Below are 72,089 nucleotides of genomic sequence, written 5' to 3'. Positions count from 1 at the left end.
CAAGTATGTAAGAATCAATGCACAGTTCACACAAATGTTTGCTTCTTGAGGTAGAGAGAGATAGGTGAACTGACTCAACAATAAAAGTAAAAGATTGGTCCTTCGAAGAGGAAAGCATCGATTGCTATATTTGTGCTAGAGCTTTTATTTTGAAAACATGAAACAATTTTGTCAACGGTAGTAATAAAGCATATGTATCATGTAAATTATATCTTACAAGTTGCAAGCCTCATGCATAGTATACTAATAGTGCCCGCACCTTGTCCTAATTAGCTTGGACTACCGGATCATCGCAATGCACATGTTTCAACCAAGTGTCACAAAGGGGTACCTCTATGCCGCCTGTACAAAGGTCTAAGGAGAAAGCTCGCATTGGATTTCTCGCTATTGATTATTCTCAACTTAGACATCCATACCGGGACAACATAGACAACAGATAATGGACTCCTCTTTTATGCATAAGCATGTAACAACAATTAATAATTTTCTCGTATGAGATTGAGGATATATGTCCAAAACTGAAACTTCCACCATGGATCATGGCTTTAGTTAGCGGCCCAATGTTCTTCTCTAACAATATGCATGCTTAACCATAAGGTGGTAGATCTCTCTTACTTCAGACAAGACGAACATGCATAGCAACTCACATGAAATTCAACAAAGAGTAGTTGATGGCGTCCCCAGAAACATGGTTATCGCACAACAAGCAACTTAATAAGAGATAAAGTGCATAAGTACATATTCAATACCACAATAGTTTTTAAGCTATTTGTCCCATGAGCTATATATTGCAAAGGTGAATGATGGAATTTTAAAGGTAGCACTCAAGCAATTTACTTTGGAATGGCGGAGAAATACCATGTAGTAGGTAGGTATGGTGGACACAAATGGCATAGTGTTGTTTGGCTCAAGGATTTGGATGCATGAGAAGTATTCCCTCTCGATACAAGGTTTAGGCTAGCAAGGTTGTTTGAAGCAAACACAAGCACGAACTAGTACAGCAAAACTCACATAAAAGATATATTACAAGCATTATAAGACTATACATCGTCTTCCTTGTTGTTCAAACACCTCACTAGAAAATATCTAGACTCTAGAGAAACCACTCATGCAAACCAAATTTTAACAAGCTCTATGTATTTCTTCACCAATAGGTGCAAAGTATATGATGCAAGAGCTTAAACAAGAGCACAACAATTGCCAAATATCAAGTTATTCAAGACATCATACCAATTACTACATGTAGCATTTTCCGTTTCCAACCATATAACAATTAACGAAGCAGTTTCACCCTTCGCCATGAAAATTAAAAGCTAAGAACACATGTGTTCATACGAACCAGTGGAGCGTGTCTCTCTCCCACACAAGCATTTATTCAACAAAAACAAAAACATACTGACGCTCCAAGAAAAGCACATAAGATGTGACCGAATAAAAATATAGTTTCAAGAGAAGGAACCTGATAATTTGTCGATGAAGAAGGGGATGCCTTGGGCATCCCCAAGCTTAGATGCTTGAGTCTTCTTGATATATGCAGGGGTGAACCACCGGGGCATCCCCAAGCTTAGAGCTTTCACTCTTCTTGATCATAGTATATCATCCTCCTCTCTTGACCCTTGAAAACTTCCTTCACACCAAACTTCTCATAAACTTCATTAGAGGGGTTAGTACATAATCAAAAACTCACATGTTCAGAGGTGACACAATCATTCTTAACACTTCTGGACATTGCTCAAAGCTATCGGAAGGTAATGGAACAAAGAAATCCACCCAACACAGCGAAAGAAACAATGCGAAATAAAAGGCAGAATCTGTCAAAACAGAACAGTCCGTAAAGACGAATTTGTAATAAATACTTCCGTTGCTCAGATCAGAAAACTCAAAACTAATGAAAGTTGCGTACATATCTGAGGAACACGCACGTAAATTGGCATATTTTTATGATTTTTCTACAGAGAAAATAGCCCAGATTCGTGACAGATAGAAATCTGTTTCTGCGCAGAAATCCAAATCTAGTATCAACCTTCGATTAGAGGCTTCACTTGGCACAACAAAACACAAAACTAAGATAAGGAGAGGTTGCTACAGTAGTAAACAACTTCCAAGACACAAATATAAAACAAAGTACTGTAGCAAAATAACACATGGGTTATCTCCCAAGAAGTTCTTTCTTTATAGCCATTAAGATGGGCTCAGCAGTTTTAATAATCCATTCGCGGGAAATAGTATTTGAAGCAAAAGAGAGCTTCAAGAGACAAATTCAAAACAAATTTAAGTCTAACATGCTTCCTATGAAGAGGAATCTTGTACACAAATGAATTCATGAAGAACAAAGTGACAAGCATAAGAGGATAAAACACGAGTAACTTCAAGATTCTCAACATAAAGAGGGGAAACTTAATATTATTAGGATGCATACGACCATATTTCCCTCTCTCATAATAACTTTCAGTAGCATCATTGATGAAATCCGCAATATACCCATCACTTAAAACATTCTTATCATGGTTCATATGCATAGAAGTATCATTAAATTTGGCATAAGAAGAGTTATTCTCATTAATAGTAATTGGAGCAAGATTATTATCAAGAATTTGAACATGGTAAACAAGTTGCATATTAAAAGAATTGTTTTTGGTAATCCAATCATGACTATGACAAATTTCATAAGGGTAGTTATAACCTATATCATAGCATTCTTTATAATAATCATCAAAGATCGGAGGCACAGTGTCATCATAAGAAATAGAATAGTTATCTTTCACAGTCGGTTTATCTATGACCATACCATCATTGTTATTAGAAGGAGATGTATCAAGAACATAATGACCAGTAGCAAAAGGATTTTCAAACACCTCTTCCCCAAGCTTAGAGCTTTCTATATCATTTTGGGAGGAAGCATGGATAGCACTGACACTATGGCAATTATTATCATCATCATTTTCAGAATTAGTTTCCCAGAGATTTGCAATATCAAAAGTAGTATGCTCATTCAAATCATGATCACTAATGTATGTAGAGAGCATAGGAAGATCATCGTATTCAGATTCATTATCACAATAATCATTAGGAGCAACATACTTACGGTTACCTAGCGTTATCTCATTCACGCGGGGATACGCTGTTACCTCTTTCTTTTTATTCTCCTTATTCTTCTTCTTCTTCTTCTTCGTTCCCTTCTTCTTCTTCTTCTTCTCTTACTTCTCCTCGTTCCCTTCTTTAGGAGGAAGAGGCTTGAAGGGTAGCTTGTCCGCATAACCTGATTTACTTTCAGAAACAATAGAAGAAACTTGGGAGGATCCCTCCTTTTCATTAATTAGTTGAAAACACATGGCGGTCCTATCATATTTTGGCAAGGTGTCGTCTTCTAAAATATTTTGTATGTAAGTATTTGTATGGCTATTATCAATGCAATAAGAAAAACACCCATGCAGGACATCATCAATATCAAGATCACTCATATGTAACAAAGAGATTTTTCTCGCCAGTTCTTCACACCCCAAAAATAAAGTAAGTTCATCATGCTGATTAGGAGTAATTTCATCATCACAATACAAATTTGCAGCACTCATTGGGTTCAAATTATCATCGGAGGAGCATTGAAAATTAAAATGACCCACTTCATGGCAAACTTCACAAATAAAAGGATAGAGGGCACAAACTTTTTTACCAAGATCATCTAGAGCCCTAAACCACTTTCTAGTTTTTTCATTAATATGATGGATGCAATATTCATCTTTGACTTGATTAATTCCACAAGGTCTATGCATTCCACAAAAATTAACATGCTTATAAGAAATAGCATTCTTAGGAGTTTGAGCATGCTTATTGCAATAATTAACAACAATTTGATTCTTCATGCAAGCCTCTTTAAAAGGTTCATGATACTTATCAAAATTCTTTTTAGGCAATTCAAAATGAGAAGCAAAGGCTTTATAAAGATTTACAGCAACTTGAGAGTCAAGACCATAAGTAGCACTCATATTTTGAAATTTATCGGCATCCATAAAAGCTTCAATGCATTCATAATCATAATTTATACCTGACTCTTTACCTTTGTCGTTCTCCCATCCTTCAGCGTTGTCCTCAATCCGATCAAGAAGATCCCACCTAGCTTCAACCTCCTTGCTTGTGAAAGATCCCTCCGAACACGCGTCCAGATAGTCCTTGTGTTGTCCTGAAAGCCTCGCATAAAAATTATTAACAATAACATTACGGGGGAGCTCATGAATGGGACATTTGAGCATTAGTGATTTCAATCTCCCCCACGCTTGAGAAATACTCTCTCCATCACGAGGATAAAAGTTATAAATATAATTCCTATCAATATGCACTTCATGAGGAGGATAAAATTTAGAATAAAAGAGAGATGCAATTTCCTCCCAACCAAGAGAATGCCTATTCTCCAACAATTTATACCAATGCGCCGCTTTACTGCATAAATAAACGGAGAATAGCTTCTTCTTCACTTCATCCATAGAGATACCCGCACACTTGAATAACCCGCATAATTCGTGCAAAAACAAGAATGATCTCTAGGATGGACAGTTCCATCCCCTTTATAGTGATTGTCCATAACACGTTCAATAATTTTCATAGGTATTTTATACGGAATACTTTCAGCAGGTGGATTCAAAATATCAGAAGCATCATTAGAGTTATCGCATATGGGAGATAAAGCATTATCAGAACAAATTTTCTCCCCTAAAGATGGGAAGCTAAAAAGATCACAAAAACTAGCTTCCCCAAGGTTAGACTTCTCCATAGCATTAGCAGTAATTGCATTCATACTAATAACATCGCTACTAACATGCAAATAAGGTTCCATAGGTTTTTTAATTTTCGCATCAAACAATTCTAAATCAGGAAAAAGATTAAAAAGCTCACCAATTTTGTTGTTGTTTTCCATTATGCCTAACTAGTGTAAACAAGAAACAAAAAGTTGCAATTGCAGGATCTAAAGGAAATAGCTTCGAGTACTTACAACAGCGGAAAATAGCTTGGTAGCCGAGGTCCGGAGTGTGAGTACCTTTTACCTTTCCTCCCCGGCAACGGCGCCAGAAAATAGCTTGATGTCTACTTCCCCCTCCTTTTCCTCAGAGATGTTGTTGGACCTCCAAGAGCAGAGGTTTGTAGAACAGCAGCAAGTTTTCCCTTAAGTGGATCACCCAAGGTTTATCGAACTCAGGGAGGAAGAGGTCAAAGATATCCCTCTCATGCAACCCTGCAACCACAAAGCAAGAAGTCTCTTGTGTCCCCAACACACCTAATAGGTGCACTAGTTCGGCGAAGAGATAGTGAAATACAGGTGGTATGAATATATATGAGCAAGAGCAACGGTGCGTAAAAATAGCTTGCTGGCGTGTAGTTGATGGTGGTAGTATTGCAGCAGTAGTAACGCAGTAAAACAGTAAACAAGAAGCGATAGCAGTATTTAGGAACAAGGCCTAGGGATTACACTTTCACTAGTGGACACTCTCAACATTGATCACATAACAGAATAGATAAATGCATACTCTACACTCTTGTTGGATGATGAACACATTGCGTAGGATTACACGAACCCTCAATGCCGGAGTTAACAAGCTCCACAATTCAATGTTCATATTTAAGTAACCTTAGAGTGTAAGATAGATCAATTCGACTAAACCAAGTACTAACATAGCATGCACACTGTCACCTTCATGCTTATGTAGGAGGAATAATACACATCAATACTATCATAGCAATAGTTAACTTCGCAATCTACAAGAGATCATGATCATAGCATAAACCAAGTACTAACACGGATGCACACACTGTCACCATTACATCGTGCAGGAGGAATAAAACTACTTTAATAACATTGCTAGAGTAGCACATAGATAGTAGTGATACAAAACTCATATGAATCTCAATCATGTAAAGCAGCTCATGAGATTATTGTATTGAGGTACATGGGAGAGAGATGAACCACATAGCTACAGCGGAGCCCTCAGCCTCGGGGGTGGATTACTCCCTCCTCATCATGAAGGCAGCGATGGCGGTGAAGATGGCGGTGAAGACGGCGGTGGAGATGGCTCCGGGGGCAATTCCCCGTCCCGGCAGGGTGCCGGAACAGCGACTTCTGTCCCCCGAATTGGACTTTCGCGATGGCGGCGGCTCTGGATGGTTTTCTCTGTTTCCGTCGAACTTGTCGAGGTTTTTAGGTCAGGGACGATTAAATAGGCGGAGAGGCGGCGCAAGGAGGCGGCTGGGGCCCCCACACCATAGGCTGGCGCGGCCAGGGGGCCACCCACGCCGCCTTATGGTGTGGGCCCCCTGCTGCCCGCCTCCGACTCTCCTTCGGTGTTCCGGAAGCTTCCGGGAATTCTAAGACTTTCGGTGTTGATTTCGTCCAATTCCGAAAATATTTCCTTACTAGGATTTCTGAAACCAAAAACAGCAGAAAACAGCAACTGGCCTTTCGGCATCTCGTCAATAGGTTAGTTCCAGAAAACGCATAAAAATGATATAAAGTGTGAACAAAATATGTTGGTATTGTCATAAAACAAGCATGGAACATCAGAAATTATAGATACGTTGGAGACGTATCAGAACCCCAAAGCTGGTTTCCTTGGATGATCTCAAGTCGTTGGAAACATCCTTGAGGTCCTCCATGGAAGCTCAAATGGAAAGCATGAGAAATATGATTTCCGAGCTTTTGAGGGCTCCCCCCGTCATCCCCATCCTAGAGGTTCGGGACAAGAGTGGGTTAGAAAAGGGAGATGCTTTGGGCTCACCCTCCTCTACCTCACCCTTGGAGTGTGACAACTTAGAATCTAATCAACTCCCCACTACTTCTCCTAGAGCAACAAGTGATGGTGGAGGCTACCATAATGTGCCTCCATCTTTCCTCTCCCCCGATATTCCGGTTCCCCATCCTCATATAAACACTCGGGGTGAACCACCTAAGTTTAATGAGAAAGATCTCGATACATGGCAATTTGAGTTTCGCTCTCACACTACAAGAAAAGTTGCCATGGCCGACGAAGTTGAAGTCGCGCCGTGGTTGCTGGTGTACCATGGCCGACGATTTGGGTCTGTCCGTTGTGCATGTCAAAACGTTTTTTTTCTCGTTTTTGAGGCCACCTAGCCCGACGAAACCAGCCAAAACGTTGCGTATGGTGGCCCGGGACGTGGTGCATCTCGAATTCTCAGGTTCGCCGGCCGAGTCAACGCAAATCCGCACCGCCGAGGGATGTAGGGCCCAGATGGCAGCCTCTCTGGCATTGTTTTTTTTCTCGATCGCGCCATCTCGTTCAACGCTCTCCGATCGAGCCGTTTACGATGCACGATCATGGGTCCCGCATGTCATCCTCTATGAACCAAAATTCTTTTTATTCTTGGATTTTTTTTGACCCCCTGATATCTGGCTACTTCCTTTTTCTTTTGATCCCTTGCCGCCTTGGAAACGTTGACACCGCTGCTGCTAATTGGGACCCGCATGTCATCCTCTATGAGCAATCAACTTTCTTTTCTTGGAGTTTTTTTTGGCACCTCAAATTTGGTCACTTGCCTTTTTCTTTTGATCCCCTGCCGCCTCTCAAACGGTGATACCGCTGCTGCTAAATGGGACCCGCATGTCATCCTCTATGTACTATAAAACTTTCTTTTCTTGGATTTTTTTTGGCACCTCATATTTGGTCACTTACCTTTTTCTTTCGATCCCCTGCCGCCTCTCAAACGGTGAGACCGCTGCTGCTAAATGGGACCCGCATGTCATCCTCTATGTACTATAAAACTTTCTTTTCTAGGATTTTTTTTGGAACCTCATATTTGGTCACTTGCCTTTTTCTTTCGATCCCGTGCAGCCTCTCAAACAGTGATACCGCTGCTGCTAAATGGGACTCGCATGTCATCCTCTATGTACAATCAAGTTTCTTTTCTTGAATTATTTTTGGCTCCTGATATTTGGTCACTTGCATTTTTCTTTCGATCTCATGCCACGTTGAGGACCCTGCTGGAACTTGGGACCAGCATGTCTTCCTCTATGTACAATAAAATTTCTTTTCTTGGATTATTTTAGGCTCCTGATATTTGGTCACTTGCGTTTTTCTTTCGATCCCGTGCAGCCTCTCAAACGGTGATACCGCTGCTGCTAAATGGGACCCGCATGTCATCCTCTATGTACACTCAAGTTTCTTTTCTTGAATTATTTTTGGCTCCTGATATTTGGTCACTTGCCTTTTTCTTTCGATCTCATGCCACGTTTGAAACGTTGAGGAACCTGCTGGCTCATGGGACCCGCATGTCATCCTCTATGTGCTATAAAAGTTTATTTTCTTGGGTTTTTTTCACCCTCTGATTTTTGGCTATTTCCTTTTTCTTTTGATCCCCTGCCGCCTTGGAAACGTTGAGTAAGCTGCTGACTCATGGGACCCGCATGTCATCCTCTATGTACAATCAACTTTCTTTTTCTTTTGATCTCAAGCCGCATTTGAAACGTTGAGACCGCTGCTGCTAATTGGGACCCGCATGTCATCCTCTATGTACAATAAAGTTTTTTTCTTGGATTATCTTTGGCTCCTGATATTTTGTCACTTGCCTTTTTCTTTCGATCTCATGCCGCCTTTGAAACGTTGAGTAAGCTGCTGGCTCATGGGTCCCGCATGTCATCCTCTACGAACAATAAAAGTTTCCTTTCTTGGAGTTATTTTTGACCCCTAATTTCTGGCTATTTGCCTTTTTATTTTGATCTCCTGCCCCCTTTGAAACGATGATGACGCAGCTGGCAGGTCGGTCCCACATGTCATCCTCTGTGAACAATAAAAGTTTCCTTTGATGGATTTATTTTGAACCCCTAATTAATTTCGGGATATTTCCTTTTTCCTTTGATCCCCTGCCGCCTTGGAATCGTTGAGGATGCTGCTGCCTCATGGGTCCCGCATGTCATCCTCTCAGAACGGTAAATGTTTCTTTTCTTGGATTTTGTTGACCAAACGATTTTTGGCTTATTTTTTCTTTCGATCTCCTGTAGCCTTTAAAACGTTCAGGGCGCTGTTGGCTCATGGGTCCCACATGTCAACCTCTATGAACAATAAACGCTGAGGATGCTGCTGCCTCATGGGTCCTGCATGTCATCCTCTCAGAACGAAAATGTTTCTTTTCTTGTATTTTTTACCAACAGATTTTTGGTTTATTTTTTCTTTCCATCCCCTGCCGCCTTTAAAACGTTGACGACGCTGCTGGCTCATGGGTCCCCGATGTCAGCCTCCCCGTACAAGAAACATGTGATATCTTGATTATTTTGCAGACAATAAACATTGTATTTCGCTCTGAGCTATTGCAAACGGATAAATTAAATCTTTATTTTTACATAAACAAACTTATATATTGAATCTCCTTGTTTTGTGTTTTTGCGAAGCATAGGACTTTCCTGTTTTTTTTAGAAAAATCCGAACTTTCCTCTTTTGGAGTGGGCTGAAATTGTACGACTCAAAAGGCCCAACAGGATAGTTCGAAGGCCCAGATGTCCAGATGCAGCCCAATTGAAATCTTTCTTTTCTTGGATTTTTTCACCCCCTGATTTCTGGCTACTTCATTTTTCTTTTGGTCATGTGCCGCCTTGGAAATGTTGAGACCGCTGCTGCAAAATGGGACCCGCATGTCATCCTCTATGTACAATAAAATTTCTTTTCTTGGATTATTTTTGGCTCCTGATATTTGGTCACTTGCCTTTTTCTTTCAATCTCATGCCGACTTTGAAACGTTGAGGAAGCTGTTGGCTCATGGGTCCCGCATGTCATCCTCTATGAACAATAAAAGTTTCCTTTGTTGGATTTATTTTTTACCCCTAATTTCTGGTTATTTGCCTTTTTCTTTTGATCCCCTGCCCCCTTTGAAACCATGACGACGCAGTGGCGTGTCGGTCCCACATGTCATCCTCTATGAACAATAAAGGTTTCCTTTGATAGATTTATTTTTACCCTAATTAATTTCTGGCTATTTCCTATTTTTATTTTGATCCCCTGCCGCCTTGGAATAGTTGAGGATGCTGCTGCCTCATGGGTCCCGCATGTCATCCTCTCAGAAAGGTAAAAGTTTCATTTCTTGGATTTTGTTTACCAACTGATTTTTGGCTTTTTTTTTGTTTCGATCTCCTGCCGCCTTTAAAACGTTGACGACGCTGCTGGTTCATGGGTCCCCAATGTTAGCCTCCCCGTACTGCAAATCCTCTTTCTGCAAAGGTTGTATTTCTAGCTAGATAGCTAAGGTGGATTCGAATCTGCCGTGGTTCAGGCAGCTCAGGTAAGCCTTCTTGCACTGATTAATGGAACTAGTGTATAGCAAGGTCAAGACATGTGGCTTGGTGTAATGAATCTATTTGAATCATGTTGTGGATTCAATCTGATAGTTCTCTAACAGGTCAGCCAAAATAGAAATTAAGTTTTTTTCTAAAATGGAAATGCAAATTAAGATGAACACAAACATTAGTTATCATAATAGCTGATCATACATACATACTTGCTAAGAGCAAAAGCTTGCCAGAGTTTTACCACCCATACAATTGATTAGCAGTTCAGATAAGATAACCTTATATAAGTATAACTACAAATGCATTTGCTAAGGGCTCATGGGACAATAGAACTAGACAACCGCAAACTTGATGACCAGCATGTCAGAGCGGCATCGAAAGATCTTGACCTTCAACTTTGATCCAATGCGAAGTTTGGCACCGTCAATGAACTTTTTCCACCTGGAAGTAACAACCAAGCGGCCATCTGTGGGACTGACGGAGTACCGTCCCTCCACGGTGAGACCTTCACTCTCCATGATGAGGGAAATCTTGCCCCTTCGACCAGCATTGAGATCCTTGGTGATACTTTTAGGCAATTTCTGATTCAAAGCAAGAGATACCAACAAAAATTAGTCAATGGCACCAATGCACTGAAGACTGAACCATGTGAGACTTTGAGCAGAGAAGACATCAAGATAAGAGCAGTTATGCTGTCATATACTCACGAACATAGCCTTCGGATGCGTCCCGGTCACCACACGGGTGGCCACAAGAATGAGCCGAGACCTCGGTGATCCGGCTGGGCGGTGCAGGAGCCCGGGGCTGGTACACGAGCCGGTGCCGATGCAGGGGACTGCTGGGCAGGTGCAATAAACGGTGCCTCTAGAGGAACCGGTGCCGATGCAGAGACTGTTGGGCAGGTGCAGAACGGTGCAGGTAGAGGAACCAAAGGTCGATGCAGAGGCCCGCCGGGCAGGTGTAGTATATGGGGCCTCTACAGAACCAATGCTGATGTAGGGGCCTGCTGGGTAGATGCAATAAACGGTGCTGGTACAGAACCGGTGCCGATGCAGAGAGTGGGAAGCCGGTGCCGGTGCTGGTGTGGGTGCCCTTTGTGACATCCGCTCCTGTTCCATCAGGGGATCTGCAGCTTTGATCATGTTAAACCCAGCAAGCTAGAACAGAGGGAATGGTTTAGAACAACTGCTCAGAATGCAGTAATCAAAGGATATGAGTATAAAAAAGTTACATATTATATATTTGGAAGTGTCTCCAACTCTGTAAGCAGTTACATATATCTGCCCGTTTGAGTTTCTGATCCTCAGCTCGTCGCCCTTCTTCAGACCGTAGTCAAAAGCAAATTTTCTCCAATCATGTCCATACAAATATGTGATGGCCTGCGTCTTGTAGACATACACCTCATAGACCGTGTAGGTGTTCATCAATTTGCCATTGCCATGCATAGTGAAAGACCCTTCATGCGGACACATCTGGTTAATCATTGGACGAAGTTCACAAGGTACGATCTGCAGTGAAAATTGATACTAATGTAAGAAGCAGGAAGACTAAAAACAAGACTTTACTATATGCCAATTCATGCTAAACCACCGAGAATACATATCTCGTAACTCTGTGAAGGAGTTATTAGAAAGGTAGATAGAGCCATAGGAGGTGTTATATGCGGGGTATGTACATGGGCCCGCCATATTCCCACAAGCTCGGCATCGGGATGGTGAAGGAAACATGGGAGGTACTATTGGTGCGTAGCGCTGAATGTAAGTGGAAGAATTAGGTTGTGTAAAGTGCATAGTTCAGAGCAATGCAAATGTTGACAAGCGAGTGCATAACACTATGTTACAAACTGAGCAAATAAAATTTAGTGTATGATGAATATAAGCATGCTAATTTGGCATTTCCGAATTCCAAGAAGCGAAAGAGACAGAGCCGGTGATAATATCGTAAATAAATCATGGCATGTATATGTGGCTTAAGAAAATATACCCGAACCCTTGGATGGTTACGGCCCGGCTGGTCCTTGGACTTGAGCTTATATAAGCATCCGTAAGGTGGGCCGACAAGAACTTGGTGGCAGCCTCTGCAGATGCCTCATCGCAGCAGCTTGCAATCCTTTTGACCAATGAAGGCTTAGCAGTTTCAATCATATGAAAATTGATGAGCAACAGACATCAGCAGTGATATATAAAATGAATCTATGAGACACTGATGCATATAGTGCTGGATGTAAGTGGAAGAATAGGGTTGTGTGTGTTTCTGAACTATTGGTAAGCATAATTAGACAAAGCCGGCAATAAATGTACAAATCAAATCATGTATGAGGATTAAGAAAATATACCGCTTAAAAAGGATACCACCCAATGCCCGTGGCCTTGTGCTTGAGGAGGTTTTCTAAGATGGTGGCGGCACCATCATCTTCACAGCAGCCTCATCAGGATCATTTTTTATCCATTTGAGTAGAGGCACAGAAGCTTCATCCTGCATATGAATAGCAATAGAACTCATCATTGATATTTAATAAATCTATGAGATGGACTGATGCAAAAAGTGCGGGATGTAAGTGGAAGAATAGGGTTGTGCATAGACAACAGTTGACAACAATGCAAATGATTACAAAAGAAGCCAACGGAACTCAACAGTTTATATACTGGATGAGACAGATCAAAAGTGAAAAATTAGTGTATGATGATTGTAAGCAAACGCAGTGTTTCTGAACTTTTGGTAAGCATTAGGCAAAGCCAACAGTAACTAAACAGATAATAATAAAATCATGTATGTGGATTAAGAAAATATACCAGATTCATTAAAAGGTCACCACCCAGCTGGCCCATGGCCTCGTGCTTGAGGTTTTCGGATGATGGTGCCGGCACCATCGTCCTCACAGCAGCCTCATCAGCCTCATTTTGCATCCACTTGAGTAAAGGCGCAGCAGTTTCAGCCTGCATAAGAATGGGAACAGATCTCAGCGGTGATATTGAATGACTCGAGACAGATCGATGCATATAGTGCTGGATGTAAGTGGAAGGGTATGGCTGTGTATGGACAACAGTTCACAACAATGCAAGGGTGTGTTCGGTTCGAAACAGCGTGGAATGGAATGGAATGGTTCCATTTCGTAGGAATGGAATGGTTACATTTTTTCGGTTGGGAAAAATGGAGAGCGGAACAGATCAAGGTTAAACTAATCATTTGCCTCAAAATTGTAATTAGCAATTGCAAATGACATTTAATCTCAAAATCGTAATTAACAGCGCCTAATGGTGCTCTTTTAATCTAAAAATCGTAATTAACATCATTTTTTGTTGGGTTAGGGGAACTGGAGAGTAGATGAACATTACTGTATGATGATTGTAAGCAAACGAATTTGGTGTTTCTAAACTTTTGGCTTCGAGATCTTATGGGCTTCAACTATAGCCTACCCCAACTTGTTTGGGACTGAAAGGCTTGGTTGTTGTTGTTGTTGTAAACTTTTGGCAAGCATTAGAAAAAACCGACAATAAACAGACAAATATCAAGGCATGTTTTGTGGATTAAGAAAATATACCATATTCATTAAAAGATCACCACCCAGCGGGCGCGTGGCCTTGTGCTTGTAGAGGCATTTAGAAGATGGGGGCGGCATCAACATACTGGCAGCCTGATCAGCCGCAGTTTTGATCTTCCTTTTGAGTAAAGGCCCTAAAGTTTCAGTCTGCATATGAATAGCAAAACAAAAGGCAGACCTCACAGTTGATATTGAATTACCGTATGAGATAGACCGATGCATATAGTGGATGCTCTTAGCCTTTTGCACCATGAACACTAGCTATGGACAGACAAAAAAACTACTCCAGTTGACTCAGCTTTGTCTAGATACCTCCATCCCAAAGCTTAAGGCTTATTTATTTTTGAGAAATCAAAACAAGTAAAGTTTGACCAAAATTTTAGAACATTCTATCAACAAATATAATATTGTGTAGATACCGTAGGAAAATATATTTCACAACCTATTTAATGATATTAATTTTGTATTTTGCATGTTAATGATTTTTGGTAAAAGCTTAGTCAAACATGGTATAGTTTGACTTTCTAAAAATAATATAATCCCTAAGCTTTGGGATGGAGGTAGTAGTATCTAGAGCTAAAAACACATCTAGATACATCCGTATCTACAGATAGTTGAGTCAATTAATTTGGATCTGAGGGAGTATCAGATTCAGACTACATCATGGTAAGTTGGTTAAAAAAATTACCCCTCGGCGGTCCCTGCCCAGCTCGGCAGTGGCATTTCGCTTCTTGTGCTGCAGATCGGGCCATGCTCCCCGCAGCAGTGGGGCGCTATTCTCGTTCCCCATAGCCTCAAAGACGGAACCCGGAGGTACCAACCTGATACAAAGAATATAGAGCATGGTGTCACAGAGGCTTTATGCACAAACAACTGAAGACATGTGCTACTTTAAGCATCTTCCAGAACAGGAACAGATTGAGGATGCAGACAGACAGAGTGGATAAGCAAACGGAGTACCTGCTTTGTGAGGCTGGGGACGCAGCCTCAAAGCTTAGCTAACCGCCCACATGCGTGGTGGCCTTACGCTCCATTGCCCCCCCACCACCACCACCGAGGTATTTCCTTTCCGTACAAGCCGACAAAAGATACATTGAGGATCTGCAGAAACTACAAAGGTTGCAAATGTCGACAAATAAAGGAAGAACACCCCAATCCAAGCAAAGGTAGCCCCCGCCCCTACCCCCATCAATCACTCCCAGCGCGAGGGTGACCAGAAAGACACCCCTTCGCCCAGAATAGGAAATAGTAGATGCGCAAGATATCGAGGTGAGGAAAAAAGAACCGATCTCGAGAAAGGAAAGAGCATTACTAGTACTACCTAATCCGATTGGTCTAGATGCAGCTTGCCCCTCCAAGCTGGATGCCTGGACGGTGGAGGCGAAAGGAGGGGATCGAGCTAGCGGCTTGCATCCGTCGGCTGTCGGCACTCGATCGGGAGAGACAAAGGGGGCTACATAAAGGGGAGGGGTAACATATTTTATTACACAGTGAACTTACTGATGTGACTAGTCATTACATGTCTCACTGAAACTGGGGCCCGTAGTGTGGCACCCCAAATTCACTTGAACCTGCACAGCGGGACGCATTGGCGCGTCAAGAAAACCCCCGAATTGTAGCGGGGAAATGAAACATTTCACAAAAATTCGAAATTCAAGCACACTGCCACGCGCCAAGCACGCGGGCTGTTCCTTCCTCTTCCTCGGTTCCTCCTCCCCTATCCGAAAAAACCCCAAATCCCAAGCTCAAACAACAACAAAAAAAAACCAAATCCCCTGGCCGCCATGCATGTCCTCGTTAACCCGCTGGAGATCGTTCCCGGACGAGGCGGACCCCCCGCCCTGAGATCCCGAGTTCGTCCATTCCATCCACCTCGAGGCACTGCGTGCTGTCTCGCAGCGGTGGCTTGAGGGCGCTGCAGAGGAAGTTCCGCCGGAAAGTGCTCATGGCAACCGTGCAAGCTCACCGGCGTGTTGTATCCCGAGAGGAACTGGTCAAAGCTTTGCTATTCGCAAAAAAAAGCGGGCCAAGATCTGGTCAAAGCTTCGTCGATGGCTTGCCGCGAGAGGCTTGGAGTCCAGAGTCAATAAACTAGCTGTTGGAGGACTTGGGCGGTTTACACCGATTCATATTAACTGACTCAAGTTTGTTAGTCTAGTTAACAAATGCATCTAGATACATCCATATCTAGACAAAATTGAGTCAATTAATATGAATCAGAGGGGAGTGCCTGAAAGTGTTTCATGCTACCAATTAATGCGCTGGCAGGACTGGCTGTAGAAGTAATTGTGCTACTACTCATACGATGAACTGATTGTGTGGGTGTCAAATTTTGCAACGTGATCATCCACTGAATGCTTAATTATAGTTCTAGCGCCAAAGGCGTACAAATCATAACAAAGATAGTACATACTACAGCACCAGAACATAAGAGTACGAATCATAAAGTAGCTCAACATTTTGCATCAGGGCTAGGTGGTCCTGAGACTACCGGGACGCCCCTGATGATCTCCCGGCGTGCATCCGCTTCAACGCAAAGCTGTGTACTCGGTCCACGGCCTCCTTCTGTAGGCTGGATAATCTCAGGTGCAGGACCTTCGTCTATGAAAGGCTCGTCATCAGTACCATCCACAGGTGCATCAGGGCTGGGTGGTCTTGAGACTACCCGGACGCCACTGATGATTTCTGGGCGTGCATCCACTTCAACGCAAAGTTGTGTACTCGGTCCACGGCCTCCTTCTGTAGGCTGGATAATCTCAGGTGCAGGACCTTCGTCTATGAAAGGCCCGTCATCAGTACCATCCACAGGTGCATCAAACTGAGATTCATCTTCAAATCTCCCATCAAACTAAGAGACCTCTTCAACTCTATGATTCTGCAATTAGTACATCAACAGATTAGACAAACATCTAAGGGATGCAACCTGAACAAATGCCGTTTTACATATTTACCTTCTCATTTGGCACAGCACATGTCCCAGAGCTGAAACCCGGTTCCTGAAGCAAGCGCTTTTTCTCTCCTTCCCGTCCATCCATCTGCAACAAGTTAAATTTGAGTACAGAACTTGCACAGCAATGCAAACTATTGATCGAAACAGCGGCAGCATCAATATAAATAATTAACTACATATGCCAGCACACATACAGTGTGAGCAAGATCTGCTTCTCCCGCTGAAGGATCATTATGTGGTTCACCATGATAAACCCACCTAACATATGTGCGGTTCATCCCAAAAATGTGTAAATGATCTTCCACTACATGGTGAGGCCTCTTCTCACCATTCATACATGTGCAGCGCGGGCAATACACGTCCAGGTCGTGACCTTCATGAGCTCTAATAAACCCCATAAAGGGTTGAACACCATTTATATATGAAGGGGAACATAAGTGTCCATGCAGTATCCAAGTTCTGTCCATCTGTTTAATTATGAGATACAATGGTTGGTGATTAATTTAAGGCGAACTAGGAAATGTATATCCATCGAGTACAAAACTATACTAGTACATGATTATGCATTTCAGCAATCATGTCGAGTACAAAACAAAAAATGCCCATCGACATTTTAGCAAACAGATCGTGTACAAATCTCTGCCATGGCATTTCAGCAAATTAACGGATCGAGTGCAGAACTGACTCTATATGCCCACGCAAATGAACAAATTGATCGAGGACAAATCGAGCGGAAAACTATAAAGTGCCAATTAGTTCGAGCATACTGACGATTTTTTTAGCAACATCAAGAAAATATAAATCGTTAGGCCGTCTTGCCCGATGCATGATTGAGCTAGAGATAGCAACCCTACCGTGGATCAACTTGACCACCGGTGCGTCTCGAGATCGGGGAGGGGAAGCTTCTTCTTCGCATGGACGGGACGGGGAGGGGAAGCTCTTCGCACGGATGGGGATAAGTTGTGTAGCGGTGGGTGGGGGGTCATGAGGCCGGGCCGCCCGGTAGGTGGTGTTTAATGGAGTTGCGTGTGTAATTTGCCGTGCACAAGGTTGAGGAATAGGCGGTTCCCTTTGCCGCGCGCACAATTCAAACTATCCCGCCCATGTAGTTTAAATTCGCCCTATTTTCGTTAAATCGACATAAAGTCATGTGAGTGGGTGAAAATTAGCAAAGTTGCTTGAAAAATAGTAAAACTCTGGAATTATCCTTTAAATATGCTCTACTTCCTGTGAAAATCGGGGTGTGGAGGCATGTTGAGCTGTTTTATTTGTACCTTCTTCATTAAAACTCCCATTTTATGCACTTTGGATGGAAAGAAATCATTTGTACATAAATTTTGACAACGCCATTTGCAAACATTAATTGTTTTACATGCCAAGATGCACCCATCCACCAAATATGGGGCAAAAGTTTATCACAATCTAGATATATATGTACAATTAGTGAGGGACCCCTTTTGATTTTGTGCAATTTCCACTAATTAGCTAGAGAGAAGGGGTCAGTTAATTAGGCCATGTTAGGGGCTATGTGTTTTAGATTAGGGTTGTGTGGATTCAAATACAACTTCTATATTTGTGTGCTATGATTAATCAAAACTAGACCGATCGATCACAAGCACACATTATTAGAGGCACATGCCTTTGCGCACAAAGTGCATGTGTGTGTTGTTGGCCACCAACGAGAGAGCGGCAAGAGAGCGATTGAAATCTCCAAATTAAACACATATATAAGCATACATGGTTAGGCCATGCATGCATATTTATTATATATATTGTGAGGCAAATAAATTAAAGTACATGTGTATATATATAAGTGTGTTTCTTGGCCACCAACGATATATAGATCGAGAGAGAGAGAGATTGAAATATATATATCCCCAAGAATATCTTCAAACATGTATTGAAATATATGCACGAATGATATGCAAGGTATGCCATGCGCACATGCACACTAATTATATATATTATGAGACAACTTAATCAAATGTGTTTTCATTGGAGATCGAGAACTTGTCAAAAATCAAGTTAATTAATTTATCAGCGCTAATTAGTTAATTGGTCGCCTACTTGATGAGCAATTAAGTGTCGTTGGCCTATATATATATATATATATATATATATATGTAGGGTTTAATTAGGGTTTAGGGTTTAGGGTTAGCTAGCTAGGGTTTTAGGGTTAGGGTTTACGGTCTAGGGTTTAGGGTCTAGGGTTTAGGGTTTAGTGTTTAGGGTGTTTAGGGTGTACATTTAGGGTTTATGGTCTAGGGTTTAGGGTCTAGTGTTTAGGGTGTTTAGGGTGTACGTTTAGGGTATAATTAGGGATTAGGGTTTTAGGGTTTAAGGTTTAGGGATCAACGATCGAGTGCACACACACATTATTAGATGCACCCGCGCCTTTGCGCATAAAGTGCATGCGTATATATATAAGTGTGTTTCTTGGCCACCAACGATATATAGATCGAGATAACAGAGAGATTTAAATATATATATATTCCAAGAATATGTTCAAAAATATATTGAAATATATGCACGAATCAAGTTAATTAATTTATCAGCGCTAATTAGTTGGTCGCCTGCTTGATGCGCAATTAAGTGTCGTTGGCCTATATATGTAGGGTTTAGGGTTTAGGGTTAGCTAGGGGTTAGGGTTAGGGTTAGGGTTTAGGGTTTAGGGTTTAGTGTTTGGGGCTTAGGGTTTAGGGCTTTAGGGTTTAGGGTTTAGTGTTTAGGGTGTTTATGGGGTGTATGTTTAGGGTATAATTAGGGATTAGGGAGTAGGGTTTTAGGGTTTAAGATTTAGGGATCATCGATCGAGTGCACACACACATTAATTATTAGAGAGGCACCCGCGCCTTTGCGCATAAAGTGCATGCGTATATATAAGTGTGTTTTTTGGCCACCAACGATATATATATAGATCGAGAGAGAAAGAGATTGAACTATATATATTTATCCCCAAGAATATGTTCAGATATATATTGAAATATATGCACGAATGATATGTGCAAGGTATGCCATGCGCTCATGCACATTAATTATATATATATTATGAGGCAACTTAATCAAATGTGTTTTCATTCGAGAGAATTTATCAAGATTCAAGTTAATTAATTTATCAGCGCTAATTAGTTGGTCGCTTGCTTGATGCGCAATTAAGTGTCGTTGGCCTATATATATATGTAGGGTTTAATTAGGGTTTAGGGTTTAGGATTAGCTAGCTAGGGTTTTAGGGTTAGGGTTAAGGTTAATTAATTAGGGTTTAGGGTTTGGGGTTTGGGGTTTAGTGTTTAGGGTTTAGGGTCTAGGGTTAGGGTTTAGGGTTTAGGGTTTAGGGTGTAGGGTTTAGGGTTTAGGGTTTAGGGTTTAGGGTTTAGTGTTTAGGGTGTTAATTTAGGGTGTACGTTTAGGGTATAATTAGGGATTAGGGATTAGGGTTTTAGGGTTTAAGGTTTAGGGATCATCGATCGAGTGCACACACACATTATTAGAGGCACCCGCGCCTTTGCGCATAAAGTGCATTCGTATATATATAAGTGTGTTTTTTGGCCACCAACGATATATATATAGATCGAGAGAGAAAGATTGAAATATATATATTTATCCCAAAGAAATATGTTCAGATATATATTGAAATATATGCACAAATGATATGTGCAAGGTACGTATGCCATGCGCGCATGCACACTAATTGTATATATATTATGAGACAACTTAATCAAATGTGTTTTCATTCGAGAGAACTTGTCAAGATTCAAGTTAATTAATTTATCAGCGCGCTAGCTAATTAGTTGGTCGCCTGCTTGAGGCGCAATTAATTAAGTGTCGTTGGCCTATATATATATATGTAGGGTTTAGGGTTTAGGGTTAGCTAGCTAGTGTTTTAGGGTTAGGGTTAAGGTTAATTAATTAGGGTTTAGGGCCTAGGGTTTAGGGTTTAGCAGGGTTTGGGGTTGGGGTTTAGGGTTAGGGTTTAGGGTTTAGGGTTTAGGGTGTAGTGTTTAGGGTTTAGGGTCTAGGGGTTTAGGGTTTAGTGTTTAGGGCGTTAATTTAGGGTGTACGTTTAGGGTATAATTAGGGATTAGGGATTAGGGTTTTAGGGTTTAAGGTTTAGGGATCATCGATCGAGTGCACACACACATTATTAGAGGCACCCGCGCCTTTGAGCATAAAGTGCATGCGTATATATAAGTGTGTTTTTTGGCCTCCTACGATATATATATAGATCGAGAGAGAAAGATTGAAATATATATATTTATCCCCAAGAATATGTTCAGATATATATTGAAATATATGCACGAATGATCATATGTGCAAGGTATGCCATGCACGCATGCACACTAATTGTATATATATTATGAGGCAACTTAATCAAATGTGTTTTCATTCGAGAGAACTTGTCAAGATTCAACAAGTTAATTAATTTATTAGCGCTAAATAGTTGGTCGTCTGGTTGATGCGCAATTTAGTGTCGTTGGCCTATATATATATGTAGGGTTTAATTAGGGTTTAGGGTTTAGGATTAGGTAGCTAGGGTTTTAGGGTTAGGGTTAAGGTTAATTAATTAGGGTTTAGGGTCTAGGGTTTAGGGTTTAGGGTTTGGGGTTTGGGGTTTAGTGTTTAATTAGGGTTTAGAGTCTAGGTTTAGGGTTTAGGGTTTAGGGTGTAGTGTTTAGGGTTTAGGGTCTAGTGTTTAGGGTGTTTAGGGTGTACGTTTAGGGTATAATTAGGGATTAGGGTTTTAGGGTTTAAGGTTTAGGGATCATCGATCGAGTGCACACACACATTATTAGAGGCACCCGCGCCTTTGCGCATAAAGTGCATGCGTATATATAAGTGTGTTTTTTGGCCACCAACGATATATATATAGATCGAGAGAGAAAGATTGAAATATATATATTTATCCCCAAGAATATGTTCAGATATATATTGAAATATATGCACGAATGATATGTGCAAGGTATGCCATGCGCGCATGCACACTAATTGTATATATATTATGAGGCAACTTAATCAAATGTGTTTTCATTCGAGAGAACTTGTCAAGATTCAACAAGTTAATTAATTTATTAACGCTAATTAGTTGGTTGCCTGCTTGATGCGCAATTTAGTGTCGTTGGCCTATATATATAGGGTTTAATTAGGGTTTAGGGTTTAGGATTAGCTAGCTAGGGTTTTAGGGTTAGGGTTAGGGTTAAGGTTAATTAATTAGGGTTTAGGGTCTAGGGTTTAGGGTTTAGGGTTTGGGGTTTGGGGTTTAGTGTTTAATTAGGGTTTAGGGTCTAGGGTTAGGGTTTAGGGTTTAGGGTGTAGTGTTTAGGGTTTAGGGTCTAGGGTTTAGGGTTTAGTGTTTAGGGTGTACGTTTAGGGTATAATTAGGGATTAGGGATTAGGGTTTTAGGGTTTAAGGTTTAGGGATCATCGATCAAGTGCACACACACACTATTAGAGGCACCCGCGCCTTTGCGCATAAAGTGCATGCGTATATATAAGTGTGTTTTTTGGCCACCAACGATATATATATAGATCGAGAGAGAAAGATTGAAATATATATATTTATCCCCAAGAATATGTTCAGATATATATTGAAATATATGCACGAATGATATGTGCAAGGTATGCCATGCGCGCATGCACACTAATTGTATATATATTATGAGGCAACTTAATCAAATATGTTTTCATTCGAGAGAACTTGTCAAGATTCAACAAGTTAATTAATTTATTAACGCTAATTAGTTGGTTGCCTGCTTGATGCGCAATTTAGTGTCGTTGGCCTATATATATAGGGTTTAATTAGGGTTTAGGGTTTAGGATTAGCTAGCTAGGGTTTTAGGGTTAGGGTTAGGGTTAAGGTTAATTAATTAGGGTTTAGGGTCTAGGGTTTAGGGTTTAGGGTTTGGGGTTTAGTGTTTAATTAGGGTTTAGGGTCTAGGGTTAGGGTTTAGGGTGTAGTGTTTAGGGTTTAGGGTCTAGGGTTTAGGGTTTAGTGTTTAGGGTGTACGTTTAGGGTATAATTAGGGATTAGGGATTAGGGTTTTAGGGTTTAAGGTTTAGGGATCATCGATCGAGTGCACACACACATTATTAGAGGCACCCGCGCCTTTGCGCATAAAGTGCAAGCGTATATATAAGTGTGTTTTTTGGCCACCAACGATATATATATAGATCGAGAGAGAAAGATTGAAATATATATATTTATCCCCAAGAATATGTTCAGATATATATTGAAATATATGCACGAATGATATGTGCAAGGTATGCCATGCACGCATGCACACTAATTGTATATATATTACGAGGCAACTTAATCAAATGTGTTTTCATTCGAGAGAACTTGTCAAGATTCAACAAAGTTAATTAATTTATTAGCGCTAATTAGTTGGTCGCCTGCTTGATGCGCAATTTAGTGTCGTTGGCCTATATATATATGTAGGGTTTAATTAGGGTTTAGGGTTTAGGATTAGCTAGCTAGGGTTTTAGGGTTAGGGTTAGGGTTAAGGTTAATTAATTAGGGTTTAGGGTCTAGGGTTTAGGGTTTAGGGTTTGGGGTTTGGGGTTTAGTGTTTAATTAGGGTTTAGGGTCTAGGGTTAGGGTTTAGGGTTTAGGGTGTAGTGTTTAGGGTTTAGGGTCTAGGGTTTAGGGTTTAGTGTTTAGGGTGTTTAGGGTGTACGTTTAGGGTATAATTAGGGATTAGGGTTTTAGGGTTTAAGGTTTAGGGATCATCGATCAAGTGCACACACACACTATTAGAGGCACCCGCGCCTTTGCGCATAAAGTGCATGCGTATATATAAGTGTGTTTTTTGGCCACCAACGATATATATATAGATCGAGAGAGAAAGATTGAAATATATATATTTATCCCCAAGAATATGTTCAGATATATATTGAAATATATGCACAAATGATATGTGCAAGGTATGCCATGCGCGCATGCACACTAATTGTATATATATTATGAGGCAACTTAATCAAATGTGTTTTCATTCGAGAGAACTTGTCAAGATTCAAGTTAATTAATTTATCAGCGCTAATTAGTTGGTCGCCTGCTTGATGCGCAATTTAGTGTCGTTGGCCTATATATATGTAGGGTTTAATTAGGGTTTAGGATTTAGGATTAGCTAGCTAGGGTTTTAGGGGTAGGGTTAGGGTTAAGGTTAATTAATTAGGGTTTAGGGTTTAGGGTTTAGGGTTTAGGGTTTGGGGTTTGGGGTTTGGGGTTTAGGGTTTAGGGTTTAGGGTTTAGGGTTTAGTGTTTAGGGTGTTTAGGGTGTACGTTTAAGGTATAATTAGGGATCATGGATTAGGGTTTTAGGGTTTAAGGTTTAGGGATCATCGATCGAGCTAGTGCACAGACACATTATTAGAGGCACCCGCGCCTTTGCGCATAAAGTGCATGCGTATATATATAATAAGTGTGTTTCTTGGCCACCAACGATATATATAGATCGAGAGAGACATTGAAATATATATATATATATATATATCCCTGATGTCTACGTTCCCCCTCCTTTCCTGTAGACAGTGTTGGGCCTCCAAGAGCAGAGGTTTGTAGAACAGCAGCAAGTTTTCCCTTAAGTGGATCACCCAAGGTTTATCGAACTCAGGGAGGAAGAGGTCAAAGGTATCCCTCTCATGCAACCCTGCAACCACAAAGCAAGAAGTCTCTTGTGTCCCCAACACACCTAATAGGTGCACTAGTTCGGCGAAGAGATAGTGAAATACAGGTGGTATGAATATATATGAGCAGTAGCAACGGTGCGTAAAATAGCTTGCTGGCGTGTAGTTGATGGTGGTAGTATTGCAGCAGTAGTATCACAGTAAAACAGTAAACAAGCAGCGATAGCAGTATTTAGGAACAAGGCCTAGGGATTACACTTTCACTAGTGGACACTCTCAACATTGATCACATAACAGAATAGATGAATGCATACTCTACACTTTTGTTGGATGATGAACGCATTGCGTAGGATTACACGAACCCTCAATGCCGGAGTTAACAAGCTCCACAATTTGTTCATATTTAAGTAACCTTATAGTGTAAGATAGATCAAAGGACTAAACCAAGTACTAACATAGCATGCACACTGTCACCTTCATGCATATGTAGGAGGAATAGATCACATCAATATTATCATAGCAATAGTTAACTTCGCAATCTACAAGAGATCATGATCATAGCATAAACCAAGTACTAACACGGTGCACACACTGTCACCTTTACACACGTGCAGGAGGAATAGAACTACTTTAATAACTTTGCTAGAGTAGCACATAGATAGTAGTGATACAAAACTCATATGAATCTCAATCATGTAAAGCAGCTCATGAGATCATTGTATTGAGTTACATAGGAGAGAGATTAACCACATAGCTACCGGTACAGCCCCGAGCCTCGATGGAGAACTACTCCCTCCTCATGGGAGCAGCAGCAGTGATGAAGATGGCGGTGGAGATGGCAGCGGTGTCGATGGAGAAGCCTTCCGGGGGCACTTCCCCGCTCCGGCAGCGTGCCGGAACAGAGACTCCTGTCCCCCAGATCTTGGCGTCGCGATGGCGGCGGCTCTGGAAGGTTTCTGTGGTTTTCGTCAATCGTATCAGGGTTTTCGATCCAGGGGCATTATATAGGCGAAGAGGCGGCGCAGGAAGGCTGAAGGGCTGGCCAAACCATAGGGGGGCGCGGGCCCCCCCTAGGCCACGCCAGGGTATGGTGTGGTGGGCCTGTGCCCCCCCTCTGGTCCCTCTCGTGTGTTCTAGATGCTTCCGGGGATTCTAAGATCTTTGGCGTTGATTTCGTCCGATTCCGAGAATATTTCGTTACTAGGATTTCTGAAACCAAAAACAGCAGAAAACAGGAACTGGCACTTCGGCATCTTGTTAATAGGTTAGTTCCAGAAAATGCACGAATATGACATAAAGTGTGCATAAAACATGTAGATAACATCAATAATGTGGCATGGAACACAAGAAATTATCGATACGTCGGAGACGTATCAGCATCCCCAAGCTTAGTTCTGCTCGTCCCGAGCAGGTAAAACGATAACACAGATAATTTCTGGAGTGACATGCCATCATAACCTTGATCATACTATTTGTAAAGCATATGTAGTGAATGCAGCGATCAAAACAATGTATATGACATGAGTAAACAAGTGAATCATATAGCAAAGACTTTTCATGAATAGCACTTCAAGACAAGCATCAATAAGTCTTGCATAAGAGTTAACTCATAAAGCAATAATTCAAAGTAAAGGCACTGAAGCAACACAAAAGAAGATTAAGTTTCAGCGGTTGCTTTCAACTTATAACATGTATATCTCATGGATATTGTCAACATAGAGTAATATAACAAATGCAATATGCAAGTATGTAGGAATCAATGCACAGTTCACACAAGTGTTTGCTTCTTGAGATGGAGAGAAATAGGTGAACTGACTCAACATAAAAGTAAAAGAATGGTCCTCCATAGAGGAAAAGCATCGATTGCTATATTTGTGCTAGAGCTTTTATTTTGAAAACATGAAACAATTTTGTCAACGGTAGTAATAAAGCATATGTATCATGTAAATTATATCTTACAAGTTGCAAGCCTCATGCATAGTATACTAATAGTGCCCGCACCTTGTCCTAATTAGCTTGGACTACCGGATCATCACAATGCACATGTTTTTACCAAGTGTCACAAAGGGGTACCTCTATGCCGCCTGTACAAAGGTCTAAGGAGAAAGCTCGCATTGGATTTCTCGCTATTGATTATTCTTCGACTTAGACATCCATACCGGGACAACATAGACAACAGATAATGGACTCCTCTTTTATGCATAAGCATATAACAACAATTAATAATTTTCTCATTTGAGATTTGAGGATTATTGTCCAAAACTGAAACTTCCACCATGGAGCATGGCTTTAGTTAGCGGCCCAATGTTCTTCTCTAACATATGCATGCTTAACCCTATGGTGGTAGATCTCTCTTACTTCAGACAAGACGAACATGCATAGCAACTCACATGAAATTCAACAATGAATAGTTGATGGCGTCCCCAGTAAACATGGTTATCGCACAACAAGCAACTTAATAAGAGATAAAGTGCATAATGACATATTCAATACCACAATAGTTTTTAAGCTATTTGTCCCATGAGCTATATATTGCAAAGGTGAATGATGGAATTTTAAAGGTAGCACTCAAGCAATTTACTTTGGAATGGCGGAAAATACCATGTAGTATAGGTAGGTATGGTGGACACAAATGGCATAGTGGTTGGCTCAAGTATTTTGGATGCATGAGAAGTATTCCCTCTCGATACAAGGTTTAGGCTAGCAAGGCTTATTTGAAACAAACACAAGGATGAACCGGTGCAGCAAAACTCACATAAAAGACATATTGAAAACATTATAAGACTCTACACCGTCTTCCTTGTTGTTCAAACTCAATACTAGAAATTATCTAGACCTTAGAGAAACCAAATATGCAAACCAAATTTTAGCATGCTCTATGTATTTCTTCATTAATGGGTGCAAAGCATATGATGCAAGAGCTTAATCATGAGCACAACTATTGCCAAGTATCACATTACCCAAGACATTTATAGCAATTACTACATGTATCATTTTCCAATTCCAACCATATAACAATTTAACGAAGGAGAAACTTCGCCATGAATACTATGAGTAGAAACCAAGGACATACTTGTCCATATGCTACAGCGGAGCGTGTCTCTCTCCCATAAAGTGAATGCTAGGATCCATTTTATTCAAACAAAACAAAAACAAAAACAAACCGACGCTCCAAGAAAAAGCACATAAGATGTGATGGAATAAAAATATAGTTTCAGGGGAGGAACCTGATAATGTTGTCGATGAAGAAGGGGATGCCTTGGGCATCCCCAAGCTTAGACGCTTGAGTCTTCTTGATATATGCAGGGGTGAACCACCGGGGCATCCCCAAGCTTAGAGCTTTCACTCTCCTTGATCATGTTGCATCATACTCCTCTCTTGACCCTTGAAAACTTCCTCCACACCAAACTCGAAACAACTCATTAGAGGGTTAGTGCACATTATAAATTGACATATTCAGAGGTGACACAATCATTCTTAACACTTCTGGACATTGCATAATGCTACTGGACATTAATGGATCAAAGAAATTCATCCAACATAGCGAAAGAGGCAATGCGAAATAAAAGGCAGAATCTGTCAAAACAGAACAGTTCGTATTGACGAATTTTAAAATGGCACCAGACTTGCTCAGATGAAAATGCTCAAATTGAATGAAAGTTGCGTACATATCTGAGGATTACTCACGTAAATTGGCATAATTTTCTGAGCTACCTACAGGGAGGTGGACCCAGATTCGTGACAGCAAAGAAATCTGGAACTGTGCAGTAATCCAAATCTAGTACTTACTTTTCTATCAACGGCTTAACTTGGCACAACCAAACACAAAACTAAGATAAGGAGAGGTTGCTACAGTAGTAAACAACTTCCAAGACACAAATATAAAACAAAGTACTGTAGCAAAATAACACATGGGTTATCTCCCAAGAAGTTCTTTCTTTATAGCCGTTAAGATGGGCTTAGCAGTTTTAATGATGCACTCATAAGAAATAGTAATTGAAGCGAAAGAGAGCATCCAGAGGCAAGTATGAAACAAATTTTAAGTCTAACATGCTTCCTATGCATAGGAATCTTGTAAATAAACAAGTTCATGAAGAGCAAAGTAACAAGCATAGGAAGATAAAACAGGTATAGTTTCAAAAATTTCAGCACATAGAGAGGTGTTTTAGTAACATGAAAATTTCTACAACCATATTTTCCTCTCTCATAATAACTTTCAGTAGCAACATGAGCAAACTCAACAATATAACTATCACATAAAGCATTCTTATCATGAGTCTCATGCATAAAATGATTACTCTCCACATAAGCATAATCAATTTTATTAGATGTAGTGGGAGCAAATTCAACAAAGTAGCTATCATTATTATTCTCATCAAGTGTTGGAGGCATAGTATAATCACAACAAAATTTACTCTCCATAGTAGGTGGCACCAAAAGACCAATATCATTATAATCATCATAAATAGGAGGCAAAGTATCATCAAAGAAAATTTTCTCCTCAATGCTTGGGGGACTAAAAAGATCATGAAAACCAGCTTCCCCAAGCTTAGAACTTTCCATATCATTAGCAACAATGGTATTCAAAGTGTTCATACTAACATGTTCCATGGGTTTTTTAATTTTCGCATTAAACCATTCATGTCTTGACTCAGGAAATAGTACAAAGAGCTCACAGATGTTTTCCATTATGCCTTACTAGTGTAAAACAAGAAACAAAAAGTTGCAATTGCAGGATCTAAAGGAAATAGCTTCGAGTACTTACAACGCCGGAAAATAGCTTAGTAGCCGAGATACGGAGTGTGAGTACCTTTTACCTTTCCTCCCCGGCAACGGCGCCAGAAAAGTGCTTGATGTCTACGTTCCCCCTCCTTTCCTGTAGACAGTGTTGGGCCTCCAAGAGCAGAGGTTTGTAGAACAGCAGCAAGTTTTCCCTTAAGTGGATCACCCAAGGTTTATCGAACTCAGGGAGGAAGAGGTCAAAGGTATCCCTCTCATGCAACCCTGCAACCACAAAGCAAGAAGTCTCTTGTGTCCCCAACACACCTAATAGGTGCACTAGTTCGGCGAAGAGATAGTGAAATACAGGTGGTATGAATATATATGAGCAGTAGCAACGGTGCCAGAAAATAGCTTGCTGGCGTGTAGTTGATGGTGGTAGTATTGCAGCAGTAGTATCACAGTAAAACAGTAAACAAGCAGCGATAGCAGTATTTAGGAACAAGGCCTAGGGATTACACTTTCACTAGTGGACACTCTCAACATTGATCACATAACAGAATAGATGAATGCATACTCTACACTTTTGTTGGATGATGAACGCATTGCGTAGGATTACACGAACCCTCAATGCCGGAGTTAACAAGCTCCACAATTTGTTCATATTTAAGTAACCTTATAGTGTAAGATAGATCAAAGGACTAAACCAAGTACTAACATAGCATGCACACTGTCACCTTCATGCATATGTAGGAGGAATAGATCACATCAATATTATCATAGCAATAGTTAACTTCGCAATCTACAAGAGATCATGATCATAGCATAAACCAAGTACTAACACGGTGCACACACTGTCACCTTTACACACGTGCAGGAGGAATAGAACTACTTTAATAACTTTGCTAGAGTAGCACATAGATAGTAGTGATACAAAACTCATATGAATCTCAATCATGTAAAGCAGCTCATGAGATCATTGTATTGAGTTACATAGGAGAGAGATTAACCACATAGCTACCGGTACAGCCCCGAGCCTCGATGGAGAACTACTCCCTCCTCATGGGAGCAGCAGCGGTGATGAAGATGGCGGTGGAGATGGCAGCGGTGTCGATGGAGAAGCCTTCCGGGGGCACTTCCCCGCTCCGGCAGCGTGCCGGAACAGAGACTCCTGTCCCCCAGATCTTGGCGTCGCGATGGCGGCGGCTCTGGAAGGTTTCTGTGGTTTTCGTCAATCGTATCAGGGTTTTCGATCCAGGGGCATTATATAGGCGAAGAGGCGGCGCAGGAAGGCTGAAGGGCTGGCCAAACCATAGGGGGGCGCGGGCCCCCCCCTAGGCCGCGCCAGGGTATGGTGTGGTGGGCCTGTGCCCCCCCTCTGGTCCCTCTCGTGTGTTCTAGATGCTTCCGGGGATTCTAAGATCTTTGGCGTTGATTTCGTCCGATTCCGAGAATATTTCGTTACTAGGATTTCTGAAACCAAAAACAGCAGAAAACAGGAACTGGCACTTCGGCATCTTGTTAATAGGTTAGTTCCAGAAAATGCACGAATATGACATAAAGTGTGCATAAAACATGTAGATAACATCAATAATGTGGCATGGAACACAAGAAATTATCGATACATCGGAGACGTATCAATCCCCAAGAATATGTTCAGATATATATTGAGATATATATATGCACGAATGATATGTCCATGGTATGCCATGCGCGCATGCACACTAATTGTATATATATATTATGAGGCAACTTAATCAAATGTGTTTTCATTCGAGAGAACTTGTCAAGATTCAAGTTAATTAATTTATCAGCGCTGATTATTTGGTCGCCTGCTTGATGCGCAATTAAGTGTCGTTGGCCTATATATATATATGTAGTGTTTAATTAGGGTTTAGGTTTTAGGGTTAGCTAGCTAGGGTTTTAGGGTTAGGGTTAGGGTTAATTAGGGTTTAGGGTCTAGGGTTTAGGGTTTAGGGTTTAGTACGTGTTTAGGGTTTAGGGTCTAGGGTTAGGGTTTAGGGTTTAGTGTTTAGGGTTTAGGGTTTAAGGTCTAGGGTTTAGGGTTTAGTGTTTAGGGTGTTTAGGGTGTACGGTTAGGGTATAATTAGGGATTAGGGTTTTAGGGTTTAAGGTTTAGGGATCATCGATCGAGTGCACACACACATTATTAGAGGCACCCGCGCCTTTGCGCATAAAGTGCATGCGTATATATAAGTGTGTTTTTTGGCCACCAACGATATATATATAGATCGAGAGAGAAAGATTGAAATATATATATTTATCCCCAAGAATATGTTCAGATATATATTGAAATATATGCACGAATGATATGTGCAAGGTATGCCATGCGCGCATGCACACTAATTGTATATATATTACGAGGCAACTTAATCAAATGTGTTTTCATTCGAGAGAACTTGTCAAGATTCAACAAAGTTAATTAATTTATTAGCGCTAATTAGTTGGTCGCCTGCTTGATGCGCAATTTAGTGTCGTTGGCCTATATATATATGTAGGGTTTAATTAGGGTTTAGGGTTTAGGATTAGCTAGCTAGGGTTTTAGGGTTAGGGTTAGGGTTAAGGTTAATTAATTAGGGTTTAGGGTCTAGGGTTTAGGGTTTAGGGTTTGGGGTTTGGGGTTACTGTTTAATTAGGGTTTAGGGTCTAGGGTTAGGGTTTAGGGTTTAGGGTGTAGTGTTTAGGGTTTAGGGTCTAGGGTTTAGGGTTTAGTGTTTAGGGTGTTTAGGGTGTACGTTTAGGGTATAATTAGGGATTAGGGTTTTAGGGTTTAAGGTTTAGGGATCATCGATCGAGTGCACACACACATTATTAGAGGCACCCGTGCCTTTGCGCATAAAGTGCATGCGTATATATAAGTGTGTTTTTTGGCCACCAACGATATATATATAGATCGAGAGAGAAAGATTGAAATATATATATTTATCCCCAAGAATATGTTCAGATATATATTGAAATATATGCACAAATGATATGTGCAAGGTATGCCATGCGCGCATGCACACTAATTGTATATATATTATGAGGCAACTTAATCAAATGTGTTTTCATTCGAGAGAACTTGTCAAGATTCAAGTTAATTAATTTAGCAGCGCTAATTAGTTGGTCGCCTGCTTGATGCGCAATTTAGTGTCGTTGGCCTATATATATGTAGGGTTTAATTAGGGTTTAGGATTTAGGATTAGCTAGCTAGGGTTTTAGGGGTAGGGTTAGGGTTAAGGTTAATTAATTAGGGTTTAGGGTTTAGGGTTTAGGGTTTGGGGTTTGGGGTTTGAGGTTTAGGGTTTAGGGTCTAGGGTTTAGGGTTTAGTGTTTAGGGTGTTTAGGGTGTACGTTTAAGGTATAATTAGGGATCATGGATTAGGGTTTTAGGGTTTAAGGTTTAGGGATCATCGATCGAGCTAGTGCACAGACACATTATTAGAGGCACCCGCGCCTTTGCGCATAAAGTGCATGCGTATATATATAATAAGTGTGTTTCTTGGCCACCAACGATATATATAGATCGAGAGAGAGATTGAAATATATATATATCCCCAAGAATATGTTCAGATATATATTGAGATATATATATGCACGAATGATATATCCATGGTATGCCATGCGCGCATGCACACTAATTGTATATATATTATGAGGCAACTTAATCAAATGTGTTTTCATTCGAGAGAACTTGTCAAGATTCAAGTTAATTAATTTATCAGCGCTAATTATTTGGTCGCCTGCTTGATGCGCAATTAAGTGTCGTTGGCCTATATATATATATATATGTAGTGTTTAATTAGGGTTTAGGTTTTAGGGTTAGCTAGCTAGGGTTTTAGGGTTAGGGTTAGGGTTAATTAGGGTTTAGGGTCTAGGGTTTAGGGTTTAGGGTTTAGTAGGTGTTTAGGGTTTAGGGTCTAGGGTTAGGGTTTAGGGTTTAGTGTTTAGGGTTTAGGGTTTAAGGTCTAGGGTTTAGTGTTTAGGGTGTTTAGGGTGTACGGTTAGGGTATAATTAGGGATTAGGGTTTTAGGGTTTAAGGTTTAGGGATCATCGATCGAGTGCACACACACATTAATTATTAGAGGCACCCACGCCTTTGCGCATAAAGTGCATGCGTATATATATATATATATAAGTAAGTTTCTTGGCCACCAAAGATATATAGATCTAGAGAGAGATTGAAATATATTTAGGGTTTATGGTTTAGGGTTTAGGGTTCAGGGTCAAGGGTTGGGGTTTAGGGTTTAGGGTCTAGTGTTTAGGGTTTAGGGTATATGGAGTTGTGTTTAGGGTTTAGGGTCTAGGGTTTAGTGTTTAGGTTGTTTAGGGTGTATGTTTAGGGTATAATTAGGGATTAGGGTTTTAGGGTTTAAGGTTTAGGGATCATCGATCGAGTACACACACACATTATTAGAGGCACCCGCGCCTTTGCGCATAAAGTGCATGCGTATATATATAAGTGTGTTTCTTGTCCACCAACGATATATAGATCGAGAGATAGAGATTGAAATCCACAAGAATATGTTCAAATATACGCACACACATGAATTATTAGAGGCACCCGTGCCTTTGCGCATAAAGTGCATGCATATGTGTGTTGTTCTGGCCACCAACGATAGATCGAGAGAGATAGATAGATTGAAATCCCCAAGAATTAGAGGACCCCTTGCACAAGTGTTGGCCATCTATATATAATATGAATCCCAATAATGTTCATACATGATAGGGCATATGTGTGAAGCATTTTTTTTTTCGAGAACTTGTAAAGATTCAAATTTATCAGTGCTAATGGAAACTAGTGCACATTAGAGGACCCCCTCTTACACGTGTTGGCCATCTATGTATAGTTTGAATCCAAATAATGTTCATACATGACAGGCTATATGTGAATCAATTTTTTCTTCCAAGAACTTGTCAAGATTCAAATTTATCGGTGCTAATGGAAACTAGTGCGCACTAGACGAGCCCCTTGCGCAAGTGCTGGCCATTACATCTAGTTTAAAACTCAAGAATATTCATACATGATAGGCCATATGTGCAAAGGAATTTTTTTCCCGTGAACTTGTCAAAATTCAAGTTTATCGGTGCAAATGGAAACTAGTCCAAAAAATTACATAGAGGTCCAAGAGAACTAGACAATAACTAATAGGACCTGTAACTTTACAAAAAGGACCCCAAAACATATAGAAGAAAATCAATCGAGTCCTTCTGGACCGCACATCAGATCTCTGGTCCGCATCCTTTCCAGCAATTCCGTCGCCGGGGACGCACCACTTGGGACGGTGTCGCCGGTAGTCGCCAGGACGAAGGAGAAGAAGGGCCTCAGCAACGGCACATTGGCTCTGGGAAGGGCCGCTGAAAGGCCAAGATGTTCACGGGCAAGACGGATGACGCCGTCGTATGCCCCGAGCTTGTGAACGTTAGCAGCTTGACTTCCCCATTGACCAGATCTGAAGCACTGACCAAAGCAAGCCTCACCGTTAGCGCCATCACCTTGATGGCACCAGATCGGGGTTTGGCCGGCAAGATCCGCCAGATTCACCGTAGGCCAGATCTGAAGCCGATGACGAGATCCCCGACTCCATTGCGCCATTCTGCTCATGGGAAACACTGGATCTAAGCTTACAACAACATTAACTCCCTCGGATCCAAATTAACTGACTCAACTTTGCTTATCTAAATATGGATGTATCCACACATGTTTTTACTCGAGATACATACACGTCTAAGGAAAGTTGAATCAATTAATTTAGTTCGGAGGGTGTACGATATACAGAGAGAAGTCGGCCTCATCTCCGGCCGGCGAGGCTACCAGAGAGAAGGGGGAGAGGAGCCAGGGGAGTGGGAGAGACTCGAGAGAGAAAGAGAAGAGGAAGAAATGAGAGCTCCCTGGGGAAGAACATTATTTTTGTCGTTCTGCTCGTAGCTTGAAACTGAAAATTTCGGTCGCGCGCCAAATCATCCCGCCGCATCCATTCGAAAATCCCGTGACCAGTTTTACCCTTTTAACCCTGGTCCGGAAGCTACAACCCACCGACCATGGAGGGCTCATTCGGTAACAATGAAATATCTTGCCTAGATCCCGAACCCTCCCCACAGGCCCACACCCACCCACCAACCATTCGCCCCATTAGCTCAAAAATACTCTCACACGCCAAAGCTCTGACTCTCTACAGTACTAGATCTGCTTCGCCGCCGGCATACTCCTCCACAGCGTAGCCTTGATCGTGTTGGCTGTCCACCCACCTGATCCGCTCCCCCGCCGCCCTCGCCACCGATGGATCTGCTTCACCGCCGACCTCGCCACTGACGGATCTGCTTCACCGCCGACCTCGCCACCGACAGATCTGCTTCACCGCCGACCTCATCCACAGCGTAGCAATCAACGCCTTTCCTGTCGACGCACTGGATCCTCTCCAACGGAACCGTGTCTACTTCACCGCGGCCCCCCCTCCACAGAAGCCGATCTATTCCACCGACTACCTCGGCGCAGCGGCTGTATCAACTTCACCGAATCCCTTGCCAGCCAACCAGATCTGCTTCACTAACACTCGCTTCTACTGAAACAGGGTCGACTCATCGTCTCCCGCGTTCGCCGCCGCTGGAATGCAAGTTGCCGCCCCCGTCCACCCCGCCGCAGCTTGGTTAGTACGCTGGCCCGTTAGATCGCGGTGTTTCTTTAGCCATGTTTTGTGTAGTTATTTGCAGATCTCATATGCCATTAAATTTATTGATGTGTTACTTCGCATGAAGTTCGTTTAAATATTGTACAGTACCAAAGCATTATCCGGTCGCTACCATCCTGTTCATTCTACTGACACCTGTGTGCATCCACATATTTATAGGGGACCCATTCATTTGCTGCCAACTGTTTTTGTACTGCATGCTATTCCTTTTATAGTCATGCTATGGGCATTTCCAATCTGGTTGTTCTTATACCACGTCATTAGCTCACCGCTAGCCGCTAGCTGTTTTCTCGTGTCTGCTATTCTTTTACTGCTTTTATAATCATGCTATGTGCATTTCCAATCTGCTTGCTCTTATACCTCGTCTTTAGCTTATAGCTATTTTTTTCCATGAATGCTCCTGTCACGCAGCTTGTATAGTTATTGCTGCGTGCATGTCTGGTCTTTGTATTATCGTAGACTAACTTGTCAATGTTATTTTTCCTAGGGATTGATCATGCGAACCACTTATTAGAATACCCAACATTAACAACGGGGATGCTAGGGAAGGTTGGAATCTGAGTTCTTGGTTGGTAACTTTGGCGCTTACTTCCGTTATTATCTATAACCTATATGCATTGTTTCTTATGCAAGAGATAAACACTTGGAACCCTGCCATAGCAATGCCATCCATGCTTTACTATGTTTCTGCCTATTTGATATGCTTGTCTTGGAGCAACTGCGAAGGTGATTTGAACCTGACATTTGGTCATTCTTAATGCCGATTTACTTTATGTGGAAAACCTTGGCATTACCCTACTCTAAATCTGAATGTCTCAAATTCGTATCTCATGCAAAGCAACATCTAGTTGGTTTTAATCGATATCCGGTAAATATTGGCTTATTCATTTGGCAGCTCAAGTTTTTTGTTATTTGAAACCAGCTGACTTGGTCTTAAATGTGATATCTAAACACAGATTAAGGACAATGGAGCAGGAGGATTAGCATTTCACTTGATGGCTGAACCTAAAATGACAGGCATGTCGACCACGACTAGTGCACGCAAGAGAAGGACCTGCAATGAGCCAAGTATGTTCTGCTACATGCCGTTATCTCGATCTCTACATTGCGTAATACATGTTTGAATAGTTAATTGTTGTATCTATTTTTGCAATATTACCAGAATGCAGTTTTAGTGAAGCAGTCATCATTAGAAGATAGTCGCCAAAGCGACCACGTGCAACATTATGATGTAAGTCTGCTTTAGTACAAGTTCCATACATTGTCTTATTTATGCAACTTGTTATTATCTTATATCTACATTGCATAATAAATGTTTGAATAGTTCACTGTTGTAACTATGTTTGCAATATTACTAGAATGCAGTTGTAATGAAGAAGTCCTTAGTAGAAGATAGAGCGCAAAAAAGGTTCCGGCGTGAGCCTATGCAACGATATAATGTAAGTCTGCGCTTAGTACTTGTGACTATCTCATATCGACAATGCTTAATACATGTTTGCATAGTTCATCGTTTAACTCTTTTTGCATTATTATCAGAATGCAGTTCTGATGAAGCAATCTTCATTAGAAGAGAGGCCCACAAAAAGTTCTCGATCTTTGTTACGATGCATCCTCTCATAGCCGTCAACCTAGACCATTCTTTTCATCAAACAGTGAACATCTCAAGGTCGTACTTTATAAAAGACATGGTATTGTTGCTTTAAGGTCTCAGAGCTGATATGTTGACCAAGAGTACACAAGATTCAATCAAGGCGATTGCCAAATGTCAACATGTTATTGATGATGCTAATAGAAGTCCTCAATGATTCTATGTAATTTTTTTATTTGGGCACATTAATTGCCTTGTAATTTTCCTAGTTATTTTATTTGTGTATGTAATTGTGTGTATCATTGATATCAGATTTTAGGCTCATCAAATTTAATGCAAGTTGACTAGTCAAACAACCAGGGCCCTATAACAGATTGGTAGGCCCATTAACGTAGTGTGGGACCCACTTTCATTTTGGGTCGGCTCACTTACTTCTTGGGCCGGCCCGTTAACGAGGAAAGTGGGACCCACTGTGCTTTTGGCCTGGCCCACTGTCTTGTTGGGCCGGCCCACTTGCTACATGATGGACCCCACATACTAAATGGGCCGGCCCTTTAAGAGGAAAGTGGGACCCACCTGCGTTTTTGGCCCGGCCCACTAGCGTGTTGGGCCGGCCCACTTGCTATATGGTGGACCCCACATACTAAATGGCCCGGCCCTTTAACTGGAAAGTGGGACCCACCTGTGCTTTTGGCCCGGCCCACTATCTTGTTGGGCCGGCCCACTTGCTATATGGTGGACCCCACATACTAAATGGGCCGGCCCTTTAACTGGAAAGTGGGACCCACCTGTGGTTTGGGCCCGGCCCACTTGCTTGTTGGCCGGCCCACTTGCTATATGTTGGACCCCACATTGTATGTGGGCTGGCCCTGTAACAGGAAAGTGGGATCCACCTGTGCTTTTGGCCCGGCCCACTGGCTTGGTGGGCCGGCCCATTTGATCTAATGTGGACCCCACGTACTAAATGGGCCGGCCCGATTAGCAGGAAAGTGGGACCCACGTGCTAATTGGGCCGGCCCAATAACTTCTTGGGCCGGCCCACTTGCTTTAAGGTGGACCCCACTTGGTAAATGGGCCGGCCCGATAACATGAAAGTGGGTCCCACATGTTTTGTGGGCCGGCCCTTTTGCCTGTTGACCGGTCAAACGAGTGCATTCGGCTCGGCCCACATGCTTAGTGGGCCGGCCCATTAATGTTTTGACCAGTCAACGTTAGAGGTTAGGCCCGGCCCACTTAACTAATGGACCAGCCCAGCTATATAGTTGACCGGTCAAACTAAGTCAGCTGGCCCGGCCCGCAAACTTAATGGGCCGGCCCGCTTAAGACGTAGCAGGCCTCGTGTGGGCCTACCATCTACCACGGGGTTTCAGCGGTTAACGCCGTTAACTGCCAGTTAACGGCGTCTGCCACGTGTCAGTTTGCATGACGTCAGCAGTCAACGGGCTCCCGGAAACACTTCTGCAACGGTCCGATTTTCCGTGGCGGAAGGGCACCCAAGCGCGACGGACCGAAAAAATCGTCGTAGGACTTTGCCGGACGCAGTTTCGACAACAGAACCCATATCGTCGGGTTAGGCCCATAGGCGACGAAAAATACCCCTTAGCGGACGATTTTGAGACGTTGTCTATCAGAACTTTTCTTGTAGTGTCATGTTCTAAGTGCCTCCAATGAACTTTGGAGAATCATCGTGGAAGGCTTCAAGCCCTTCAACCCCAACAAGTTGACCAGAAGAGAAGCGGTTGACAATCAACTCGATGACATTGCCTTGCACATGATCCAAACTAGTGTGGGGACAAAGGAATTGTCCCGGGTTCGGAACTTCACCACCGCTAAGGAAGCTTGGGATGGTTTGGCCGCTAGTTGCATTGGAAGTGAAAGCATGAGAAGGAACAAGTATAATGCTCTTCGGAATCAAGCCGAAGGATTCATGAGGCTTCCGGATGAAGATCATCAAGTCATGTATCAAAGGCTTATCACCGTTGCCGATTCGTTCCGGAATGTGGGTGCCAAACACATTGATGATGCTTGGATCAAAGATAAGTATATTGACTGCATGATGCCTTTTGAACCCATTGATGTCAAGACTCTTGTTGGGAGAGAATGCTTTGCCTCTCTCACTTCTCAACAAGCGGTGCACGAGTTGCAATCTCTCAAGGTGCTCGAGCAAAACTCTCATGATTCTCGAAATCGAGCTATTGCAATGTCAAGAGGGACCAACCTTGCCTTGGTGGCCAATTCCATGGAAGAAGTGAACCATCAAGAACCATATAGGGCATCTTGGAGTATGTCCTATCCAGATGATTTGGAATACCACTACAATGACCACATGACATTCCATACAAAAACCTTTTGGGTTGATCCATCCAAGGCCAAGGAAGACAACATCAAGAGAAACAACTCAAGTGGATTCAAGGGCTCGGGGCCAAAAACAAGATCGTTCTACAATTGTGGCGACAAGCGCCATTTCATAGCCGATTGTCCCTATGAGCATAGAGAAACCCATGGTGGAAGGCTCATTCCCAAGGACAAGGGAAAAGTCTCAAAGGCACCCAACAAGAAGTTCTACAACAAGGGTAAGAAGGACAAGTGGCCTTCAAGGATTGTGCTCATGACCAAGGAAGAGTATTCTTCCGATGAAGTTGAGAGTAGTAGTGATGAAGAAGAAACCTCAAAGGAAGTGGCCTCCATTGCCACCACCAATATTCCCTCTTCATCTCTCTTTGAATCCCCCAATGAGAACCCTCACATCAAGAATGCACATTGCTTCATGGCTAGGTCCTCCTTGGACACATCTATTGTGCTATCAACTCAAGAAGAATATACCTCTGGTGATGATGATGATGATGATGATGATGATGATGATGATGAAGATGAAACTTCAAATGGATTGGTTGCTCTTGCTTCTCTCTCCACCAACTCTTCATCACCAAATGAATTCCCCAATGAAGACATCCACTTGAAGGAAGAAAGTTGCCTCATGGCTAAATCTTCCGAGGTATCATCCCCCAACCCCTCTATACCTATCATATCAAATGACCTAGGGGTTGATCATGCTAGTCTAAAAGTGAAACAAGAAATGCTTGACTTTGATGAGTTCATTCTTAACTTGAAAGGTGACACTAACGCATGTTTCAAATCTCATGATTCGTCTAGCTCAACTAAATGATACCCTTGAGAAAAATGTCAAATAGAGAGAGAAGACTCTCTTGAAATTTATGCTCTTAAAAATGCCCTTGAGGAAGGACAAGAAACTATAGCTTTTCTTGAAGAGAAGCAAGAAAATCTTGAAGAGCCTCAAGATAAAATTAATAAGCTTACTAAAGAAAGAGATCTTGCTAGAACTAAAGCTAAAGTGCTTAAAAAGGAAAAAGCCAAATTTGGTGTTGATCATGAGAAACTTATGAAGGATCTAGATGATCTAGACAAGGCTCACAAAGCCTTGAAGAGTGAATACTCACTCATCTCCAAGTCGAATGAGCAACTTCAAATTAGGCTTGCTAAATATGATGTGCCTAGTTCTTCTACCTCAACTTGTGATCATGCAAACATTATTGAGGAAAATGCTAGATTAAAGCATGAACTTGCTAAGGCTTCCTCTCCCCAAAGTAAATTGTCTTTGGATGATCTTTTGAGTAACCAAAGATCAAACAAAGGGAAGGAGGGCCTTGGTTATGTTGCCAAGGAAAATAAAGTTAACAATAAGAAAACCAAGCCCGCACAAAATAAAGTTATCACTAATGATGAAGCCCCTAAGGTCAACATCATTAATAATGATGGTGCGGGAATTGCTAATCCTCACTATGTTTTATTTAAAGATTATTATGGTGATGTTTATGCAAAATATGTTGGTCCATATGATGGATATATTGCTTGGTCTATTTGGGTCCCAAAGACCCTTGTTGCTAACAAAAGAGGACCCACTGAAAAATGGGTACCTAAATCCAAGAATTGATCTCATGTAGGACTATGCCGCCGGAGGGTCAAAATGGGTACTTGATAGTGGATGTACAAGTCATATGACCGGCGGCAAGAACCTCGTCAAGGAGTTGAGACCCAACATAGATCATATCACCGTCTCCTTTGGCGATAATTCTACATCCGAGGTAATGGGTTTTGGCAAGGTTGTGGTTGCACACAGCAGTACTCTTGTGGATGTCATGCTTGTCAAAACCCTTGGTTACAATTTGCTTTCCGTTTCCGCCCTTGGCAAGATGGGTTTCGCCGTCTTTATTGATAATGATATTGTGGTCCTCTTGTGGAGCAAGACTCTAAAAGTACGTCGCTTTCGTTGGCGCGAACACAACTTGTATGTGCTGGACTTTCGGGTACCACCACGGCAAGTGCGATGTGCCTATTCGGAAAGGCGGATGTGGGTTGGTTGTGCCATCGCTTCTTGGCCCATGTCAACATGAGAACTTTGCAAAGTCTTCACAAGGGGAACCATATTGTGGGACTAATGGAAAATGTGTCTTTTTCCAAAGATCGTGTTTGTAGGGCTTGTGTTGAAGGCAAAATGCATGACTCTCCGCATCCAAGCAAGACTATTATCTCTTCAAAGAGGATCTTGGAGCTCCTTGATGTGGATCTTTTTGGTCCCGTTTCTCATGCAAGTCTTGGTGCGAAGAAACATTGCTTGGTGATTGTTGATGACTACTAAAGATACACTTGGGTCTACTTTCTCAAAATGAAAGATGAGACTCAACAAATCTTCATTGACTTTGCCACCGAGGTGCAACGCCAACACAACCTCCTTATAATGGCAATAAGAAGTGACAACGGCTCCGAGTTCAAGAACTATACACTCAATGATTTTCTTAGTGATGAGGGGATTCGACATCAATATTCCGCTGCATACACCCCTCAACAAAATGGTGTTGTGGAGAGGAAGAACCGTACTCTTATGGATATGGAAAGATCTATGATGGCGGAGTATAAATCCCGCTATAACTTTTGGGCCGAAGCCATCTCCACCGCTTGCCACTCTTCTAACCGGCTCTATCTCCGCAAGGGCTTGAACAAGACTCCATATGAAATACTCACCGGGAACAAGCCTAATATCTCATACTTGAAGGTGTTGGGGTGTAAGTGTTTCTACAAAATCAAAGGAGTTCGTTTATCTAAATTTGCTCCTAAAGCTTTGGAGGGTATATTTGTTGGTTACGGTGCCGAATCTCACACTTATAGAGTCTTTGATGTATCCTCCGGGATTATCATCGAATCTTGTAGTGTGAGGTTCGAAGAAAATGATGGCTCCCAAGCGGGGCAAGTTGATGTTTGTGCAGGTGATGAAATACCTCAAGATGCCATAGTAAGAATGGGTGTGGGATTTTTCCGTCCCATTGAGGGACACGGTGTGGCATCTCGGGAAGGACTATGCTCTACCACGGTGGAGCCCTCATCTTCTCAACATCAACAAACCCTTTCTATTGAAGCTTATGATGCACCAACCCAAGAAGAAGAACAAGACCCTCCCTCTTGTGTGCAAGATCAAGGACAAGATCAACCAAGGGATCATGATGACTCTTCACCAAATGATGTCCAAGATCAAGCACATGATTTTGAGCACTCTCAAGAAACTGAGGAACCTCAAGTTGAAGGTCAAGACAGGGACCCAAATGATCAAGTGATACCTCCAAGGCCAAGAAGAACCAAGGAGGAGATTGGGGCCCGTCGACTAGCAAGAAGAGATAGGAACTTGGAAATTCTTGGACACACTCATGATAAGGTCCTAAGTGATGTAAGAGGAAAAGTTTCAACAAGAAGGCAATTGGCCAACTTTAGCAATCATCATGCTTATATCTCCTTAGTGGAACCCAAGAAAGTATTTGAGGCTCTTGAAGATTCAGATTGGTTGGAAGCCATGCATGAAGAGCTCAACAACTTCAAGCGCAACAAGGTTTGGACCTTAGTAGAGAAGCCAAAGGGGTGCCGCAATGTTATATGCACTAAATGGATTTTCAAGAACAAGCAAGATGAGTTTGGAAATATTGTGAGGAACAAGGCAAGATTGGTTGCTCAAGGTTTCTCTCAAATTGAAGGAATTGACTTTGGAGAAACTTATCCTCCTATGGCTCTCCTTGAGTCCATCCGTATCCTTCTTGCTTATGCATCACATCATAACTTTAAATTACAACAAATGGATGTGAAAAGTGCATTTCTTAATGGTCCTTTGCATGAAGAGTTCTATGTTAAGCAACCCCCGGGGTTTGAGGATCTCAACTTTCCTAACCATGTTTATAAGCTTGATAAAGAACTTTATGGTCTCAAACAAGCTCCGAGAGCTTGGTACGAGCACCTTAAAGAATTATTCATAGACCGTGGGTTTGATGTTGGGCTAATCGATCCCACTCTTTTTTACTAATAGGGTCAATGGGGAGCTTTTCATTTGCCAATTATATGTTGATGATATTATCTTTGGCTCTACTAACAAAGCTTTCAATGATGAATTTTCAAAGCTTATGACCGATAGGTTTGAGATGTCTATGATGGGAGAGATGAGGTTCTTTCTTGGTTTTGAGATCAAGCAATTGAGAGAAGGGACTTTCATCAACCAAGCAAAATATCTCCAAGACATGCTCAAGAGGTTCAAGATGACCGAGATGAAAAGTGTAGCCACTCCTATGGTTACTAAATGTCATCTTGCACTAGATCCCAATGGTAAAGAGGTGGATCAAAAGGTATATCGCTCCATGATTGGATCCTTGCTTTACCTTTGTGCATCTAGACCGGACATAGTGTTGAGTGTTGGTGTGTGTGCAAGGTATCAAGCTTCTCCTAAGGAGAGTCACATGTTGGCTCTCAAAAGAATATTTCGATATTTAGTTGATGCCCCAAGATATGGTATTTGGTACCCTAAAGGCTCAAGTTTTATTCCCAATGGATACACCGATGCGGATTGGGCGGGAGACAAGGATGATAGGAAATTGATACGTCTCCAACGTATCTATAATTTCTGATGTTCCATGCTTGTTTTATGACAATACCTACATGTTTTGTTCACACTTTATGATGATTTTATGCGTTTTCTGGAACTAACCTATTGACGAGATGCCGAAGTGTCAGTTCCTGTTTTCTGCTGTTTTTGGATTCAGAAATCCTAGTAAGGAAATATTCTCGGAATTGGACGAAATCAACGCCCAATATCTTATAATTCCACAAAGCTTCCAGAACATCGGAGAGGGACCAGAGGAGAGCCACAGGCCCACCACACATGTGGCCGGCGCGGCCCAAGGGGGGCACGCCCCCTGTTGTCTGGCTGCCTCGTCAGCCCTCCGACTCCGATTCTTCGCCTATAAGAAGCCTCCTGACCTAAAAACTTCGGACGAATAAGCCACGGTACGAGAAACCTTCTAGAGCCGCCTCCATCGCGAAGCCAAGATCTGGGGGACAAGAGTCTCTGTTCCGGCACGCCGCCGGGACGGGGAAGTGCACCCGGAAGGCATCTCCATCGACACCACCGCCATCTTCATCACCGCTGCTGTCTCCCATGAGGAGGGAGTAGTTCTCCATCGAGGCTAAAGGGCTGTACCGGTAGCTATGTGGTTAATCTCTCTCCTATGTACTTCAATACAATGATCTCATGAGCTGCCTTACATGATTGAGATCCATATGATGAGCTTTGTATCACTATTAATCTATGTGCTACTCTAGTGATGTTATTAAAGTACTCTATTCCTCCTTCATGATGTAATGGTGACAGTGTGTGCATCATGTAGTACTTGGCGTAGTTTATGATTGTGATCTCTTGTAGATTATGAAGTTAACTATTACTATGATGGTATTGATGTGATCTATTCCTCCTTTCATAGTGTGATGGTGACAGTGTGCATGCTATGTTAGTACTTGGTATAGTTGTGTTGATCTATCATGCACTCTAAGGTTATTTAAATATGAATATCGAATGTTGTGGAGCTTGTTAACTCCGGCATTGAGGTGCTCTTGTAGCCCTACGCAATTAGTGGTGTTCATCATCCAACAAGAGAGTGTAGAGTATAGCATTTATCTATTCAGTTATGTGATCAATGTTGAGAGTGTCCACTAGTGAAAGTATGATCCCTAGGCCTTGTTCCCAAATACTGCAATCATCACTTGTTTACTGTTCTACTGCATCTGTACTTCCTGCAATATTGCCACCATCAACTGCACGCCAGTTATAGACTGCAAGCTATTTTCTGGCACCGTTACTACTGCTCATATTCATTCATACCACCTGTATTTCACTATCTCTTCGCCAAACTAGTGCACCTATACATCTGACAAGTGTATTGGGTGTGTTGGGGACACAAGAGACTTCTTGTATCGTGATTGCAGGGTTGCTTGAGAGGGATATCTTTGACCTCTTCCTCCCTGAGTTCGATAAACCTTGGGTGATCCACTTAAGGGAAAACTTGCTGCTGTTCTACAAACCTCTGCTCTTGGAGGCCCAACACTGTCTACAGGAAAAGGAGTGTGCGTAGACATCAAGCTATTTTCTGGCGCCGTTGCCGGGGAATGAAAAGCTACACAACAGAGATTTCCTCCCTCGTCAACCACGCGCCAGTCCTGGATAGCAAGCTATTTTCTGGCGCCGTTGCCGGGGAGGAAAGGTAAAAGGCATTCACACTCTGGTCCCAGGTAACTAAGTTATTTTCTGGCACCGTTGTAAGTGCTCGAAGCTATTTCCTTTAGATCCTGCAATTGCATCTTTTTGTTTCTTGTTTTACACTAGTAAGGCATAATGGAAAACAACTGTGAGCTTTTTAATTTATTTCCTAAGTGAAGACATGAATGGTGTGCTGCGAAAATTAAAAAACCTGTGGAATCTTATTTGCATGCTAGTAGCAATGATATTAGTATGAACACTTTGAACACCATCATTGCTAATGATATGGAAAATTCTAAGCTTGGGGAAGCTGGTTATGATGAGCATGATATTTTTAGTCCCCCAAGCATTGAGGAGAAAATTTTCTTTGATGATACTTTGCCTCCTATTTATGATGATTATAATGATAGTGGTCTTTTGGTGCCGCCTACTATGGAGGATAAATTTAATTATGATTACAATATGCCTCCTATATTTGATGATAGCTACTTTGTTGAATTTGCTCCCACTACAATTAATAAGAATGACTATGCTTATGTTGGGAGTAGTAATAATTTTATGCATGAGACTCATGATAAGAATGTTTCATTTGATAGTTATATTGTTGAATTTGCTCATGATGCTACTGAAAATCTTTATGAGAGAGGAAAATATGGTTGTAGAAGTTTTCATGTTACTAAAACACCTCTCTATATGCTAAATTTTTTGAAGTTGAGCTCGTCTAGTTTTCCTATCCTTATTGCATTATGCCTACATGATTTGTTTATTTACAAGATTCCTTTTCATAGGAAGCATGTTAGGCTTAAATTTGTTTTGAATTTGCCTCTTGATGCTCTATTTTGCTTCAAATACCATTTCTTGCGAGTGCATCATTAAAACTGTTGAGCCCATCTTAATGGCTATAAAGAAAGAACTTCTTGGGAGATAACCCATCTGTTTATTTTACTACAGTGCTTTGTTTTATATTTGTGTATTGGAAGTTGTTACTACTGTAGCAACCTCTCCTTATCTTAATTTTGCTGCATTGTTGTGCCAAGTAAAGTCTTTGATAGTAAGGTTGATACTAGATTTGGATTACTGCGCAGAAACAGATTTCTGTCTGTCACGAATTTGGGCAGGGTTCTCTGTAGGTAACTCAGAAAAATCTGCCAATTTACGTGAGTGATCCTCAGATATGTACGCAACTTTCATTCAATTTGAGCATTTTCATCTGAGCAAGTCTGGTGCCTCTAAAAAATTCTTCTTTACAGACTGTTCTATTTTGACAGATTCTGCCTTTTATTTCGCATTACCTCTTTTGCTGTGTTGAATGGATTTCTTTGTTCCATTGACTTCCAGTAGCTTTGTGCAATGTCCAGAAGTGTTAAGAATGATTGTGTCACCTCTGAACATGTGAATTTTTGATTATGCACTAACCCTCTAATGAGTTTGTTTCGAGTTTGGTGTGGTGGAAGTTTTCAAGGGTCAAGAGAGGAGGATGATACAATATGATCAAGGAGAGTGAAAGCTCTAAGCTTGGGGATGCCCCGGTGGTTCATCCCTGCATATTTCAAGAAGACTCAAGCATCTAAACTTGGGGATGCCCAAGGCATCCCCTTCTTCATCGACAACATTATCAGGTTCCTCTAGTGAAACTATATTTTTATTCCATCACATCTTATGTACTTTACTTGGAGCGTCCGTGTGTTTTATTTTTGTTTTGTTATTTTCATTCTCTGAATAAATTCTTGTGTGGGAGAGAGAGAAACTCCGCTGGTTCATAGGAACACATGTGTTCTTAGCTTCTAATGTTCATGGCGAAGGTTGAAACTGCTTCGTTAATTGTTATATGGTTGGAAACGGGAAATGCTACATGTGGTAATTGGTATGATGTCTTGAATAATGTGATACTTGGCAACTGTTGTGCTCATATAGATCATGTTTAAGGTCTTGCATCATATACTTTGCACCTATTAGTGAAGAAATACATAGAGCTTGCTAAAATTTGGTTTGCATGATTGGTCTCTCTAAGGTCTAGATATTTTCTAGTAATGGTTTGAACAACAAGGAAGACAATGTATAGTCTTATAATGCTTGCAATATGTTCTTATGTGAGTCTTTCTGTACTAGTTCATACTTTTGTTTGCTTCAAACAACCTTGCTAGCCTAAGCCTTGTACTGAGAGGGATTACTTCTCATGCATCCAAATCCTTGAGCCAAACACTATGCCATTTGTGTCCACCATACCTACCTACTACATGGTATTTCTCTGTCATTCCAAAGTAAATTGCTTGAGTGCTATCTTTAAACACTTCAAAAGTTATTACCTCTTATTTGTGTCAATGTTTTATAGCTCATGAGGAAGTATGTGGTGTTTATCTTTCAATCTTGTTGGACAACTTTCACCAATGGACTAGTGGCTTCATCCGCTTATCCAATAATTTTGCAAAAAGAGCTAGCAATGGGATTCCCAGTCCCAAATTAATCAACATTCATAATTTTACAAAAAATAGACACTCCTCCATGGTATGTGATTGTTGGACGGCACCCGAGGATTCGGTTAGCCATGGCTTGAGAAAGCAAAGGTGGGGAGGAGTGTCATCTAAATAAAACTAAAATAAAAAGGCACTCCTTCATGGTATGAGATTGTTGGCAGGCACCCGAGGATTCGGTTAGCCATGGTTTGTGAAAGCAAGGTTGGAAGGAGTGCCACCCAAAAATAAAAATCTTTCATGGGAGCCGCTCTTTGAAAGTCTGTCTGGCAAGGGGGTTAGAGTGCCCACTACCATTCATTGACAACAACAAACACCTCTCAAAACTTTACTTTTATGCTTTCTCTATGTTTTCAAAACAAAAGCTCTAGCACAAATATAGCAATCCATGCTTCCCTCTGCGAAGGGCCATTCTTTTACTTTATGTTGAGTCAGTTTACCTACTTCTCTCTATCCTAGAAGCAAACACTTGTGTTAACTGTGCATTGATTCCTACATACTTGCATATTGCACTTATTATATTACTTTGCATTGACAACTATCCATGAGATATACATGTTATAAGTTGAAAGCAACCGCTGAAACTTAATCTTCCTTTGTGTTGCTTCAATGCCTTTACTTTGAATCTATCGCTTTATGAGTTAACTCTTATGCAAGACTTATTGATGCTTGTCTTGAAAGTACTATTCATGAAAAGTCTTTGCTATATGATTCAATTGTTTAATCATTGTATTTATCATTGCTTTGAATCACTTCATTCATCTTATATGCTTTACAATAGTATGATCAAGATTATGTTGGTAGCATGTCACTTCAGAAATTATCTTTTATCGTTTACCTACTCGAGGACGAGTAGGAACTAAGCTTGGGGATGCTGATACGTCTCCAACGTATCTATAATTTCTGATGTTCCATGCTTGTTTTATGACAATACCTACATGTTTTGTTCACACTTTATGATGATTTTATGCGTTTTCCGGAACTAACCTATTGACGAGATGCCGAAGTGCCAGTTCCTGTTTTCTGCTGTTTTTGGTTTCAGAAATCCTAGTAAGGAAATATTCTCGGAATTGGATGAAATCAACGCCCAGTATCTTATAATTCCACGAAGCTTCCAGAACACCGGAGAGGGACCAGAGGAGAGCCACAGGCCCACCACACATGTGGCCGGCGCGGCCCAAGGGGGGCGCGCCCCCCTGTTGTCTGGCTGCCTCGTCAGCCCTCCGACTCCGATTCTTCTCCTATAAGAAGCCTCCTGACCTAAAAACTTCGGACGAATAAGCCACGGTACGAGAAACCTTCCAGAGCCGCTGCCATTGTGAAGCCAAGATCTGGGGGACAGGAGTCTCTGTTCCGGCACGCCGCCAGGATGGGGAAGTGCCCCCGGAAGGCATCTCCATCGACACCACCGCCATCTTCATCACCGCTGCTGTCTCCCATGAGGAGGGAGTAGTTATCCATCGAGGCTAAAGGGCTGTACCGGTAGCTATGTGGTTAATCTCTCTCCTATGTACTTCAATACAATGATCTCATGAGCTTCCTTACATGATTGAGATCCATATGATGAGCTTTGTATCACTATTAATCTATGTGCTACTCTAGTGATGTTATTAAAGTACTATATTCCTCCTTCATGATGTAATGGTGACAGTGTGTGCGTCATGTAGTACTTGGCGTAGTTTATGATTGCGATCTCTTGTAGATTATGAAGTTAACTATTACTATGATGGTATTGATGTGATCTATTCCTCCTTTCATAGTGTGATGGTGATAGTGTGCATGCTATGTTAGTACTTGGTATAGTTGTGTTGATCTATCATGCACTCTAAGGTTATTTAAATATGAATATCGAATGTTGTGGAGCTTGTTAACTCCGGCATTGAGGTGCTCTTGTAGCCCTACGCAATTAGTGGTGTTCATCATCCAACAAGAGAGTGTAGAGTATAGCATTTATCTATTCAGTTATGTGATCAATGTTGAGAGTGTCCACTAGTGAAAGTATGATCCCTAGGCCTTGTTCCCAAATATTGCAATCATCACTTGTTTACTGTTCTACTGCATCTGTACTTCCTGCAATATTGCCACCATCAACTGCACGCCAGTTATAGATAGCAAGCTATTTTCTGGCGCCGTTACTACTGCTCATATTCATTCATACCACCTGTATTTCACTATCTCTTCGCCGAACTAGTGCACCTATACATATGACAAGTGTATTGGGTATGTTGGGGACACAAGAGACTTCTTGTATCGTGATTGCAGGGTTGCTTGAGAGGGATATCTTTGACCTCTTCCTCCCTGAGTTCGATAAACCTTGGGTGATCCACTTACGGGAAAACTTGTTGCTGTTCTACAAACCTCTGCTCTTGGAGGCCCAACACTGTCTACAGGAAAAGGAGTGTGCTTAGACATCAGAAATCAACCTCCGGGGCTTGCCAATTCCTTGGTAGGTCCTTGGTGTGTTGGTCTTCTAAGAAGCAAAATTGTATATCTCTCTCTACCGCCGAAGCCGAATATGTTGCCGCCGCAAGTGAATGCACTCAATTGTTATGGATGAGGCAAACTTTAAAGGAATACGGTGTCATTTGTGAAAAAGTGCCTCTATTATGTGACAATGAAAGTGCTATCAAGATTGCCTATAATCCGGTGCAACATTCAAGAACGAAGCATATTGAGATTCGGAATCATTTCATTAGGGATCATGTTGCCCGTGGTGATATTGAGCTTATCTATGTTCCTACCAAAGATCAACTTGCCGATATATTCATGAAGCCTCTTGATGAAGCAAGGTTTTGCTTTTTGTGGAATGAGCTAAACATCATAGATTCAAGGAGTATAGCTTGACCATCTTGCAAACACACCTTTGTCTCAAAACTTTATTTGGTTTAGATGTGGGCATGGAAATAGGGGGAGTGCGGTTTAAATTATTGAGCTATCCCTCCCCCCATAATGCCAACATTAAGAAATAATTCTCTTTACATCATATGTTGATATGTGACCTTCAATGATGAGTAATGGCTTGGGCCCAAGATATTTCTTCGCGGTGCCATGCCATATCACTCATATATGGTGGCCTAGGCCACCACACTCTTCTTCGTGAAGAGTTGGAGTTGTTTGGATCTTAAATTGGATTTTATTTGACATCTCCGTGTTCTTATGGGAAATCACTCTAGTTTGTCCTTATTTGCTAATATCTTGCAAACTTGAGTGATCATCTACCATGAACAGTTTGATCATTCTAAACCTAAGCCTACACTCATCTATAAGCCATTTCCATCTTGCTCCTATGTCATGTTTTGGTAAAAACTTGGAGATTGAGGAGTTTCGGTCGGACGATCTTGGTCTCTTATATGTGACGTGATATCTTATTGCATCACATATGGGTATATGCAAATAACCAACAAAAGATAGGCAAGATTTCCGGTGTTCTGGAATTTCCAAAAAACCGGATAATCCGGCCTTGAGCCACCCCGGAAAATCCGGCCCGGCCGGATTATCCGCCCCAACTTGGGGCCGGATTATCCGGCCTGGGCAGGTTTTGTTGGGTTATGAGAGGGAGGCCGCGGGGTGAACGGTTCCAGAACCAGTTCCCCCACGCGCCTCTCTCTCTCTCTCTCTGCCCTCAACTCGCCGGATCTTCTCCTCCTCGCCGGAGCCGCCCCGTTCGCTCCCTCTCGGAGTTTTTGGGTGGATCGAGTGCTCCTCCTCCCTAACTTTCATCCCCTCCAAGCGGCTCCTCCAATGGAAGAGGGTATGGCTCACAATCCCTAACCCTAGGTGTTGTGATTTATATATGCTATTTTCTTGATGGGGATGGTGTCTAGTTGTTCCAAATCATGTGTAGTATACTCCATTTGCATGCTATGAGGCCGATCTTGTTCTAGACAAGTTTTTGCTTGAGATTTCTGCAGATTCGCAGGGCCGGATTATCCGGCCCCCGCGCTAGCCGGATTATCCGGCCTAGCCGTATTATCCGCCCTTCGGGGACACCGGATTATCCGGCCTGGAGCTTTATTGCTGCTGCAGTTTTGATTCAATCTATCATGTCTAAACTTATATCGACTTATAGTATGTTTCTAGAGTACACCACTGTATCATTACATGACTTATGAGAATTATCTTCTTTTTGATATCCGTCTTTGTCTTTCACAGGTGGTTCTCGAAGGCGCACTAGAACTTCAAGGTCGGGCGATGAATTTCCTCAGACTGCTCCTCGCAAGTCAGCTACTCTTAGGCGGAAAGGCAAGGCTTCTAGGGAAAAGTACAAGTCCATGGATAGTGTCTCTTATCTTGCTATCCGTCAGTAGAATTGGTATGAAGACCTTTAGAGGGATCAAGATATTGAGGACAAGCGCTTCTGGTGCTTGGAACAAGAGTACATCTTCAAGGATATTTATGAACCGATGAGGAAAGTGAGACCCATGCAAGCAATCAATGTGGAGTATCTGGCAGTGAACAATTTCTTTGAAGATGTTATTTGGGTCACAGGAAGAATGGGCCTGCAGGATCTTATGAAGATTCAATGTGACTACAGTCCGGAGTTGATCAAGCAATTCTTTGCTACCTTTGCTTTCAAGAAGGATGAAGTACGGACCTTGCAGTGGATGACTAGCTCCACCCATTGTGAGGCATCCTTGGCCCGGTTTGCTTCGATTCTTGGTCTTCCCTCGGAAGGTGGTCATCGCCTTCATGGCCCTCAGAAGATGGATAAGATTGTGCTTTATGAGCTTTATGACGAGAATGGTGCTGTTGGTTCTACCAAGGGGATCCTTCCTATCTATGGCCAGCTGCTCCATTTCTTTAGAGCCACCATCTCTCCAAGTGGTGGAAACAATGATGCTATCCGTGGAGCTCTTGTGGACCTTATGCATCTATCCTATCAGTGTGCCCAAGATGGTGATGAGGAAAGGGACTTCACTCTTGATGTCATGGATTTCATCTTTCATGAGATTCATGATGCTATGGTCTCACGGACCACTATGCCCTATACTCCATATATTCAGCTTCTCATCAACAATACTGCTGCCCTCACTGTTGACCTTAGTCGCTTTCCTACTGAGAGCCACACTGTCAAGAAAGCCTACAAGAAGAAGTCTGTCCCCAGTGCTGCACCTGCTTCTGGTTCTTTCATGGGAGATGCCCGCTCTAGTGGCTATGCACCCGGTCGCCCTGTTGCTACCCCGGTGATTCAGAGGAATGTGAAGAAGCTTACTTGGTTCCAGCGCAATGTTCTGTGCATGAACATTGAGATACACAAGGAAAACTTTGAGGCAAGCCGTCAGCATTCTAAGATTCAGCACACACAGGCCGTCATCCTTCACAAGCTCAGTGGTGAGCAAGGACCTCCGCCTCAGCCGCCAGTTCACCTAGCTTACAGTGGGTGGCACTCCTCCCAGGTTCCGTGGGCTGATCTTGAGCAGAGCATTTTGAGGGCTAGCATTGCTCGCGATTCTCCTCCTGTCGCTGACAGTGATGAAGATCATGTCTCCGAGACGGACTCCGAGTGATCTCCATGGGGCGTGTAGCATCGCGCTTTTCCCCTTTTTGGCGTCTTGATGCCAACGGGGGAGAAGTGTTCTATTAGGCCTTCTCTACGGGATTTGCTAGGGTCGGGCACAAGTATATGCGTTTACCATTCTTTTATCGCTTGTGTCCTCTTTTATGTCATTCATTTGAACTATTTGGCTTGGTTTGTTTCGTTCAAAACTGTGTGATATGTGTGTATTGTGAGACATTATGTTGGGTTTTTGGAATTCTATATGTTGAGACCAAGGTTTATGTTATGGTGTGATATTTACATATCCGGTATTATATATCTCCATATGGGTATGATCTCTCTCACCTTGTCTCATCTATATATTTGCCTATATATCATGTTTGAGCTCATGTTGGATATCTCTTGTGTTGAGGCACCTCGCACCTATATGTTGTGCATTTGTATTCAAATGCAAATTACTTGTATGAACACATGTAGGGGGAGTGCCTCTATGTTTTGCCAACATGAGTGTTCTCTATAATGTTTTTCTTGCAAATCCGTATATTATCATCAAACACCAAAAAGGGGGAGATTGAAAGAACATCTCTCACATATTATGTTTTGGAGTGTTTGATGTCAATATATGGGATACACTAATGTTTGATGAAGTGGTGCAGAGATTACATGTATACATGTTTGTGAGTGTCTTGTGTGGAAACACAAGTCAAAAGGAAGTTGTCAAGGTTTTACCAGGCCGGATATTTGCAAAATATCCGGCCACCAAAATTTGGCTAAGGACTCAAGATGATCCGGCTCAGTACTACCCCGGATATTTGGCCGGACATTTGACCGTAAATTCCCCAAGGCCGGACATTTGGGGGGGGGGGGGGGGATTATCCGGCCCCAACTTAGGCCGGATTATCCGGCCCTCGAAAGCTCCCAACGGCTGGATTTTGAGAGGAGGTATTTATACCCCCCTTCTTCTTCCTTCCAACCTGCTCAATCATTGAAGAAATTCTGCCAAGCCTCACCACCATTAGAGCCACCTCAAAGAACACAAGATTTGCAAGATCTCCTCCTCCACCCATCCAAAGCTCTTGATCTACATCCTCACCGAAGCGATTTACCTTTCCCCCTCATATGCTTGAGGGCCCTCTTGCTAGTGTTCCTCTTTGGATCCCTAGTTGTTGTTGTTGTTGTTGATGTATGCTTGTTGATTTGTTGTGTTGTTACAGATTTGGGAGCCTCCAATTTGTTTGTGGATGTGTGCCTCAAGAACCTTGTAAAGGCCCGATTTCCGCCTTGAGGAAATCCCTTAGTGGGAGTGGGCTAGGCCTTCGTGGTGTTGCTCACCGGAGACCTGAATGAAGTGTTTGTGGCGTTGGTTTGGCTATCGTAGCAACCACACTCCTCCAAACGTAGACGTACCTTCTTGCAAAGGAAGGGAACTATGGGAATCAACTCCGTGTATCTGCGTGCTCCACTCTTGGTTACCTCTATCCTTTATCCCTCTCTATATATTGTGTAGCTATATCTTGCTTAGTTATTAACCTTGTTATATAGGTAAATTCACATAGTTGCATATCTAGAGAATTTACCTTTGTGTCAACCCTAAATTGAAAAGGAACTAAAAATTGGTTAGCACCTATTCACCCCCCCTCTAGGTGCGGCATACGATCCTTTCAGTTGGCTCTTAATGATGTTGGTGAAATTATGGTTAATTCTCTAAACAAGAAAGTCATTGTTTGAAGAATTTAATGTGATATTTAATAGGGATTTCTATTTTCGTGCCCCTGGTTCGTTAGTTGTACTCAGTTTTCCCCAGTCCCTTAGTTTTTCCTCAGTTTTCCCCTCCTCTAGTTTGAAACACGCACAAGTGCTGGAACGACCGGTAGCCATCAGGTCAGAGGCCTTGACCGTTAGTCTGACCGGGTGGGGCCGCACAGGGGCAGCTCCTCCCTGATCATCTCATGCTGACGGGTAGGGTCAGGAGACACGTCGGAACAGCCATCCATCTATCGCTGACGTGTGGGCCGTTTTATGTCATGATTTTATACGCGTTGCTGCCAACGACAAATGGGGCCGCTCTATAGGGCTGCCGCAGTCAATGACCAGTGGGGTCGTATATTTTTCAGGAAAAGACATATATTGCCGCTCTGTGGGGCTGCCGCAGCCAATGACCAGTGGGGTCGTCTATTTATTTAGAGAAAATCATATATTGCCGCTCTGTGGAGCCTCCGCAGCCAATGACCAGTGGGGTCGTCTATTTATTTAGAGAAAATCATATATTGCCGCTCTGTGAGGCCGCCGCAGCCAATGACCAGTGGGGTCGTATATTTTTCAGGAAAAGACATATTGCCGCTCTGTGGGGCTGCCGCAGCCAATGACCAGTGGGGTCGTCTATTTATTTAGAGAAAATCATATATTGCCGCTCTGTGGGGCCTCCGCAGCCAATGACCAGTGGGATCATCTATTTTTCAGGAAAAGACACATATTGCCGCACTGATATATGTCTTGAGAGAATATCATAGAGAGCAACAAGTTCGCTAATTAATTATTCTTAAGCTAGACCGGAGAACCGCTGGCAGCTCGTTCCCCACCGTCGGATGGAGCAGCCATCGCCGGCGCCTCATCGCGCCGCCGGCTCTGCCCCCGGCGGCGTCAGACGGACTGTGGCGCTGCACGTCAACCACGGCTCCAGCACTTGTTTCGTCCGCACACATTGTACCCACCGCAGGAAAGTCCGCCGCAAGCAGATCCACCGCCCACGACGACCGGGATTTGTTCCGCGCACCAATTGGTAGTATAGCTTGGTAAGACCTCCGCTTCTGCCTCCCCCGCCCCCTAATCGATTCGGTTCCCATAATTTATTGGAGTTTGCAGGTACAAAATAGTCCTCAATGTCTGGTCGTAGCGGGTACACCGGCGAGGGTGGGGATTCGATCATGTCGTGGCCACGTTCTACTTCTCCTACCTCATCGGAAGTGCAGGTATCTAGCTTCAGCTCTCTGTACTACCGTTGAAAGTTCCGCCATGACCTGTTGGAGTGATTTCAGTTGTTCTTTTTTCCATTATTGTTACAGTTAGCCAGGCAAGCCGATGATCCATGGTACATTGCATACCAAGATGAATCAACCCAGTGGTGTAGCCAGAGGATGGATTTGGAGGAGAAGGTGGCCAATTTAGGTGATGAATTGGCCCGTAAAAACCTGATGATATTGGGGCTGAAGCGTATTATGGAGGAAGAAAAGAAGAATTCAGAGCTTATTCGCAAGGAGAAGTTGAGAGTTGAGACAGATCTTGCCGTATTTGATCAAGTGGTAGAAAATCTAGAACATGAACTTAAAGTGATGGGAGAGGAGAAAAGTAGATTCATCTGGGAAGTTTTATTAGGTGTCATCCCTGTCCTAGCAGTTATGTGGTTCTGGTAGACGATTTAGTATAGAATTGTTATTCAGTAGATGGCTCTAACCACTATATTTTGTTGTGGCTCTAAGCACTGTATTTTGGCGTTCAATTTCCTAGTTGTGCTATGTAATGCGCGCGATAATTTTAGCATGCATGAACATTTTATAAAAGTGAAGGGATCCCAAAAGTGAAAGCATGTACCAGCCTCCAAATCAAATACATATCAATATCTTCCCAATCAAGTTGGGATAGAGTTCAAATCATACATACGGATGTACATGGACACATCAAGAACGTGGAGAAGCTTTTTTTGAGACGGTGGTAGTAGTTCGAACAATTTTATCCCAATTGGAAATTGAAAAATACAAATTTATCATAATTTATCTCAATTTGCGGCGTCGAGCACGGCCGCGCAGCGATGGGCAAGAAAGGCCGGGACGACGGGCGGCTGAGGGTGGTCATCTGCGCCATCCGTCGTTGAAGCGATGTTATCGGCGATGGCTTCAATGTTCGTGGCATCGATGACCACTGTCGGAACCGCCGCTGTCTTGGTGTACTTCATCAGCGACAGATCTGCGGAGGGCTGGAACGGCGGCTTTGCAGCGCAGTTGTAGACGATGGCTTCAATCGTCTTGGCATCGATTCGCACTCTCGGCACCGGAGGTGAGACATCAACAGGCTCCGACATTGAAGGCTGGGTCTGTGCCGTCGAAGCGATGTTGCAGGCGATGGCTTCAATGTTCGTGGCATCGATGACCACTGTCGGCACGGCCGCCATCTTGTTGTCCTTCATCAGCAACGGATCTGAGGAGGGCAACGGAAGTGAGACATCAACAGCCTCCGACATTGAATGCTGGATCTGCGCTGTCGAAGCGATGTTGTAGGCGATGGCTTCAATGTTGGTGGCATCGATGACCACTGTCGGCACGGCCGCCGTCTTGGGGTTCTTCATCATTCAACAGATCTGAGAAGAGAAACAAAAGTGAGACAGAGAGAGACATTTCAACTATTTCTGACGGTTAGATCCTCACCGACACTCTTAGATCCGCGCCGCCGCACGGCGCCGCACGCACAGTTAGATCCGCGCCGCTGCGACCGCCGGAGTAAGAGAGGAAAGAGGAGAGAGGAAGATGCGACTGGAATATGCGACTACCAGGGTTGGTAGGTATGTGCTCTGCTCTTGTCTCCGTATGCGTCCATCGTGGTAGAGAGAGATATACAGGACGTCCGATCATAAATGATCATACGGTGCAAGCGTTCGTTGAGCTTTCAACCAACCAAGATCCGTGTGACATACATCTCGACCAATCAGAGATCAGCCAGTGAGTACAAGTTAGGAAAACTGAGTAGAACTAAGAGGGGGAAAAGTGAGGAAATATTTATTGGAAGGGCAAAACTGAGTAGGACTGAGTAAAACAAGTGGGCCCGGAGGGGGAAAACTGAGTAACACTAAGTAAAACAGGGGCACCCAAATAATAAAGGGACTAAGGGAAATTGAAGCTTTTGGCATAAAAATTGTAAAATTGTGTTATTTGAACAATATATTACATTTTGGCAGACTAGATATTGTTTGCAATTCAAAGATACACAAGTGTGACGAATTTGGACTCATTTGGACAAAGTTTGTAGGCATAGTGGGTATTTGGGAGGTGTATTGAGCAGAAAGCCCTTCATCTTCATAGCTAGTAGCTCATGGACTAGGAAGTGGTTTTGAAGCTTTTGGCATAAAAACTTCATATCTCTATATTTCCTTTTCCATTATTATTTCTCTAGGTTGTAGGTAACATAACAAGACTCCATGGGAAGGTTCCACCATGTTTTGAATTATTTTGAATTAAACCCTAAACCCTAAAACCCTAAAACCCTAAAACCCTAAAACCCTAAACCCTAAACCCTAGAGAAAATGATAAATGTGGCTTAAATGTGGCATACAAATTGTTCATACAAATTGTTCATACAAATTCAAATTGTTGAACACAAAGGGATCCCCAATACAAAGGGAACCCCAATACAAATTGTTCATACAAATTCAAATTGTTCATACTAATTCAAATTGTTCATACAAATTAAAATTGTTCAAAACAAAGGCATCCCCAATACAAAGGGAACCCCAATACAAATTGTTCAACACAAAGGGATCCCCAATACAAAGGGAACCCCAATACAAATTGTTCATACAAATTAAAATTGTTCAACATAAAGGGATCCCCAATACAAAGGGAACCCCAATACAAATTGTTCATACAAATTAAAATTGTTCAACACAAAGGCATCCCCAATACAAAGGGAACCCCAATACAAATTGTTTATACAAATTCAAATTAGTTGTTTAGAATAAAATCTTTCTCTTGCTCCTGGTGTTACTCGCTGGGGACACCACCTTACTCCGGGTAACCCTACCAGGGATATTACCGGTGTCTACCTTCCTTTTGCCCTCTTTCTTGTTCTTCTTCTTCTGTGAAGCTTGTGCTTTTTCTTCTGCCATCTGCTCTTCGAAGTTAGCAATAATCTGGGCCATACCACTTTCGGTGCACTCTCGATTATACTGTTCCTTCTCCTCTGGACTCATCGGTTGAAGGAGCTCTACATCCATTTGTTCCCTCTGCTCACGATCCATCGGTTCAATCTCCTCATGTTCAATTGCTGCTTCAATCTCCTCTGCATTTGCTGCTTCGATCTCCTCATGTTGAACTGCTGCTTCAATCTCAAGTTGAATTGCAACTTCATTCTCCTCTGCATTTGCTGCTCCCGCCTGATCTTCCATTCCAAAAGCTGGGTCAACTGGATTTTTACAAAGCCTAGCAATGTGTCCAGGGATTCCACAACGTTTGCACTTACGTTTTCGAATCGGTGCACCACCCTCTGCACTAGCTCTGATCCTATTCTTCCTCGGCCTACCTGCCGGTCTAGTCAATACTGGAGAGTACAGTTTGAAGCCTGGATCGACTTTCATCCATTGGTCTTTTCCCAACAAGGTAGGAACATTCATAGCATATGCAGCCCTAAATTTGGCAACAGAGAAATACTCTGACACATACTGATCAACTTCACCATCTTCACCCCCTATAACACTCATGAAAAACAATGCGTGTATGCAGGGTATCCCACGGATCTGCCATCCCCTACAATGGCATGTCCTATCAACCAAACTCACTGGATACGTCCACTGCCTGTTTGACTGTCAGTGTAGGTTACCTCAGCCTCCATTCCTTTTCTGACGCATTGCATCCTCAATTGTTTTGCCCTGTCATGCAAAGACTTAATCAAAGATGGGAGCATGAGATGGCCAGCATATTTTGTGGATGCAATTCTTTGATGCAGATCGATCTTTATCATGATCATCTGCCTAATATTATCAAATACTTTCCACAGCATAAGCCCTTTCAATGACTTGACCTTTGAATTGAAACTCTCCGCAAGGTTACTTGTTACATAGTCTACCTTGCAAATTTCATTGAATTGGCTTCTTGACCACACCCTACCATGATGTTCATCCAAGTACTCCTTCACCCCAGGTTTTTGTTTATACAACACATCCAAATGAAACAGATGCTTCCTGGAGCTGCATGTGTATGAAGCTGGCCATAGGTTGTCAGTAAAAACTCCTTGAATTTCTTTGTAAAATTCTGTACCAAGTGTCGCATACATTCCCTATGCTCCACTCCAGGGAATACTGCTTCTACCGCAGTCTCCAAACCTTTGCAAGCGTCTGTGTGGATAACAAGTCCTGGTGGATGACCTATAAGGTCGCGCAAATTCTGCAGAAACCAAGTCCAACTTTCCTGTGACTCAACCTCCAAAACCCCATAAGCAACAGGGAACATCCAATTATGTCCATCAACTGCAGTAGCAGCAACTACCTGTCCTTTAAACCTACCATGAAGAGCTGATGCATCCACGGCCAAATAAGGCCTGCAACCATCCAAAAATCCTTTCCAGCAAGCTTTGAAACAAACAAAAGCCCTTCTAAAACATTCCTTGTGCATTACCTTCCCGCTTTTCAATTTGTAGGGAACTGTATGCTTGTCTATCGCTACAACACTGCCTGGACTAGCCATCTCCACTTCAGCTTTGAAAGTGTAAAGCAACTGAAAGCTTTCATTCCATGGACCATTGATCTTGTCAAGAGCCATTTCCTTTGCATAGAACATCCTCATGTAAGGTACTTCCATTTTATACTTCTCAACCACCTTTTTTACGAGTGTTGTTGGACCAAGTGAAGGATTTTCTCTCAGCCAATCTAGGATTATATCTGCCAACCACCTAGTCTTCGCTAGCTTTGTTTTCAGCTCTGGCTCTCCCCCTAGAGGTGGACAAGAATGAACGTGCTCATTCTTCTTTATCTGAAACATAATGATAAGGGATGTCAGTAATAGATAACAAATTTTACACCGTGATCTAAAATACACAACTGGTTGGCGTAGTACCTGAACCAAGCTGCTTCTGCGCATTGTGGATGCATGCAGCCTCCACCTACACCTCTTGTATGGGCATTTAACTGTGAACCTACCTGGCTCACTTTTAATAACCTCATAATTATTCTTAGAGAGAATGCAATATGTAGTAATTGCATTACGGCAGTCCATCATCGTTTGAAACACGGTGCCTTATGCAAGCTGAGGGTTCTCCCTGTTCCACTCAATTGTTGGCAAGTCTTCACCTTCGTAATCGGCTAAAACGAGGTTGTCATCCTTCTCTTCATCATCAGTGTCATCAAATCTGGCACCAAAAGCAATATCTTCCATGTATTGATCCTCCATTGCCTGCTTACTGCATCGATCTACCAATTCAGGAAACATCAACTCATCCTCATCATCTTGAGGAGACTGATCCTCAATGTCTGCATCGTCCTCCACATCGACCGTACGAACGATCTGGCTACCACTAGCACTGGGGACAGATGGTGCTGCTGTGGACCTACAAGGAGCACCACGACGCACACTATTAGCAGAGGCAGCAGCAGTAGAGAGACATGATGCCCGACCACCTGATGATGCCCCAGAACCAGATGATGCCTGGCCCCTGTCCACATGGATACGAATTTTACCGAACCGGCAAGAAGCATTCAAAGCAAAAAGAATTCCCAGATCGTCTTCGGAAATTAGTGGAACAAATCTTCCCTCCGGGCTGTTGAAATATTCGAAATGAACTGCATCGAAAGAGCTCCAGGGGTACTGATCGAAGATGTTAGCTTTGAAATCCCTTAACGAGATGGTGGTTGCAACCACCACAGGGAAGTCAAACCCAGTCTTACAGCATTTAGAATCACGCGTAAAGCTAGAATCCAGCCTAACCACCAGCCGAAAACCCAGCGCTGGATCCATCCTATTCGAAAAGCAACGCAGTTAGTTGAGCAACAACCATTGGCGCTCAAAAACTGCCTACTGTTAATTCACATAGGCAGACGATGCTTACCCAGATGGAATCCATGCGTTAGATCCCTCCGATTCCCAATCTTCTCCACGGCTGACGGGAATAGTCGGCACACCAGACGGAATTACAAAGAGGACAGGGGTAGATCCAGATCTGGTGGAGGCGGAGCCCGGGGCTGGTGGTGGGGGCGGGGCCGGCTGGCGGCGGACGACGCCATAAGGTAGGTGGGCAGGATGGCGTGGCGGCAGAGGGGCGGTGTGTGAGCTCCTCCAGTCTCGGGCGGAGGGGAAAGCTTTGGGTTAGCTCTTCCAGCCAATAGTCAACACATTTCGAAAGCAACGGTCAAGTCAAAACCACCGCGGCTCCCTAGCCATCACCGGTAACGGAAGGCCTCTGACCAGACGGCAACCCTCCCGTCTGAGCCTCTGCGAGGGGTTTCAAACTAGAGGGAGTGGAAAACTGAGGAAAAGTTAAGAGGCTGGGGAAAACTGAGTACAACTAACGAACCAGGGGCACGAAAATAGAAATCCCTATTTAATATCATTACCATGTGTTATCTTTCATTTGACTATTATTGCTTACCAAATTGTTATTTGGTGAACCTTGAAGTAATTTGATGTCCAAATTTATTTGGAGAATAATTTCATTTTCATTGTTGATGTCACTCAAATGTTTCATCAGTGAGATGTCTATTTTATGATGCCAATGTCCGAAATGTATGGTTTATTTGTACCAATGAAAGTTTTAATGACAACTTTGATGCATTTGATTAATGTTATTGAATTGTAGTGTCAAAGTTTAATGGAAAAAATGATCATCAATGAATCATGAATCCCTATGTTAAATATCATAATGGATTGTGTTATAATGATTCCTTATGTTAATATTAGCTATTGACTTAGCAAATGTGTTTACTGATCATGATGTGGTTCTACGTTTCTCTAGTTAAAACGGACCAACAAGAAGTTTTGATTAGCGGATTTTATGACAAAATGTTATCATGGTACATGACAATACTCTGACCAACGTTGATTATTGTCATGTGTTGGTTTTGGGTAATACAGATTAGAGCAACAAATAAACTTGTTTTGATTCCGATTATTACAAGTTTTATTCACCTTTGATATTTTATAATGATGCTCATAAATACGATGTCCATTTTTTGGTAATGTACAAGGGTTTTGTTATCAGGACAATAAACACTAAAGCACTCGAAGACATTTTGCTTCTTCATATGAACAAATTGTTCTTCATAATGCCATCATATGATGTAAGTCTCTCCATCTGGTGAGAAAATTAGGTCCTTTGTGAATGAATAATTTGTAATACTGATGTGTGCTATGGCACAATTAAGATGTAAGAGAATTGAATAATGAGACCTCATCAAAATTGTGGTCAGGTTTACCATATTTCGAAGGGGGAATGGATTGTCTCTATTAATATGAGATATGGCAATCTCTTTTCTTACACTACAATGATGAACGTGTTTGTTCGTTCTCTAAGTAAGACGAAACCACCGATAAGTCTTATTTGGAGAGCCAATAAAAAGCACACTAATATTCTAACTCCTTGTATTTATGATAATGTGTACTAACTCCCTTATGACCATATGAATTTCATACAAATGATAAAGTTACAAGTTTGCGAGTATAATGTTAATTATGATGTAGCATGTGGTTTGATTGTATTTATGACCAACATCGTTTAAAATAATCATGTGCCATGCTTTACTTAAGTGGCAAGTTTGTCGATACCATATGGCTTATAATTGTAATTATGACCAACATCGTTTATAATTATGTGCCACATTTCATCAGGTTCTTTTCCACCTTCTGCCCAATGGTGTTCTGATTTAGAACTAAAATGAAGTGTTATAAAGTTTTGGAGCCCTGTTCTCCAAAGTAAATTAATCATCAGGAACCTAGAACTTATGAGCATAAATCTTTAGGAGAATTCCATTAGATCTTTGTTCATATGCATCAGGTAGGTTGAGAGTTATGCAATCTCTAATGCGACACTTGTGTTCAGTATCAACCATTTTCCTATGATAAACAATGTGTGTGAAAATTCATCTTAGTGGTTTTTAGCAATGTAGGATTAATTTTATGATCTTTAGTGATGTATAAGACTTATTAAAGTTTCTTGAATGGGTTAAATAATGGTAGGCCGTATATGGCTCTACAGAACTAAATATGACTGAGAAAATCTTGAAAGGATCAAACAAAGAATGTTACAATACTACCTCAAGATGAAGGGGGTAAGCTTCGCTACTTTATGTAAACTAGATTTAGATGTGCGCCTTGGCGCACGACCCCGTAAAAATCGAACGATTTACATGTAAAATAAAATACGTTTTATAGAATTTAGAAAGCAAAGTTAATAAACATTGAACATGAAATCGGAATGGAACAACAATGCTTATACACAATGAGGGAAATATCAAAATATATTAACACTCTTATGATTTTTTAGAGACAGGTAAAATAAAGCTAATAATAACAAAAGTAACATCTAAATAAGCTCGCCGCAAATCAGTCTTTGAAAGCCACTACACACACAAAAAAAACCTAATTCTAATAGTTAGTTGCACCGCCGGAAGGTGCAGATTCTGCAACATAGCTTCTACTATGACACCGGGCAGGATCTCGACAGTCTGGAGCTCTACGGGCTCCATCTTGATGGCCTCCATTAGTTTGAACAAAGCAAATAAATATTATAATTAGAGCAACATTAAGAACACCACATAATAAAAAAATGTTGGAGAACAAAGGAAATGTTATACTAATGTTGTAATCAGATGAAAGTATTTGTAAATCAAGAGTACTATTTGCACTTAGATATAGCATAAGAAGAAACCCAAGCCTCAAGAGTTGCCTCCATAGGTGAATAAATAAAAATGTAGGTAGTTTTAGACAAGCATTAGCTGATATATTATTAGAAAATATATAATTAGTTTTGTAGGAGTTTGATAAAGGATATAGATTTTGTGTCCTACCGAGACCAAAAAATCGCTAAGTATATGTTCTACTTACAGCTTAACAATTGAAATGTTCATCAAGCACATGTTGTGTAACTGGAAATGAATATAGAATGAAACTATTGCACCTTGTGATCAAACCTACCACTGTCTGTGACAAAATTCAATGCCTGCTAGGCAGATGAGCACAATAACCCGCAACATTTAAGAAATGAACATCTTATCTAAACCGATATGTAAGCCAAAAAAAAATCTCTGAAAGTGATGATATTTAGAGAAGTGTCCTCACCTCAAGTAGATTAAGACCAGATTGCCATCTAAGTTCACGAAGAAGGTAGTGGTGTTCGCGAGATACAACAGCTTTTCTAAGTAGCCCAAGATGGTCATTGTAGTGCGCAACTGTAACTTATACCAGTGCAGGATCTGGTATCTCGTCGTCCTACACATACAACAGAAGCAAACACCAAAGAGTGGTGCCAGAGATGCATTTACTACCATTTCAGTCATATATAACACACATATCGAACCTTATATGCTACCAAATCATGTTGTCAAACTCTATACATCTAAGGAATAAAAATCTAATGAACATGTAATGACCAGGACAACATCTTTAGCAAAAGCAAGATTTGTAGAGAACATAAGAAGAACCAATAAAAAAAGAGATAAAAAAGGAATGTGCACGAAATGGTTAAAAAACATAGGGTATATCGTTATTAGAAACAAAACATGTAGGAATGACCGGGGAAAAAACCATGTACTGAAGAATTAACACACGGTGGTCGTGCAGCGAGGGGAAGCAACTACCCATCAGACAAACGCTTGCAGCAATATCTACAACATCAACACAACCTGGCAAAAATAAAAACACAGTTTAGGCTATATATAAAATATATGCAGAGTTATACCAAGTAAAGGACCCTGATGAGCAGCAGAATCAAGCATTGTAGGAAAATTGCGCAGATAGAGCAACAACCATCAGGAAAACATGGCTACATTAGCTAGTTGGCAACAACAAACCTCAACACATAGCGAGGCAGATGTTAACTAAGCATCCTCTGACCATCTTGGCAGAGAAAATAATCGCTTCACCTATATATACATAGCCTCTAAATGTAATAAGCGAAAGCAAGTAGTGAGCAACAAAATCCACTTGCTGACTGTGGATAATATTAGACTAAAAGACATGCTTCCCACAAAACAAACTGCATAATAATGTATGTTTAATAACAATGCATGTATACAAGAGAACAAACAGTAGCTAGAATACCGGATCAAGATCTACAGGGCGTCAAGCTCAAACGCGATGCCCTTCAGCCTAAAACACGGTGATTAGGGAGGAGGATGAAGAGTCCACCCTCAAATAGGAGAAAAGGAGGAGTGGGTAATTGCAAGCGCACACAGAGGGGGCCAAAGATGGAGAAAATGTAGCCTCTCATTCACCTTCTGCTCTTGATCCGGGCTATTTTTTTCTCCACCCATATCTCCTCTCTTATGATGAAGAGCACTGTGGAGTTGGAGGAGGTGGAATCCAGCTTCAAAATATCTCTTGCACATATCTTGTAGATTTGATTGCTACCACAACTACACTAATTGAGAGCAATGAGATAATAACTCGTTTCAAATCAAGTAAATATCTCTTGCAAGCAAAACAAATTAAAATTTGCACTCTACATCTCTTGGCTGCATGCCAAATTAGAATTAGAAAGGAGGGAGGATCTTTCATGAATTATATATAAGCTCTAGGAATCCAAGATCGTATTGCTTTAGTGGACAGGAGCAATGGCAAGAACCAAGAAGCAACTTTTATATATGTGTACCTTTTTTTGCAAGGATGAATATAAAGTGACTCTCGGCTGCTTCCCTTCAGTGTGCCTCCCTGCCTAGGGAAGAGATAAAACTCAATTAGCATAAGGTGGGCGTTCAGGTCAAACCTGAGAGACAAATGGAAAGAAAAAGAAAAGGGAATTCTGGAAAGATGGACAAATCACCTGAAAAAAAAGGAAAGTCCAGGAAAAATGTGCATTTAGAAACTCTAGTAAGCATGGGACTGGATGCAGTTAGGCATGCAACCATCTATGTTTATATTCTATCTCTCCAATAAAATAATGGCAAAAATAAACTCGTCACAATCTTGTTATACCTGAAACAAAATAAGTCAAAAGGCATTGAGCAATGCAAACCCAATGACATGTAAGCTGCAGACATATCCAATTACCAACAGAAATGTACCTGCATCGAAGATAATAACATTTTAAAAGAGGAAACCATATAATTCATGAAGAAAAGACAGGTAACCAAAGTAACATAGATTTTTAATTTCAGATTGGCCAAATAAAAAGCATTTTCTCTTGAAAAATCAATCAGAGCAAAGGGGGCTATATTATTAATTAGTTCTGGTGAGATTACATGAATTGTATTGGAAGTACATATCTATATAACTATTAGCTAGGATTTTCTTGAAGAATCCATCATTTGTTCCTCTCGTCATTGCCAAGGGACACCACCACCGGCTGCAACTTCCTGTCAATAGTAATATTAGCTAGGATTTTCTTGTACCTTGTAAGCCATAGATAGAAAAGGATCTGCGCAAACACATATGTGATTCTTTGTTCCTTTGAGAGAGAGAGAGAACCTGCTGGTATCTGAAGAAGAAAAAGCAGAGGAGGGTAGACTGCTAGTCTGCAGGCCAGCGTCGTAGGTGACAACGAAGAGACGGAGTAGGCCAGCAAGACGAGCACAACGCATCCGAGATGTGCACGACGACAGAGCCCGACCGGTCGCTGGAACGCACAACACGCGGAGGCCATGCGATCCTTGGCTGCGCTGCTCCCGTCGGGCACTGGCCACTCCTTCCGAACCAGCGGCTGCGATGCGGGGTAGAACGGATGTTGTGGCGTGGAGGAGGCAGAGGCGGCACGACATACATCGAGGGTGCCTGCTCCTGCCGGACGGCGGCGCGAATCAAGAACCGAGTGATTCCTCGTGTGACGTAAAGGCACCAAAATTGAGCTGCTCCAAAGGACAGATCTGTACAACACCCACATAAAAACATTAGGTTTCTCATCCAATTTATACAATAGAACTATAAAGAAAATAAAATCAAGGAAGACAAGAGATCATATAGAGAGAATCACAAAAATATTCGAGAGAACCAGAGAGAGATCAGATTTGAATCATCGATGCAAAAAAGGTGAAAATGGAACTACAATCAGATGCCTAAATAGGAGCAGATAGGCTTGTACCTTGCTTACCTAATGATACATGCTTTCCAGCCTACCAGCTTCCGATTCCAACTCAAAGTTATAGGACTTGACAAGAAATAAGAAATTAGATGGAAAATTTCAGGCAACTAAATACAATAATCTAGCAAAGAAGAATAACTGAAAGCAGATATTTCATTGGTCTGGTTATACTATTTTCTTATTTAGACAAGCACAGGACAAGATGATCACATACAGAGCACTAAAAGTATGCACAGTTTAAATTGTACTGTACTTTCAGAGATGCACAGTTTAAATTGTTCAGTTGGAACTTGGAAACTATGCTAGCAGCTAGTATACTGGATGACAGATATTTATCACAAGAATGAGCTTGCAAAGTTATTCATGCATTCTGACATACCTGTACTAAATCTGTATTTATACAACTTGTGCTTTGGATTTTATTGTTGGCATAAATAAAAGTTCAGAATCTTACTTACTGTGTCCTTGATTCAACCTATGCCACTGTATAAATACACTAGCCAAGATTTTCTTCCTGTACTACTCATCTACCTATGAGCATATAGTCTAGCATTTATTTTCTTTAAAAACTCCTTCCAGATATGTAGTTATGTACACAGTGGCGCAAAATCTGAGAAACTCAATCGCATCAACTGAACCTTCCTTGTTTGTGATAACACCGAACTGAAGATTATGTCTGTATGGGCATATACATATTTGAAAAACTAAGAAAATAGAGGGCATTAGGGTTCTACAGACCAACATCATCTTATTTGCTTCATGCTCAATTAATTTCTGAAACCATGCGAATATAACGGTAGATAAAGAGAAGGCAAGCAAAAATGTAGCAGGTCGTGGTTTTATTGTCATGTTAACAAATCAAGAACCAATTGGAGAAGATTATATAATTGCATTTTTATCAGTGCATGAAAATCACTGTCGCCTTGTGTCCACGGTACAAACAAACAAAAAATTATGGGATTTCTATTTTCGTGCCCTCGGTTCCTTAGTTGTGCTCAGTTTTCCCCAGCCCCTTAGTTTTTCCTCAGTTTTCCCCAAAACCTTGTCTGAAACCCGCAGAAGGAGGTCGGACGGAAGGAATCCCGTTAGTTGACGTTGGTTGGTGCTGGCAAGTGGGGCCGCTGTTGGTGCCCCGCAGTGGACACGTCTTCACTTATCCAGATCATCGTGGGACCCACAACTTGTCCACGTTAAGTGCGCCGGACCCACAGCTTACCCAGGTGACCGTTGCAAAATGGGAGCCCGAGCCAGCCCCGCGCCCGTGCCCGTGCCATTGCTTCGCCTTTCTTTCTCCGCGCCCCATTGTTCTTCTTCTCCGCCAGCGGCAGCCCTTCTCCGGTAGGCGGGTGATGTCTAGTTTCTCTTCGACCTCCCGTTCTTCATGGCCGCAGTATGGACCCGTGCCTTTGACAAGATGCCCTGACTGCCCACGCCAGGAGCCTCTGAAGCGGTCGATCTGTAAGACGGACGAGAACGGCAACCGTGGACGTGAGTTCGTTGCATGCGAGAGCTTGCCATATAGAGAGGGGGATAAGGTTAGATCTCGCTCCAATTTCTCTGTTTTCTCTCGATTTTCTTGTTATTCCCTCGAATTTGGGATTTAGGGTTCACGTTGTTGTTTTCAGATCTTGAAGAAATGCAGGCATTTCGAGTGGATCGATGTGTACGTTCGTAGGCTTCGATTGCAGGAATCAATTGGCGCTATTGGGGGGCGCAATTTGGGAGGGGGGGGACTTGCTGTAGAGAATGCGGCGGAGAGAGGAGCCGTTCCGATTAGGGACCTTCCGATTATGCCTAATGCTCCCAATGCAGAACTGGTGGAAGTGAAGGGAGAACTGAAGAAAATGAACAAGCAGTTAAGGCAGCTGATCGAGTTGAAGAAGCAAGCTAATCTGATGGCTGGTTGTTTTTTTTGTTGTATAATTACGATCGGATTCTTATCATTGCTCACCAGGCGCTAGAAGTTGTTACAAGGGATACCTTGTTACAAATCCATTATTCAGTTACATGTACTTGTAGTTGTTTTCAAAGTTAGTGTGTGCATTCACCGAAATTACCAACTATATTCCCTAAAAGAAAAGGAAAGCTAAAGATCGTTGATAATTGTTAGAGGGGTGACAAATAATGCAATCACCGAAATCCGCAAATATGTATGCCTCATGTTTATACCAAAATTATACCACTTTTAGGCCTTTCCAAAATACCAATACCATATCCCAAACTATATTCCCTAAAAGAAAAGGACAGCTAAAGATAGTTGATAATTGTTAGAGGGGTGACAAATAATGCAATCGCCGAAATTCGCAAAAATGTATGCCTCATGTTTATAACAAAATTATACCACTTTTAGGCCGTTTCAAAATACCAATACTATAACCCAAACTATATTCCCTAAAAGAAAAGGACAGCTCAAGATAGTTGATAATTGTTAGAGGGGTGACAAATAATGCAATCCCCGAAATCCGCAAATATGTATGCCTCATGTTTATACCAAAATTATACCACTTTTAGGCCTTTCCAAAATACCAATACCATATCCCAAACTATATTCCCTAAAAGAAAAGGACAGCTAAAGATAGTTGATAATTGTTAGAGGGGTGACAAATAATGCAATCGCCGAAATCCGCAAAAATGTATGCCTCATGTTTATAACAAAATTATACCACTTTTAGGCCTTTTCAAAATACCAATACTATATCCCAAACTATATTCCCTAAAAGAAAAGGACAGCTCAAGTCATTGCATTCTCCACCGACAGAGAGAGAGATGGGTGGCCACGAAGAGAGAGAGAGAGAGAGAGAGAGGTTGCCACGAAGAGACGGATAGGGGTATACTGCCCGTTAGATCAGTGGATCAACGGTTCGTGGAGTCGATCCGTGTGACAACGGCTCAACCAATCAGATAAGTTTGGGCTTCTCAGAGCATTTGTGACAGTACTTGAGGGCAAAACTGAGTAGTACTAAGAATCCAAGGGCACATAAATAGTAAATAGACTAAGGGATTCAAACAAAAGAATTACAAAATGAAAAATGTGTGTTTTGTACAATATAATTCATATTGGGCTACATCAAATTATTTGCAATTCAAATATACATGAGTGTGACAATTATGGCATCATTTAGACAAACTATGTTTTGGGAAAGATGTTTTGCAAAGGGGTTTGGGTGGAAAACC

The 72,089-nt window shown here is 41.9% G+C and overlaps 1 long non-coding RNA gene across 3 annotated transcripts; it reads right to left on the bottom strand.

Annotated features, from left to right (window-relative positions):
* Positions 1-65,958: 65,958 nt before the first annotated feature.
* LOC127307734 (uncharacterized) lies at positions 65,959-69,083 on the bottom strand. 3 transcript variants are annotated; one of them, XR_011746965.1, is made up of 6 exons: positions 68,925-69,083; positions 68,306-68,700; positions 67,814-68,193; positions 67,491-67,553; positions 67,114-67,259; positions 65,959-66,522 (listed from the first exon to the last, which is right to left on the bottom strand). It is a non-coding gene; the product is annotated as an uncharacterized lncRNA (long non-coding RNA). The 3 variants fall into 3 exon arrangements; XR_011746964.1 differs by having other exon boundaries at positions 65,959-67,259; positions 68,916-69,083; XR_011746963.1 differs by having other exon boundaries at positions 65,959-67,259.
* Between the last annotated feature and the right edge of the window lie 3,006 nt (positions 69,084-72,089).

The sequence above is a fragment of the Lolium perenne genome, chromosome 6 (genome assembly GCF_019359855.2).
Source record: "Lolium perenne isolate Kyuss_39 chromosome 6, Kyuss_2.0, whole genome shotgun sequence".
Lineage (NCBI taxonomy): Eukaryota > Viridiplantae > Streptophyta > Magnoliopsida > Poales > Poaceae > Lolium > Lolium perenne.
This window is presented reverse-complemented; position numbering and strand designations above follow the sequence as displayed.